The sequence below is a fragment of the Haemaphysalis longicornis genome, unplaced genomic scaffold (assembly GCF_048455015.1).
Source record: "Haemaphysalis longicornis isolate Haplotype H1 unplaced genomic scaffold, Haemaphysalis longicornis Haplotype H1 scaffold_304, whole genome shotgun sequence".
In the NCBI taxonomy this organism is placed as follows: Eukaryota; Metazoa; Arthropoda; class Arachnida; order Ixodida; family Ixodidae; genus Haemaphysalis; species Haemaphysalis longicornis.
The window spans coordinates 2,815-74,567 of NW_027526338.1; the positions used below are offsets into that span (position 1 = coordinate 2,815).

General features: G+C 48.2%; 3 protein-coding genes and 1 long non-coding RNA gene across 4 annotated transcripts; 1 reads left to right on the plus strand and 3 right to left on the minus strand.

Moving 5' to 3' along the window:
- Positions 1-22,796: 22,796 nt before the first annotated feature.
- On the minus strand, positions 22,797-37,837 carry LOC144177770 (disks large 1 tumor suppressor protein-like; the record flags this gene model as incomplete). Its single annotated transcript, XM_077705341.1, has 4 exons — positions 37,542-37,837; positions 37,190-37,341; positions 34,200-34,331; positions 22,797-22,977 (listed from the first exon to the last, which is right to left on the minus strand). Coding segments are annotated over exons 2-4 (317 nt in total), but the record flags the coding sequence as incomplete, so codon positions are not given.
- A 4,666-nt stretch (positions 37,838-42,503) lies between these two features.
- On the minus strand, positions 42,504-43,899 carry LOC144177771 (uncharacterized). Its single transcript, XM_077705342.1, has one exon. The coding sequence runs from the start codon at positions 43,660-43,662 to the stop codon at positions 43,144-43,146; it is 519 nt and encodes a 172-aa protein (XP_077561468.1). The 5' UTR covers positions 43,663-43,899; the 3' UTR covers positions 42,504-43,143.
- Positions 43,900-45,966: 2,067 nt separating this feature from the next.
- On the plus strand, positions 45,967-46,935 carry LOC144177777 (uncharacterized). The gene has a single exon (XM_077705346.1). The coding sequence runs from the start codon at positions 46,159-46,161 to the stop codon at positions 46,933-46,935; it is 777 nt and encodes a 258-aa protein (XP_077561472.1). The 5' UTR covers positions 45,967-46,158.
- A 2,710-nt stretch (positions 46,936-49,645) lies between these two features.
- LOC144177769 (uncharacterized) lies at positions 49,646-50,634 on the minus strand. Its single transcript, XR_013323848.1, has 4 exons — positions 50,264-50,634; positions 50,096-50,158; positions 49,902-50,012; positions 49,646-49,742 (listed from the first exon to the last, which is right to left on the minus strand). It is a non-coding gene; the product is annotated as an uncharacterized LOC144177769 (long non-coding RNA).
- Positions 50,635-71,753: the final 21,119 nt, after the last annotated feature.

Consider the following 71,753-nt stretch of genomic DNA (forward strand, 5'->3'; position numbering starts at 1 on the left):
CCAGAAGAACCAAGCTCATTATGCTCAATGCGAACTTATGTGTTAAATCATACAGGAGTAGACGGCTATAAAAAAATTAAAATAATGTGTAAGAAAATGCAAGTTGATTAGTACTATAAGTCCATTATGCATATTAAGTGCACTGCAGCACAGAGTTCATGTTGAAGCAAGAGTGGCAATACTTCCAAGCTTTAGTAAAAGCACAAAGCACTGCTTTCACATGTGAAGGACGGGCTGAGATTACGTGCAATAAGAGATTCCGCATAAAAATACAACATTAAAAAGGTAATATAAATATCTGGTTTCTGAGTTGGTTAGCCATTTTATAAAGTATGGTACAATGCCCTCCTACAGGTGTGGTCTACTGTCGGCAAGCAGTCGATTTCAATACCAGCCGATTCACTTGTTTGTTGTACCTCTCACTCTCTATACAGACCTGGCACCTGGACGGGTGGCGACACCCCGCAGCACTCCCTTCGTTAACGGAGTGGGCCGCCGTATGGAGTACGCAGCCTTCCATTGTATTTGTCACCATTGCTTCAGATTTATATGTTTAAGTGTTGTTGTGAGCGGATACGTCACCTGAAATGAAGTTTAGACAGACGTGGTGTGTTGTTGGTTGCACTAACAGCTAAGGAAACTCGTCAGACGCTTCGAAGTTTTGGTGCACAAGCCTCATTTGTACAGACAGTTATGCCTTTTGTCGTTCTGTGTGCCTGGCTCCACCCGCTCTGAGTACTAATAAAAGTATTGGTATTAGTATTCATTTCTACCGGCTTTAATCACAACGGTTTCCACACCAGCCCTAACAATGGGATACATGAATACAGTTTGGTTTTAAGAGAGAAACACGTAAGAGTGAGTCATATTACTATGAGGCTGTGAAAACGTTGTGCCAATTTATGGACTTTTTCTCTAACCAAAGGCTTTGTGCATTCTGTTTCCCTGGGGTTACGGCTCGGGAGCGTGGAAGCTGAAGCCAGACTTCCACGTTTGTAGTAATCGTTTTACTGAGAATCGGAGTTATGCCACCAACAGCCAAAGCTACAACCCCCTGCTTCCAAACCTGTGTGAAATGAAAGGCGGCACTGACAGACTGCAAAGGGGGTTAAAAAATGTGACAGAGTCCTGTGTTTTTAAATTCCTGCGCATTTGTTCCAAGAACCTTAGCACAAACTGCGTAATGCCAAGGTCAAGACAATTAAGCGTTAAATAGCGTAAACGTTAAACACTAAGAAAAGAACAAAAAACATAACCAAACCAAGCACAGGATATACAATGTAGATATTCATAGCCAAATCTGGCAACCACCGTCCGTGGCATCAAACTAAAAAAAAGATGGAGAGTAGTGAAAATGAGCTACACGCTAATGAAATTGCAAAGTTCGACTTAATCGTACGCTTTCATGCGTTTGCCTAAAACAAAACAAAAAAAGAAAATCCTCAGAATGAGTTGACGAAATCACCAAGGTGTATTCTAATACCGTAACTCATGTGATTAACTCAAAAAAATAAAAAGATGCTGCCTGGGTTGACACATTTAGTGCCTCCATGAAAATGCAATGTTAAGTCGTATCAAAATTTTTACGCATTATTAGAGAATTCTAAAAACTTCTGCAGTTTTTTTTCTGCTGAGCGCTTCGGTAGGACCTACAACTTGTGACAGCAGTTTCTGTCTAGCGCAAGCGACGCAGTTTGTCCATTTAAGCATAGGTGGTACAATGCTGTAAAATACAATCACAGCATTTGGATGTGAAACTAAAGACAGCTCTTTCGCGCCCTCCTGTCTCAGTCCCCATTTAGCCATGCAATGGTTGTTTTTCCAAAGCAGCCGGCAACGAAATCTCATTACAAGGATAAGGCGTTAATTTTCCACATGAAGAAATATGCCTTTTTCACTGCCGTGTGGTATTTATTCTGGAAAAGAATCCCGGTGGCTGTTGTAAACGAATGGCTGGGAAATTATCCACATTTCTGCCTTAAAGGGGTCCTAAATAGGCTTCCGAAGGTCGCCATTTCAATCGTGCAATCGCTAGAGTACCCCTTCAAGACAACGTATACCAAATATTACACCTCTGTGTAAAGCAGTGGCCGCACAAACACGCAAAAAGGATTGTTTTTTTTTTCTTTCTTTGTTTACCTGCTGCTTCCTCGTCGCCATACTGCCGCGCACTGACGTAACATGTTTGGCGCTGACGCAGCCTCTATGACGCACGAAGCACTGAACAGTACAGCGCCACTATTGGTGGGCCTCTTTAAATGCTGTAGCCAATCAGCGTTCCTGGTTCTGGGGGAAACGGGGGTGCAGTTCCAACGAGCGGCACCCTGTCACTACCGGCACGGCGTATCTCAGTAGGGATGAATGTCGATCATCGCTATCTGTCACACAAGCTTAGCTGAGTTTTTAGATGAAGCGCGTCGTTTACACGGTGTGAATAACGCTGAAAAACACGGAGAGTCTCTGCTGGCGGAAACGCCGCTACATACACGACTGCAACAAGCATCTGCCTGCACGGTTTGCAAGGAGCCCACTGTGCGGTGTATGCACGATACGGCATACACCGCAGCAGCTAAAACTTGTCGCCGCCCGCCAGGGGGCTTAACTACTTAATCCTGACATTTTTTAGCAGTACAGTATGCCTGATGCATAAACGTGTTGCTGCTGCATGCCAAACACCTACGTAATTTAATTTGAAATGAATTCACATGGTGCTCAAACACAGCGAAGCCGGGGTGGGTTACAAGTGACCAGCTGGTCAAAGGAAGGCATGCAGCATTAGAAAATCCTCGTACCGATCAGTTGCAACACAACCTGTGGTGTTTTGCACACGTTTAACCCTTCTATGATCACAGCTAAATTTTCGTGCGCATTTATTAAATGCAAGGGTGTCGCCAACCAAACGTTCCTCAGCCTTGTTTCCAGTGCGTAGACAGAAGACACGAGTCACAAAACACAAATTGAAACACTTCCTTTGATTGAATTTGGCATTCGATCTCGCATAACAAGATGACATTTATCCCCACACATGTGCTCTAAAAAGGGTGACCAAAACTAGTGTGCAGTTAAGTGTTCAGAATTGAATTAGTCGATAGGGACACAAAATTCAAGCTCAACTACAGGAAACAGAAAATTCAAGCAAGAAATTCGAAGTCCACAATTCAGCTACCAACCCAATAGCAGCTGCTAAGCATGGATCCCAACAACTGAATTACGAACTACAAAAGGTAATCAGCATCATCAGTACACGAGCAACCAGTGGCGTTGCAGTGCAGGTAACAGTGGCAGTGGCAGCACAGTGAACACGAAGTGTTTAGGCAATCGGAAGACCCACGAGACCGGTGGTGGCACTTTTGTGAACACGAAATGCACCCTTAGCCTTGAAGTGGCCCGCTAATGTCATCATCATCATCATCAGCCTATCTATGCTTTGTGCAGGGCAAAGGCCTCTCCCATTATTCTCCAATTACAACGGTCCTGTGCTAACAGCGACCAATTTATCCCCGCAAACTTCTTGATCTCATCTGCCCATCTAACTTTTGCCGCCCCTTGCCATGTTTGTCTTCTCTAGGGGTTCACTCTGTTACCCTTAATGACCAACGGTTATCTTTCCTTCGCATTACACGCCCTGCCCACGTCCATTTCTTCTTCTTAATTTCTACTAATATGTCCTTAACACACGTTTGTTCCCTGACCCACTCCGCTCTCTTCTTGTCCCTTAATGTTACACCTATCATCTTCCATTCCATTGCTCGCTGAGTCGTCCTCAATTTAAGTTGACCCCTCTTAGTGAGCCTCCAAGTTTCTGCCCCAAAGGCGAGTACCAAGTACCAGTAAGATGCAGCTGTCGTATACTTTCTTCCTCAGGGACAACAGTAGGCCGCCATTATCTGAGAATGTCTGCCGTATGCACTCCACCCCATTCTTATCCTTCTAATTATCTCTGCCTCATGGTAGGGATCTGGGGTCACAACTTGACCTAGGTAGATATATTCGCTTACCACTTCTCCTGCCTCGCCACCCATCTCAAACCGCTGTGCTGTCCCGAGGTTATTGATCATGACTTTAGCTTTCTGCATATTAATTTTCAGGCCCACGGTTCTACTCTATATGTCCAGTGCGGTAAGCATGCTTTCCAATTCGTCCCCCGAGTTACTTAGCAAGGCAACGTCATCAGCAAATCTGAGGTTACTGAGGTATCCTCCTTAACCCTTACTCCCACCTGTTCCCAATGTAATGTTCTGAATACTTCTTGTAAACACTGTGAATAACATTGGAGAGATTGTGTCTCCTTGTCTGATGCCCTTCATTATAGGTATTTTACTGCTCTCCTTATGGAGGATGATGGTAGCTGTGGGCCCACTGTAAATATCCTTTCGTATTTTTACATAATGCTCGTCTACACCCTGGTTCTGTAATGCCTGAATGACTGTTGAGGTTTCTGCCGAATGAAATGCTTTCTGATAATCTATGAAGGCTATATATAGGGGTTCAGTATACTCCGCGCACTCCTCTATCACCTGATTGATCGTGTGGATATGGTCCATTGCTGAACAACCTTTACGAAACCCTGCTTGTTTTTTAGGATGACTGAAATCTAAAGTGGCAGAAATTCTGTTAGTGATTACCTTGGTAAGTACCTTGTGGATGACTGACAGTAAGCTCATCGGCCTGTAATTTTTCAAGTCCTTCATGTCACCTTTCTTATGGATTAGGATGAGGTTCGCGTTCTTCCAAGATTCTGCTACACTCGCGGTCATTAGGCATTGTGTGTACAGGTTTGCCAGCTTTACAAGTACAATTTGCCCGCCATCCTTCAAGAGGTCTGCTGTTATCTGATCTTCACAAGGTGCTTCGTTATAATGTATACACATTAATGTATACTCACATAAACACAAGTTTGTTATTTCACTCGCAGTTTCATCAGGGCTCATGGTCCCTTTTGCCAAGCTTGTAGCACCGGGAAAACTGCACCGATTTCCACAGCTTTGAAGCACTTGTGCTTTGCATGGGGAGCTTGCTCAAGTCAATAAAATTTTTTTGAATAATAATTAAATTGGACACAACTGACACGTCCTCAAGTAAAGCACGACTTGCAACTCAACCTACCTTGCAGGGCAATATTAGAAACTCATCAACCATCCACATACTCGGAAATCAGTGAGATCATAATCTGGATATCACTGGAGTTTTGTGGATGACATGAATGAGATGGACAGATACAAAACTATGTATATAACAAGGAAGTGGAAGAGTGCAAACTGCGAGTGACTTGAAATGTCGTGACCATGCATGATCGGCGTAGGTGTTGTTACTTGATTGAAAATACTGTGAGAAGGATAGCGGATACCTAGATATACCACGGAGTTTTCAAACTAGGATATACTGCAGCACAAACCCTTAGAACAGAAGCACAGACTGTGGCATTGTACATGCTTCCATTTCCACTTTACTGTATGGCTTTTCATCAATAATCCAGTAAAAAGATGGCTCAACTGCCGCATCCAGTGATTAACCTACGACAAGCGTATTGCACCTCCCAAGGCCACTACCACAGATTCCCATGGTGATTACGGGAAGTAGCACCCATATGCTTGCCTGTACACACAACCGCGGCTCAGTGAAGCCACCACCGCAGCTAAGCAACAGGCAATCCTCGGTGAACTGTTCCCTTACACTTTGCTTGCAAGAGTTATGTTCTGCGCAAAACGGGGTAGCGAGCACATCATTGGTTGAGGGCTGCGTGTACGGAGCTCGCTTCACAAGGTGCCCTCATAAGAGGAAAAAAATCTTGCCTCCCTGACAAGCGTGTAAGGGTTTTCAGAAGAAAGGAGGATAAACAGGAAGTTGAGAAAGAGAGAAAGCACTGCGCTGTTTTCTGCCTCCCCTGTGCGGAATCCCTTCTTTGTCCCAACACAGTGTTCAATAGTAGGATTGCCCTCTTAGTGGAGGAACTAGGGGCCACTTACCAAGCATTTCATGCCCACATAAGAGGCACAATCACAGTCCTACTGTGAAGAAAGCGATGGAACGCTACTGTTTATTCACACCGAAAAATGTTCCTCTAGCAAAAACAAAAGTGCTATGCCTCCAGCACTAGGCACATTAAAGCAATTCAAGAGTCCAGCAATTTTCTATGATGGCGGCAGAATAACCAACAAAACACACCGCGCCATGATGTACTCATGGAAAAGCAACAATCGAAAGTGCCAGAGCTGGACTGCTCACAATGAGGCTGTTAACCCACACACCCCCAAAATATTTTTAAAAACATATCGCATTTACTTCACTTCAATGTATTTATTTTGAATGTTGTTTTGGTTTTAAACCACGTCGCCTGATTGGTTTCCGGTTGGACTCAACAAAAAAAAATCCTGGGCCATCCCAATGGGAAACCTGCGGAGGGGCGAAGCATGCAGTGTATAAGAGCATTCTTGGCAGCTCGGCGTTTTTGCCCATGGAGATAAAACCATTTGGGGGTAGATGTATACAACTTTGCTGTAAGCCTCACGTCTTTGAAGCACGAAACATTCTAGTTTGAGGTGTTGGAAAATGAGTGCCATGGTGTGCTCTTTTAGTTACGTTTTCGCCCACAGAGATGAAACATTCTAGCGCGAGGCATAGGAAAATGAGTGTTCCGGTGTGTTCTTTTAGTGCGTGCTATGTTCTAGCGCAATGCGTTGTAAAACAAATGTTCCAGTACTTTAGTATCGTTACTACATGATACTACGATGACATGAGACGACGACGACATGAGACACCGACAGTGTGAGCCCCTAACGGGCTGTGTCCCTAGAAAATGTGGAAGGAACAAAGTGCTGCAAAGGGCAGCTTTTCCTCAATGCACGCAAATTTTCCCTCAATGCGTGCTGCTTTCCCACAATGTGTGCAAGCTTTCCTGGAATGCTTGCAGCTATCCCTCAAAGAGTGGGCACAATGCATGCATCCCTGAAAACACTAGGCACTGAACGAAAGGAAAAATATGGAGGCACTCACAGGAGGTTTCATTCTTTAGTGTTGCAATATTGGCACAACCTCTGAAGACTAATAGTATAAACTTGGGCCAGCACGCTTTTCACCTAGATCTTACGTCCGCATTACAAATTTTAAGCAAAAGATAGTCCATCACTTCTCATGTTACTTGAGCTAGTCGGAAGCGAGATGACTGCCACTATGATTTGCCAATTGAGCTGTCTCAATTGCACCATCAAAGGATGGATAGCCCTTCTGGCCCATCATTTGATCTTTTCCATTCTTTCCGACATTTACCACTGGACACAAAAGTCCTGTACGATTCGGACCCACACATTTCCTGAATCTTGTTCCAGGTAGTCACTGGTGCCATTGTGCTGAACCCAGACAGGCACATTGAAGCCTCCTGAGAGGGGAAGCTCTGAACAGAACATGCACTGCACCTAGAACGACAGTTTCGGACGAATTATGAATGCAGATAAGAAAGGAGCAAGTCATTTGGCAACACAACATCTGGTAGTATATATATCATTCTAGAAAGTAGTACCTGCAAAATATAATTATAGTGGCCGGGAAAGTTCAGTGATTCGTGGAAGACTGGAACATAAATGTTAAGAGAACCATGGTGATTTCATTCAGCCAGGCTCTGAAGTAACAATTCGGAACAGATATGGTGCCTCAAGGAGTGAAAATTCCGAAGACACCTCAACACTTCTTATGAGCCATGAATTCGAAAGTAACAATGTCAAGTTCAACATCACAGAGTTCTCGTTCGAGTGGGTACTTCGACATTGCAGCTTCTGACAAGAGCAGTCATAGTCATTTGCCAATGCTTTTGAAAGGGTATGTGAGAATTGTGGGCATGGACAGGCTCAGTGACCCAGTCTGCTTCGGAGGTGCCTCAGCATGTAGTTTAGCAGAGAGATTTTCACCCCCACTGCGAGTGGTCTGAACCATTTGGGTGCGACACTTGCCGCGATTACTGTGCTTGCGTTGCTGAGTGCATCGTTATGTTTCAGCCACGGTATCGTCTCTTTGGTACTCCATGCCCCAGTGTGCTGTGCTCGGCCATAGGTGCCCTTTTGTACCACCCTAGCCTCTTCCCAGTTTCAATTTGTAGCCTTGATGGTGCTTGTCAGTCGCTCGGGCTGGCGTTGTGTGCAGCAGGCAGTTGCCATGTACGCTGCCTTGTTAACGGGCCATTTGGGCAAAACCGTGTCGGTACGTGTCGGTAGTTCCCTTTCAAAGGCCAGAAAGGCTGGTGTGGAAATGGTCAAGCCATTCTCCCTATACGTGGGTACTGTTTACAAACGACAACGGAAGTTCCCCCCGCACTTCATCACCCCAGCCGGCTGTTCCTCTGCGCGGCATAAAGAGTGCGTTACTGTGAATATTTTAAACGCGACACAAGTCATCTCCGCAATTTTTCAGCCTAAAGGGGGACTCACCTGATCACATTCCTCACCTGATCACATTCCTAACTGACGACCCACGGGCTTGAAAAGCATTGTGTACCAATATGAAATGGTTTGCAAATCCATAGAAATGTTCCTAATGGCCTAGTTTGGTTCTTTTAGAGAGATATCACTTCTTTAATAAAATAAAAAATAATCCAGAAATATGTTTTCATTTATTTAGTTTTCACTAGATGGCACTAGCTGTCTAGCAAGTGAGAGTTTTGTGTATTTATTTCAGTGTAGAAGTCATGTATTTCTAGACTAAGCAAACTAGGCCGTTCCTAACACTTGCATGTATTTGTAAAGCTTTTTGTATTCGTGCATGATAGTTTTTAAGCCCATGGGTCACGAACTAGCAAGTCCCAGAGGACTGTTAACCGGTGAGTTCCCCTTAATCTGCTCATAAATTACTCCAGCAATGACAAACCGCCTAGATTAGAAAAGGAAAACGGTTTCATGCATTAAGTGCAATCTCCTTTCAAAATATGCACATGCGTTAACGCTACGAGTCTGTCGCTTCAGCGGAATGATTCAATACATGAGCTACTGCCATTGTCGACTTAAACCCGAGTACAGTGCGCAATGCGAAGGAGATGGAATTCAGGTGTAGGCGCATCTCCAACTTCTTCAGTGCGTAGAAGATCACCAGGGCCTCTTTTTTGGCTACCAAGTAGATTTTCTCAGCTGGCGTTTAGGCTCTGCAGGCAAATGCCACCGGTTGTAGCTTTTCTTCCTCCATTTGGAGGTGCATTGCTCACATGCTGAGGTTGCTCATGTCCATCTCAATCACAAAGATTTTGTTTTGTCCGGCAGCTTTAGAGATGTTGTCTCTGCAGTGCCTTGGGATAACAGGCGGAAGCTGTGCTCCTGTGCCTCTCCCCATTCCCAGCAAGCGGCCTTCCTTAGTAGTTTTGCCAGAGGCTCTTGCAACTGCACACAGGCCGTAAGGAACTGGCAATTGTACCCTACCATTAGGAGGAGAGGAATCAGCGCACTCCATTCATGTCCTTCAGCGCAAGAAATTCCAGGATTGCTGTCACTTCCCTGGGTTTGGATACATTTTCCCACACTCAACCCTGTATTCAAGCAGACTTACTCAAAAACTCCAGACTTCGGCCTCGGTCAAGTTTAAGGTTATGCCCACCGCCTTCAGTTTCCTCAAAACGTGCTCAAGTGGCAGAGCTGTTTTTTGAAGGTGCAGGAGTGCGTGACGATGTTGTCAGGTAGGCGATGGCATGTTGGCGCTTGGCGTCCGCAAGCACTTGGCCGATCAGCCGGTTAAATATCCTTGGACGTCTGCGCAAGCCGCAAGGCATGTGTACGAACTTGTATAACCCACTGTGGCACGTGAAAGCAGTCTCACATTCGTCACCCTGCTGCCGCCCAATGTGCAGGCACCCCTTGCTGGTGTCAAAGAGAGAGAAGTAGCTATATTTGGGCACTACTTAAGAATGACAACGGATGTTGTTCCAGCGCCTCACCACAGCAGCCAGCTGTTCCTCTGTGCAGCGCAAAGAGTACACAGTTGCAAGTATTTTGAACATAACACAAGTTGTTTCCGTGACCTTTTCGGGCTTAATCTGCTCGTTAGATGCTGCAGCGATGACACATAAACTAGTAGACAAGAAAGAACATACGATGTCTTGCATTTAGCACAATCGGCTTTCAAAACACACGAGCCCGTCGCCTAGGCGAAGTGATACGCTCCATCAGCTATTGCCGTCCTTAAGGGGGTCCTGAAATACCTTCCGCTGATGCGTGGATGTACATGTAACCAAATAAAGCAATGTATTAGCAATCTCCTCCCGCAAGAATTTTGTTGAAGCGATGAGTATTAGCTGAGAAATCGTAAATCAAAAACCGCGCATTATCGTCGCGCCGCGTTTCCTCCTCCTTTCAGCTTACTCTCCGCTGTTGACGGCCAGCGAGCCTTCCCTCCCATGATGCTGCGCTCCTCGGCGGTGACGTACTTCCGCTATTGCGCTGCTCACACAGCCGTCTGCTACGGGCAAGCTTTGTTGACACCATGAATCCCGCACTCCGCTCAAGGCTGGAAAAGCGAACGAAAAATCTGGCCCCATGTGTGCGGCGGCTTGGCCTTGCCCTTTCGCGGTGTACGTTGCTGCAGAACTTTGCTATAGGCGGCACGCGACTTTTTATCGGCGGCGAACTCGCAGCCGCACGGGAAGGATCGTGCGCTCGCTCCCTTGGATGCACAGCGCACTGTTTATCCAAAAAGCGCCCTATCAGATGTGGCCCCGCTGGTGCCGGGTCTTATTTTGTGGCGGTGGTAATTCCTGCCGGCGGCATGTGAAAAAGACATTTTAAATCGATACAGAACCCGTGCACAAAACGCCAGTTCAGTTTGGGGCGACGCGTGGTGGAGAGCGGCAACGTTGGCAAAACATGCTCCGCCACGGCTCTGAGCTTCCTCGCGCTGGAGCGAGCACCATTTCTTTGACAATATCAAACATCGGTTGCCCTGGAAACAAGGCACAAACCGCTCTAGAAGTCAGTTACGGTTGCGTGATCCCGGTTCAGCTTGGCGCCCCACCTCGCGGCATATGGGCACTGCAGGCATACTACTCACTCCCATTTGGAAGTGCGAGATGCCTTTGGCATTATAGGAGGCGATGGTGTGTGTGTTGTGGACGCCTTTGTTTTGCGATGAAATGCGACGTTGTGCTTCTGCGGGTGGATAGTGCTTCCCATGGTCTGGATTATCTTTCTCAAGCGGCGTACGACTCAACCTCGCATGGGGTATGCGCAGTGTGCGTGGCTAAAAGCCATCTCGGCTTGTGCGCCAGAGTTAAGTGACTTGCTGTTCGTCCCCGCAAACCACGCGCGAGGTGAGTGCCGAATTTACGAGGGGCAGGAGGAGGCAACCCATCGTCCGTCAATTGCGGTTCGGACTTGCAACGCATGTTGTGACGTTGTATTCGTTCGAAACGCATATCTGGATTGTTTGGAAGTTGAATAAAATGTATGCGTCAAACCCGGGCATTCGGCTTCAGGGCGTTCTCTGCGATTGCAAGAAAAGTGCCACGGGGCTTCAACGCTTTCTTTATGGAACGTACTCAAGTAAGAGAATATTCATGTCGTGTTATGGCCCTGTTGCATTCAATACGAACGGTTAAGCGTTTGTTTACACTTGTTTCGTTTGTCGTAAAATGTCCAAGCACTCCGGCACTCCGCTGGCAGATCAGCCGGCGAGCCGACGCTGAGCAGACGACTCATCTCTTTGCCAGAAGTGCGTGAAAAAGCCGCCCAATAGCAGGATGTCTAGCTCATGACGAACATCTGGGAATCGATGATGTAGACATGTGAAGATGGCGGCGTCCAAAAACATGAAGGAAAGGGTGAGAAAAAAGCGACAAACTTTGCAGCAAAAGTGTGAGCTTTCCGCTGCGCGTAAAAGAGTAATACTTGGCACAGATGACGTTGACCCAATCTAACGATTGCGCTAGTCAATTTAGTGTGCTCAAAACGCCTTTCAGGGCCCCTTTAACTTGTACCCGAACCAGCCGCGGTAGCTCAGTGGCTGCGTTGTGCTGCTGAGCCCAAAAGATGCGGGTTCGATTCCATTTCTGATTGAGGCGAAAAAAAAGAAAAACGCCCATCTGTTTGAGATTTTAGCGCAGGTTAGAGAGATCCCCAGGTGGTCAAAATTATTCCGCAGCTTTCCACTACGGCACTCCTCAAAACCTGTGTAGTTTCGGTGCGTTAAACCTCATAATCAATCAACTTGTACCCGAATACTGCGCTTTGAATTTTGAGACGATTTCACCTATGTTCCGAAAGGGGTACTCATCCCTCTTGGTGACTGTATCCAGCCTCCTGTGGTAGACACACAAGCGCCAGCTATCATTGGTTTTGCACACCAACACCACCGGCTTATGGAGCAACAAATGATACCCGCTTTGAGCAGCTCGTCCAATGAGGCTTCATTCCCCTGGTTTTTGGTGGGACTTACTGGACAGGGGTTGCATTTAAAAGGCTCTGCCTCAGCCTGTCGCTGCTGTGCAGTAGCGGATTGGTACAGCCAGGCTGGTCGGTCAATACGCCCTCAGATTCACTCTAAAGTGACAGGAAGTGGTCTTGTTTGGGTGCTGACAGCTCACAAGTGTTCACCAAAAACATGTGCAATTCTTTGGCCTGCTCCTCGTGAGTTGCATGCTGGCCTTGTAGGTACCGCGACAGCTGGTGGCTCTGTGAACAGCATCAGTAATAGAAGTGGGGGTTCCGCTAGCTTCCTATGCTGATGTCGACCATGGTCTTGGACATCAAGTTCCTTCTCACAATGACTGGGACTGTGAGCCAAGGCACAAGCCGTATTTACCACACTCACCGGTTCCACCACACAGTGAAGTGCACGTCACTGCCGATTGCGCTTCCCCATCCGCAAGCTGAAGGGGACTGGTCACCTAACCGAACGGCGTTTCGCTTGAGGTGGTTGCCCACTATGAGCCAAGTGCTTGCGTCCCTGTCCAATAGTACCTTAAAGCCGCGCCCCACGATTTTCAAAAAGCGATTCTTCTGGGGTCTGCATGCACAGCTTTAGCTCCAACCCCATTCGCAGATGGTAATCATAGGGCAGTAAGTCTTCCCAAACCTTCCCTTGAAACTCGCAGCCAATGAGTCTCTGCGACTGGGCAGCCTGGCCCGCCAATGCCATGGGCAGAATTCCGCTCAAAATATCACTCGCTGTTGTCAATCCCCTGCCAGTACCAATTTAGCACCAGCAAGAAAACATTGCCGCTCATCTGATAACCGCCACCACTTGCGTTGGAACTTGTGCGCTGATTAAGGCGAAAGGCAACCACGTGGCCTGCAGGGCTTGTTGAAAGGTGCTGGAAAGACTTGCGAGATTAGCCGGGTTTGCCAGTGGGCTGTCTATGTGCTCGCTTATTGTTTCCATGATTATTGCCACAGTATGCATTGTCTGATACGGCCAGCCAGCGACAGCAAATAGCTCCACCACTGCCCGGAGCAGGATGGCGTGGGTATTCATGCCAACCTACTCCTTGTTCATGGCGTGCATTCCTTGCTTATGGCGTACAGTCGGTAAATTGCTTGTCTATAACGCTCGAGCGGCGTGCTCCGCACTGCGCGGGAGACATCTAGTGATAACGCCTGGTTTGAGACCGGTAGAAAGTGAGCATGCGCGGCCCATATCAGCGCGATGGCCGTATCCCCTCTCGTTGTGCCCGTCGCCGTGGCTTCCGTACCTTCTTTCGCCAGAAGATGCGCTGCCTGCGGAGCCGGGCCATGAAACAAAAGCGGAGATAACCCGCTTTAACCCGCTTTATCGTTCTACCATTGCTTCATACGCCCTCAGAACTCCTGCCTCTTCGCAACTGTGACAGCACGAGTTTTATTTCTTTTATCGCCGCTCCTAATTGCGCGGAACAACAGTGCCTCAACCCGTTTTTTTTTTAGCCATATTATAACTCTCAGCAACGGAAATGGGAATGCAGTCTGCCGTCTTTTGAGGAACAGGTTTGTAGAACACGAACAGTTCATTTGTATATTTTTATTGCAGTTTCTCAGCGAGTTTCAAAACACGATTTCGACAGGAGAATTTTTTTCTGTATGCGAAAAAGAACAAACACCGCCGAAAACACATATGTAATGATGTTTCTGAGTGATGAGATATCGGTCGATGTCCGCGTGAACAGAGCATTGGGTCTTGTGGCATTGGCCCATCGGCAGTGACGGGCAAACCTGAGCGCAGAAACCGTATAATAGTGAGTGATATAATCATGCAGCGTATTGCGAACGATGAAGAAATGAACAGCGCTGCGCCAAAGCTAGTGCGGCCGGGAAATTCGAGCAGCGCGTGCTAAAGCGGGTTATCTCCGCTTTTGTTTCCCGGCCTGGCTTAGGGAGCCTAAATAAAACGGCGGCATGTAGGCTCCCTAGCCCGACTCCGCAGGCAGCGCATCTTCTGGCGAAAGAAGGTACGGAAGCCACGGCGACGGGCACAGCGAGAGGTGATACGGCCATCGCGCTGATATGGGCCGCGCATGCTCACTTTCTACCGGTCTCAAACCAGGCGTTATCACTAGATGTCTCCCGCGCAGTGCGGAGCACGCCGCTCGAGCGTTATAGACAAGCAATTTACCGACTGTACATTCAAGGAATGGCACACCGAGGAAGGCATTTGCCTTTTATGTGGAGGCGACGGTCTGCCAACGGTTGACGCGAGTTGCTTGCTCTATCTGTAGAATTCTGCAGGGGCATTAATGGAGTAAAAAATTTTGGAATAGTTTCTTTCCATGCTATCGATATCGCGTGCCTTGCAGCCAAGCACCCCATACCCAGAATGGTACACCTTTCCACAGCCTCTGCTCCCAGGAAGCATGACCTGACTGTGATCGTGCTTTTGATTCAGGCCAAATTAGAAACTTTTCAGCCAACCACAGCCTTTAGGATTTTCAGCCAATAGAATTTCCTAGGTGCATTTTATGTGGGATTCCACAAATTCAGAGGGCAAGTTTTGTACTAGCATGCCAACTTTTCTTTTTTTTTTTTTTTTTAGTATTAAAAATGAGCTCTAATGGCATTGCATGGCCAACCGACAGCTCCTTGTACATTGCCTGTGAGTTCACAGCAACGCATCCATCAAGTAAGCATGTTTGGGATTGCCTGTGCGGTCTTCAGCAACCGTAACCAACCATGCTCTCGAGTCTCGAGTGTGACAGTTGTGATTTTACATGTATTTTTGGTCCCCTCTAACCATACATATAAAAACCATTTTAAAGTAAATTCATCTAAATGGTTAGAGAATTTTCATTATTTGTTCTGAGCAACAGTCATGTCGACAGCAGTCTCATGTGTGAGAGAAAAGAAGATACCCGAGCGCCACATCCATCAGAATGCATTTGCACCTGCTTGGCTGGCCTCGTCGGCAGCTTTCATTTATCATAACTACCATCATTCACAGCCTATTTGGGTCCACTGCAGTACGAAGGCCTCTCCCATTGACCTCCACCTGCCCCTGTCCTCCACTGCCCCAAATGCATTCTTTGTCTACAAATTTCCCTATTTCTTCCCTCCATCGACATAATAACTCTCCCCTTCTAGAGCCATCTCGGTAGCCACTCTGTTACCCTGGTGGTCACTACATGGCCAGCCCAAGTCCATTTCTTCTTCTTAATTTGAACTAGGACGTCTTCTACTCAAGTTTGTTCCCTGATCCAGGAAGCTCAATCCTTTGCGGTCCGTTGTCGAGCTCTGCCCGGCAACGCAACACAGCCATAGCGGCCCGCTGTCGGGCCACGCCCGACTTGGATGTTCAAGGCTAAATTTCGTGGCCTTTCTCAATGCGATGCTCCCTCATTCTTTGTATACATGATGCGCCATCTCTTGAGGGATAAGTGAACTTAGGTTGTTGAAGTCTTCTTCTTTTGCACTAGGGTGCAGCACGTTTTACACGGGCCTTCTGGATTCCAGAGCATTTTCATGCGTGCACTATTCATTGAGCAGCATGGCTGCTTTCTCATCACGTGTGTTCCACAGTGGTGCACTTAGCGAAAGAAATGATGACTTTAGTGAGGGAGAGAATTGCGTGCCTCCATCAGTTAGTGATGACGGTGATTCGACAGAAACGAGTGATGAAGGCCACGACGACGGTGGAGACAGCACCGTACAGGTCACTACTCTGTGAGCTATGCATTTTGTCGAAGGACAATGAATAGGTGGCGAAAGACCTTTCTCTTTTTCCTGGCATCTACAGGTTTCCATTGTCAATAGTTTTATTTGGTGGCACACGCAGCTGCAGATTCACGCGGTAAAAGAGCAGCGAAACCTGCAGTGTCACCGCAACCTCATCCAACAACTGGTGGGTGATCTGAAGGCTCGATCCAAAAAGTGGGACCCGTCTGCAAGGAAAGGCTATTTTGGAACAAGCCATTTTTGTCTTCAAGCTCCCACGCCGAAGCTGCAAGGACTTTGCTGTTTGCAGCTGTGTTTAAAACAAAACCGGACAGGACGGAAATGGTAATTTTCTGCAAATCCTGCACTAACAACCCTGGCCTCACCGCCAGGAGAATGCTTCGAGCAGTTTCGCATGCTTGCTCAAATATCGGTAAAGGAGTTTCAAGCTGAATGCAAGAGAAAAAATAAATATCTCGTGAGGTTTTCTAGCACATTTTGTGTTTTTCTTCACAGCACCAGAAACTGCCAAAATTGTTGCGGACCAGAACAGCCGGAGAGCGGGTAAAAGTTCACGACTGCAAACGGTAAAGTGTTGCTGCTTGCTAACTTGATGTGGCAGCCTAGACATCAAAGAGGGAGCAGACAAAAACTTTGAGAAGGCTGTGCATGTCTTCGTTTGCCATAGTACTCCTGGTGAGAGTGCCAATGTGTTCTTGGCTAACACCTGAGGCAAAGATCAACCCAAATGAATTGTTTAACAATAGGCGATGGTAAATGTGTGGCATGGTAGCAATTTAACACTCGCACCAATGAAATTTACATGATCACCCAACAGATTTAGAGGACTGTGATGATTGATGGTGCTGCCACACAACCATCACCAGCAAGGTTTGCCATAACAACCATCATAAGCAACGATCTCTGAATTTCTGCATCTGCCACCAATTCATCGTCATCATCCTTTTGGGCAGCGAGCGTAGGGGGTGGTAGCGCTGGGAGAAATGAGGAAGAGAAAATGCGTGAGGAACTTTCATTCGGTGCTTCAGAGACAAGGTTCTGCTGCCAAAATGTTTGCTCTACCCTCCTTAGTTTTACTAAAAACACTTATAATGGATTCGCATTAAATTTGGCATTGCTTACTCTCACTTTGAATTATACAGCTATTGTTTTTGCTTGTTTATTGGTCTAAAATGTTTTCCAACCACTTTTAATTATCCTTATACAGTGCACCGAAAGTAGATAAGACATTTTTAACAGCGAAGCTGTTGAGCAAATCATTTGAGTATGGTGTCTGCAGTTAAAAATACAAAAAAAAGTCCCGAGAGCTCGTGCACGCGTGCCTCTAGTGCACATCATAACGAAAAAAGACGTAACAAAGCGAGAAAGACACGTCATAGCGTACGCCCCTCATTCGCTCGGCCTCATGTCGTCGTGCGCATGCACTCTGTACCGTAGAAGAGCCGCGACTTGAATGTCGAAGCTGCTGTCGGTGATCATTGGCCCAGCCGCGGTTAGTTCGCACGGTCGAGGGGAGAGAGGCTACTCTTCTTTGATAGGCTCGGCGTGCAAAGCATCTGCTAGAGACAACAAGTCGCGCTTGCAGAGTGGCGCACGAAAACGTCGACCAAAACAACGAGCTCACTCTGGCCTTGCTCAGCATAAGGTCATTGAAATGCCATGCTGCCAACACCAACCACAACACCACAACGATACTAAAACTCAACTTTGTGTCCGTCAATGATCAGCTACAACAGCTTCACCATTCAAGTCTTGCGTGTGAGTGCAAGCTTCCTTAAATATTTTTTTCCTTTCTCCAACCTCTGATGATTGGCTGGTTCCTTGATTGGGTACGAGCCTTACTCGAAGGAACAACAACAGCAACTCGTGATTTCCAGGGATCGCTTTGGGACCAAGCAGTCTGCAGGCACCTGTATTCAAGGTCGTTCAACTGTTCAGAGAGACGGCAAGCTAAGCGCCAGGTCTGCGATGAGACCAGGACCCAGTGGGTACCTGTTATCGAGCGGGCAAGTCTTCACGGGCCCAGAGGATGAGGCAACTGAGCGCATCGGTAAATCCCTGGCTTGAGCCCCCCTAGACTCAAGACAAAAGCAGCAGCACCCCCTGGAGCTTGGATTTACACTGCGGCCGTTTGATACGCTACCACAGCTAAGGTCACCATCAAGTGGGCGCAGGGAGCCTCACCGACGCCGGCTCAATGGCGACACGACCCCCCGCACTAGCACTAAGGACTCACCGAACAAAATCGGCAAGTGCCGTGTGGTGACGTCACACCAGGTTATGCTGATTCGATCACCGTTCTGTGCAATGTGATGCAGTGCAGTCTGGCACTGTGAGCGTACTCCTGCTATGTCCCATGTGCGTTCTCCCATCACCTAAATGCACGTGTCAACAGTCTCAGTGTTTCATGCCTCTTCCTCTAACGTCACGTGTGTGTGCACGTGATCCATTGGCCAGCCAGCCAGCAAGCCACCTCGGGGATGCAGTCTTGCCATGCATAAAAGCCCAACGCCAGCTCATTTGTTTTAGCACGAAAGTGTTTTATGCCGGGGTCCACCAAGATCTCACTGACGTCATATCCGTCACGGAAATGACATCGCCAGAAAAACTTCATTCGACGCAGCTGCGCTGGGATTCGAGCCACGAACTCTTTCACCGCAACGGGGGGCACGAAACGCGCTCCCAACTGCGCTATGGACAGATGCATAAATAGGACGATGAACGCGCCTTATATCCTTCCTTTCAGATGGTGCTGCCGTCTAGGCGAGGCGAAGCGAAGTAGTTCATCATGACGCTATTGAGCACCGACAGTTGGCGCCTCGATGCCAGCGCCTACGTGTACGGTGGATGCGCAGCGTAAGCTGCAGCGCAGCCTGTAAGGCAACGACGCCGACTTGCGAATGTCACGCTCGTGACACGGTCCGCTGCTCCTTTCGCTGTAGCAGACTGTGTGTTCACCAAACGATTCGCTGACAACCCGCTTGGTTTCGTTCGTACGGACAGTTCGCGAGGGCCTGTGGTTTCAGTCGGATTTACGCAATGCTCCGGCGCGTGCAATCCTGTGTCTAAGGTTGACGCGTCTAACGGTGCCATACCGACAAAATATAAATAGTGATGTGCAAGTTCATATCAATGCACAATGAACATTGAACTGCTCCTGTGAAGGTACATTTCACTTCCGTGCTTGGCCCGTTCCTATGGAAGAGGGATCAACGACATTTTTTCTGCAGTCTTCAATGGCACCCAGATGCGGTCATGTAATTTTCTTCACACTTACGTGTGTATGGTAAGCAGCTGAAAACTCCGAATGAGGCTAAAATGTAATAAGCATGCCAAAGTGCCTTTCAGTGTACAATTGAATGAGCCCTGACAGGCTCAAGAACACAAATGGCTGCCAAGCTATATTAACATTAAACATTAGTTCACAACAATACCTTACTACTGCAGGGCTAATATAGCCGAAAGTTTACTGGCAGCAGTCCTTAGAGCAGAAATTTTTTTAAATGCGAATGCATTTCTTAGTCGAGCCATGTCAGGCGGCGTGCGGCGTCCACGCGCCCGCAGGTGTTATCCCTCCGCTCTCACCCCCTCTCCCATAGCAACAGCTGCGAGCACGCACGCTCCTCCCCTCCCCTAGCAACCGGAGCAGGTGGTGCGGGCGGATCAGCAGCGAGTGAGTGGAGAGGAGGAGCGCGCTCGGGCATGTGAGGGCGCTCGCATCGCAGGAGCTCGCCGGAGCTCCCGCGTGGTGTTAAATAAATGGTTACGCTACAAATCACCGTCTCCTCATTAATTATAAATTCCGCGCACTCTCGCGCAAAAGAAATGCATTCGCATTTCCTCACGATTCCCTTCGAGGAGGTGGGGTGAATTTGTTTATTCTGGAGCAGTTAGCGGCAGTAAATGCATCATATCAGAAGTTGAAAACAATTCAAAGAACAAAAACATTATTTAGGGAGCTTGACAGATATATTAGAAATGAATACCAGACCAAAAGAAAATTTTTTGCAGGGGTTCCTCAGAAAGTACATTCCCACACATTACGGTATGTGATATACCTGCATTCTACAACGTGTGAAACAATTGATTGGCCCCACAAACCAGGTTCATAACAGTGCCTCATAAAACTGAAAATCACTCTGAGATCTGCTAATAGACACGTAAAAAAAAATGCTGAGTGCATGAATTCACATGACCGTCTATTTCCGCTAAATGTCAATAACGTGCTCATGTCCCATAGTTCCTTTGGCTCTTTCTAGGTTGGCTTATGTGCCAGCAAGAACACTCCCAATTTCGCACTGGGGACTCAAAGTACACTCTCATGACAGTCAGCTGTTAGCAGCACCGATGATTCGAATCAGACACTGCCGTTGACAGCAGTTTAGTGCAGCCTTAAAGGAGTACTGACACGAAATTTCAAAGAGCTGTGATAACTATGTAAAACGCTTCCTTTTTATCAGGAGATATCTCCCAGCAAGTTTCAACAGCAACAGTTCAGCGAAACATATTTAAAATCCATTTTAATCTTCGCCCGCACGAGAAAGCCCAGAGCGGGCCGACATGACATCATGTGCTACTTGCCCCAAACTGCCGACGTCGGGGCTTCCGTGACAAAGCCGACGCGCTGGCTGTGGTTGGCGCGTGCTGCTCGGGCGTGTGTACACGTCATGGTTTTGGGACTGACGTCATGCTGCCCGGGCCTGTGGGGACGGCGAAGACCTCGGCCGGTCTGGGCGCGCGCGCGCGCTTCCAGAGAGGCAGCGATGCGGCAAGAATGGTGACGTCATGTGATACATCCTGTTATGGCGGCCGCTCGGCGTTTTTCAGTCGAAACCGAAACTGGCACGAATAAACGACGCCGTAAATGAATGTTTACGCTGCGCTCGACCATCTAATCTGTCATTCTATGATTAGTGGGCTGGTAGGCACGCATAGCAGCGAAAAAAACGTAACACGAAAATTTCGTGTCAGTACTCCTTTAAGAAAAAGGTGATCTCATATGCGGAAGTTCTTGGCAACTTGTTGGCGCAACGGGAATTTGGCACGGTGAAGAAAAGTGTGCGCTATTGGCAAAGCAAAAAGCAATGCCTCGCGTCAAGCAGCAATTCAAAGAAAACATTGCTTCCTGGACAGATTGCAGCTATCCCAAACTTGAGCGCAAGGTTGCTGAGCTGTCTGGGAGCTGCACGCCAGACCGCTACCAACGACAACCGAGCATATCCAGATAAAAGCCGCCACGCTCGCGGGTGCCTCTTGACTGTCACGGGTGCAGTTTAAGGGTTCACTATCGTGGGTGCAGCGACAGAAAGGGCTTCATGCTATGATGGCAAACCTCCATTTGCCAGACACTGCCCAAGAAAGCCAAGCATCAAATGCTGGAGTTTGAGCAGTACATCATCAGCCTGCATCAAAAACACGGGTATATGATGGGAGGCATTGGTAGCGCTGACAAAACCCCCATTCGGTTCGTTATGACGTCCAATGCTGCTGTGCTGAAACAGGGGAGATTAAAGTGAGGCTTCTGACCCATGGTAACGAGCGCTGACACCGAAGGTTGTGCTGGTGAGCACCGCTCATGGCAGGAAGCTCCCTCCTTTCACAATATTATTCAAGAGGGAAAGCTTTGCCCAAGGCTCTAGCAACGTGATTGCCCTGTGCAATGAAAAAGGCTTCATGAACGAGTCATTGATGTTGGAGTGAATCCCACTTTTTTTGGGATCGACGACCCGGTGCCCTTTCCATGCGACCAAACTTGCTGGTCGTTGATTTATTGCAGGGCTGCATCACAGCTAGTTAAGTGGGCCACGTGCAATGGCGAATCCGACTTGGTGGTCATCCCGGGTGGCGCGGCTTCACTGCTGCAGCCACTGGCCGTAGTACTAATCAAAGCATTTGAGGATCGCCTGCGCAAAACTTAGCGACTGAATAGTGGACAACAAGCCAAGGACGTCCGGTGGCCGCCTGCAGCGACCGCCACTTTCCACAGTTTATGCATAGGTGTCATCAGCGCGGAAGTCGCTCCCTGACCGAATGGTTTGCAGATCATTTAGAAAGAGCTGCATAGGCAACACGATGGATGGCACGGAGTACAATGTGTTGGGACATGGGGAGTAAGAACTCATCGTTGAGCTCAAATGCCGAGGAATCGGAATAACGTCTTGACACTTTCTTTGTCCTTCTACACCTTTAGCAGCATTTCTGATCACCATAAAGTTCCGAGCGAACGCCCACCCCCGAAACATCGCCCAGCCCCCTTTAGGGGTGAATTATTCAATTTACTAAAAGACCCCAAAGATCGCCCGGCCCCTGGTGATGGTGAAGACCCCGACGTGTCAGAATGCGTGCATGCGCTCGCTCTTGCACGCATCCAGACCGGCAGCGGTGCGACAAGAAGGATGACGTCACGGCGGCCGCTCGATGTTGGTTTTGTCGAAATTGAAACTGGCATGATTAAACGACGCCATAAATGATTGTTTACACTGTGATCGGCCGTATAATGTGCCATTCTAAGATTAGTGGGCTGGTAGGCACCCATAGCAACAAAAAAAACGTAACACAGAAATTTCGTGTCAGTACTCCTTTAATCCCATCACCTTTTACCCTCTAACGAATCTATCAGTTGCCTACTTGAACTCGAAGCCTCATGAGCAGGGACACAGACGACCATGGGTGACTTGCGGCAACGTCACAAACCGCAGTAGCATTGAAGCAGCGCAAGACAGAACCCGCCCACTCACCTCTGTGCTGTTGGAATGTGTTCCCGTGATGGGAGGGCTGTTCTCCCACTTGCAGGCTATCTGCAGTGTCTCGGCGGTTTTCTGCTGGATACTTTTGCTGTCATCCAGGAGTGTGATTTCGTAGAACTCCTGGATGTCTGAAAGGTGCAATGAAAGACGGTTTCTTTAGAAAACATCGCTTCACGTGAGAAACAGCGATGAAAATAAACAAGAAACAGGATTGCGCGTTGTCCACCATGTAGCAGAAAACTGGAGGTGTCCAAGTTAACATTTTACACTGTATCATGGGCTGCTTACAATTTTTTACACAGTAGCTTTAGGCCAGCAGGCAATAACGTGGTAACAAAAAGCAACAGAATAAGTGGTAAGCACAGGAAATGGGCATTAGGCTTGTTCTGAATTAAGTGGTGAGTCACTGACTTATTTATACAATGATGTACTAAAACCTTTGAATCAAATATTAGGGTTAGACTAGTAAGGTTACAGGAAAGGTTCACATAGTTTGTTTGTTTTTTTTCCCTTTTAGTTCTTCAATAAGTTGGCCCACTCCAGCTTCCTAACATTTCTTCCGAACCTTGGTACAGAGCACCTGGCCACTCAACAATAAAAAAGAAAAGCTAGTTTTCATTGGATCCCTTTATAAACAGTAGCTCACAATCACTCAAAACTTCCCTGGCAAATTTAAATTCACTATGCAGTTGTTCTTGTTGAATAAATCTGCTGATTTCATCAAAACAATCGTGTGGCACTTCTATCCATTTTTTTTTTCTCACATCCCACTTGATAAGTATTCGTCCTTTCAAACACATCACTCACCGACCGAACAATTAACTTGTGATGGCTGCAAAAGGGCCTGAACAAAAGAGGCACTCGTGACAGCTGAGCCTCAGCTAACAGGTATGAGACAACTGGTCCACACCATGGCCCCCTGCTCCAATTCCTTCATGAATTGGGATTGTATTACCGTAATATGTCGAGAGATAGCCCACCTGAGATCGAGAGCAAATCGAGTGAAAATGTGACGTGGGCTAACTTTTTGTGTGCAGTAAAAAAAAGTTGAGAAATGTTCAAAGATGCGTGGTGGTCGCGCTTCGGGTTCGGGATTTCGCTATAGTTCTACATGTGTGCGGGCTGCATTGCCAACCTAAACGTGCACATGTTATGTTTAGATCCTGTGACCTGTTATCGCAGCCGGGTTTCAGCTTCCTGTGACCTGTTATCGCACCATACCCATGCTAGCTAACTTCGTTTCCGCGGGCGTCATCCCCGGCTGGGATGATGCTATTGTCAGGGGTGGGTTACCTTATTTTTGGTTTGGGGTGGCTTGTTTTTGAAAAACTAGAAAATCGTGCCAAAAACAGGGGTGGGTTATCTTTCGGGGGTGGGGCATCTCTCGGGATTTTACGGTATGTGTAGTTTTGTATGCCATACAACAAACTGCCATTAGCTAACCTTCTGCATGTACAGAAGCTGGATAGACAAGGTAAAAGTACAACACTGCTTTCACAAGAAACAAGAAAATACTACCGGCACGCTAGAAGTTGGCAGTGTTGCAATATAACTTGGTCAATCATTACCAAGAACATTAAAGCAGTTTCTGCAGCCTGTGGAAGCTTTCGGTGAACCGGCCAATAACTTGCAGTGCTTTAAAGAGATTCATTTGCCAGTTTAAAACGAGCTGCAAAACTCAAACTACATCAGTGTTGCTAAAAAAGTTTGCAGACTTTCTGCACGTATGAAAGAGTCAAATGTGACAGTTGAATCCCATTCCCGCAATGTGGGCAAGATGCCACTGATCTATCCCATTGTAATCTTTACAAACAGTGTGGGGGCTACTAAAAGCACGATCGTTTTCAAGTTGCAATTTAGCCCCATTTTAAAGCATCTGAACAGAAACAGTGGAGTCAAGGGCTGAGCACTCCGTTTGGCTAAGACACTTGCTCTGCGATGTCGCTGAATCTATGTAGTAACCAAGTTTCCCCCCCTACAATTGTTCAAGGGCAGCAAGTGCTTAAATCTCCAGCCTTAAAAAAATGTCAAGCAAACACCATATCTCTATTCTTGCAACCTTCCAGGGCCATGCCACATCAAGCCAGAAGCAAATCCAGCCCCGTACCCACTTTCCACCTACTGCGTTGTGAAGGAAGCGGGCAGGCAACCAAACAAACCCACATACTCTCAAAATACGATGCACAGATCCTAATCATTCTTGGCCAACCTTACACGTGTGCACAAGCCATGTGTTTGCATGTGGTTACTGGCCTGGGCCCTTAAGATCTATCTAGCAACAAACTGGCTCATTCGTGTGCAGCATATCACAGCCCATAACACAGATGTCTAAATCAAGGACAGGACCGCTACAATGGTGTCCACAGGGCCGTCACAGGAACAGGTGGAACACCACATCAGTGTGCCATGTCATCCCACGACAGCCAACGGAAACACGAGTGAGTGCAAAGGCCATCCTGCTGCATGAATGTCGTTATGGCTACATGCTAACTGTCTAGAGCCATAGCTAAGCTGCCCTTTGAGCATTTACCGATAACAGCATACCCGAGAATGTCAATGGAATGAATGGATAAATTGAATGAGAGAGCTTGTTACATTTTGTTCACGGGTGAATAGAAATTGCCCAGAGGAAGAGGAGGATGGACCAAGGGGCCGACAGAAAGGAAGAGAAGGAAGATGAGGATGATCCGAAACAGTGTACATTCATAGCGGCCTAATGTAAATAGAGTTATTCTTTCTTTTGCTGTGGCTTGGGACTTCTTTCTTCCACAGGGCTTACGCACTCAGTCAGGTAGCACTGAATAATTCCACCTTGTGGCCAGAGGGCTATGACCCACTAACAGACAAAAACCTTTGCTCTAGCAAAAGCGATGCCAATTTGAGAAGCGTTGTTGCTTCAGGTGTGGAAAGTCAGGTGACATCGCACACTGCTGTGTGGCTTCGGTGTAAAGATTGTTGACAATGTCACTTAGTTCTTTTTTTTTCTGCCTCTTTCTTTATCACCGCAACAAGCATACATGCACGTGCAGGTTACTTTTAGCAGCATTTCGACCGAAGCAGCCAATCATAAGCAACCCAAGCCCCAACGTATATCAGAAAATTTCTTTTTATGGCACATTTTTATTCGTAACCACACTTTTCACCCTCGTTGCACTTTCTTCTCTAGAAGAACTGTCAGTTCGAAAAATTGGTATCCGTTCATTCCGTGTAAACAGCGGGAAGACGACGAGCGAAGAAAACAATGTGGCACACAGTACCTACTTTTCTACTCAAATAGCTAGCTCCGCATCATTGGGATCAAAATATTTCCCAGTTGTGAACGGCTGAGTGCAGATTGCGCTGAAAAAGAAAAGGTACCAATTTCTGCAAGCATGCTAAAAAAACTGACAAAAAAAATTCCGGCACGATTCAAACCCTCACTACTGAGCATATTGCCGCCCGTCTCTGACGTTTTAGACCTCTCGGCCGCGGCGACGCACCCCACTTTTCCCGAATGCTGCGTACACCAAATTTAGGCTCAGCTTTTCACATTGTGCACCACTGTGAATATGCTGCATTATACTATTGCTGGCACAGAAACTGATCATTCGTTAAATAGCGCTTGTACCCTAAGCCTCCCTCAAGCCGCCACGAATAGCTGACACCCAGCGACTGCGCTACTTAAAGGAGCACTGACACCAATTGTCGGCGTTAATATTATTGCACAGTTCGCTTCCTTCACTCAACAGAATACCCTGGGTGAAATATGAGTGGCCTGCGACGCGAAGAACATAGTTTAATTGGATCTCATTTATCGCGCCGACAGAGCAGCGCACGGAGCGGCACTCAGCAAATGGACATCAGCGTGACATCATCCAGTGAGAGCCAAAAGAAGTGATGTGGCAGCACTCGTCAAAAGCTCGTGACGCCACTTCATGCGCGCGGCTCCATGAGCGGCGAGCGGGTGCAACACCCTCTCAAGCGGGCGCCGTTGACGTCCGCACAAAGCGGTGAGGTCAGGCAGGGAGTCTGTCATATGCGCCGTTCGGGATGAAAGCGCGGGAATTTGAAACAAACGATTTTCAGGCCGTTCAATGTAATTAACTATTGCGCGCTGAAGTATTTGAAGTGCTGTTTCAGGTTCACCAGGTCATTAAGCATCGATAAAAGCAATAAAAGTGTAACATAAAATTTTCGTGTCAGTGCTCGATACGATCGCAAATCTTAGCTCGCTAGCAGACGTCGAAATGAAGTGTTTCACGTACATTTGTTTCCCGCTTTAAGATAGAAACTTTGGTTGATTTTGATTTCTGGCTTCCTAGATTAACTTGAGTAACTTTCCTTCTGGCCTTAGAATGCCTCATATTTTCTACGAGCGTGCCATCCATGCACGCATATGTAGCTTCACTCGAGCGAAGTCAGCGACGCGTCGGTAGTCGAACTACAAATAGCATACATAGTGTGAAGTGATTTTCGCTTGATTAACCTTACGAGGGTTATCTCGTTCTGCGAAAGAACACTATATAGACACACATTCATCGCGGCATGAATATTGTCGGGCCAACTGGTTGTCTTCAGTCGGCGGGCCTGTTGTGTATGTCGACTTTTGGTCGGCCGGTGTGTTAGTGCCGTCGTCGGCGTATTATTACGAAGCGATCTCGGGATTCGGCATACCAGTTGGTTGTTTCCAGCGGTGCGTCGGCCTGGTGTGACTATGGCGAGATGCAGAACAAGGCGTTTATGCATGGTACGTGCCATGACAGACCGCTCCAGACTTGTTCACTCCTGTTTCGGGTTTGGCGCGTGTCGACAGAAACAACAATTTCCCCTTCATGTTATGGTTTGCCTAGAAGTCGCATTCTTAAAACGCACTGCATTCCGTTTGCTTGGTGGGGGCCGAACCCACTCGCATGCTTTGGGGTCAGAGGGGTCACCACGGAGTTGACCGGCCGACCCCTGCCACACTGTTTACGGCCTCCTCCGCCACGCGCATGCGCAGTAGCCTTGTGAAAGAGGCGGATTGCTACTTGGAGCATATGTTGGAGAAGTGGTAGATGTACAGCCTTTCGTTGAGTCAAGGATTTTCTTGCCTGCCTCATCAACTAGGAGCGAAAAGTGAAAATGTACATTTTAGATCTCATGTTCGGTTTCTGACGTTGTAGACAAGGAAAATTCCTTTAAAAGTGTGTCGGAGATCCAGGCTGACAGGTACCGACCCCTCCCTGTAGACTGGTACCTAAGTGCTGTTGACTGCTTGCAGATGGCACACAAGCACAGGAGTGAGGTCCACAGAATTTGCAGCACGTACGCTGTCCTCTGTGCCTGTATCAGTAGGAAATGAAACGTCACTCGTAGCATTTATAGTGGAGAAAAAAGAACTTCTGCTGCTGTAAAGATCGCCTATGGCCACTGGCACACCTCTGTTTCCCTTCGCGTCCAGCCGCATGGTGTCCTACAGTGCCTACTCACGCCTACAGCGCCTATTCACAGGAATGGCCCTCGATTGTTTCCATCAAATTATCGGCCGGGGTCACTAACACGCGTAGTTTGCAAAATTCTTGAGCATGTTCTTATCTCTGCTGCCGCCAATCATTTAAATGCTTTTTCTTTGTTGACTCCGGTGCAGCATGGTTTTCGCCAACGGTTCTCGTGTGTCGCTCAGCTTGCTGAATTCGTACATGATTTTCCTTGTGTGCTGGACAATGGTTTTTCCATTCCTTGTGTTTTCCTTGATATAAAAAAATTTCTGATGTTGTTTCTCATTCTTTGTTAATTGAAAAGCTTTCCTGGTATATTTATAGCGCTGTTATTCACTGGATCAAGGAGTATCTGTAGAACAGAAAGCAAAGTCATCATGGGTGGCGAAACGTCGCAAGATATGGATGTTACTTGAGGGGTGCCTCAGGGCTCCTTTCTGGGCCTGTTGCTTTTTTTCCATTTATACGAATGATGTGACTGCCAGCATTAATTCGTCTATGCAACTCTCCGCTGATGATGGTGCTCTGTACAGGGTCGTTAAAAATCAAGATAACTGTAAATTCTCGACACATGACCCAAATAGGTTTTCGGAATGGTGCATGAAATGGGTAAGAGCATTAATTCGGACAAAACTGTCTGTATGAGTTTTACAAAAAAGAAAAATGCTCACACCTATACACCTCGAGCTTCACGATCGCTGTGCCGCCTGCCACCGCTTCTCCGCGGCATTAACAGGATGAGCACTGCATGGCTCATAGGAGCTCATGCAGCGTTTCGGGTCTCTTTCACTTCTCTTTGCCTTTTCGCACCCTAAACAAATTATCATGCTGGCATCTGTAAGCAAATAGCATGTTTTCGGCACTTCAAAAAACAGCTGCATCTTGGTACAGTGCTCGAACACCAACAAGAGCTACCCGGGAAGGCGGCTCTGCACGCTTCTTGGCCGCTCTTACGGGCGTCAGCAACGGTAGCATATCATTACCACTGTCACCTCCAAACACGTCAGCCACAAGTAAATTCTACTGACAGCAAAGCCGTTGAGCAAATCATTTGTGTATGGTGTCTGCACTTAAAAATAACAAGACAATGTCGAGCGTTCGTGCACGCGTGCCTCGAGCACACATTCGTCAAGCTACGCATACCCACTTAGGGAGACTGGCCAACATTGGCCGCGAAAAAAACTCCAGCATTCGCCGGATCATGGCAACACTTGCTCGGCATGAGAAAGACATGTCAAAGTGTACACCCTTCGTTCGTTCGTCCTCGTGATGTCGTGTGCATGCTCTGTACCATAGAAGAGCCACGACGAATGTCAAAGCTGCTGTACGTGATCATCGGCTCCACATAGCCCGGCCGCGGATAGTTTGCACGGCCGAGGAAGAGGCCACACTTCGAGAGGCTCAGCGTGCAAAGCATCCGCTAGCGACACTAAATTGTGCATGCAGAGTTGCGTACGAAAATGACGACCAAAATGACGAGCTCACTCTGGCCTTGCTCAACATATGGTCATTGAAAAGGCATGCCACCGACTTCAACCATGACACCACAACTATACTAAACCCTACTCTGTGTCCGTCAATGATCACTTACAACAGCTTCGCCATTCAAGTGTTGCGCATGAGTGCAAGCTTCCGTGAATTTGTTTTGTCGCCTCGTTTAGTTCTGATATTAGCACAATGAGAGGTTGGTTTCATTTTGCAGAATGGACAACAAATGCGGCTTTGTTTCGAATATGTACAGCGTAGACAAATATGCGTCGTGGATGTGATTAGCCAATACATGACAATAACTTGTGCCTTTTATGGGAATATAAGCCACGCGAAAATGTTAAGTATATTCAAAGGCTGTGCGTCGTTAAATATGTGCCCACTCATGCCTTATAACAAGAACCAAGGTGGGTGAATGAAACCACAAAAAAATATATGGTCTGCAAGTCCAGAAGAAACAGAATAGTTCAAAAGGAAATGAAAAAACCCAGTTTAGTTTGGAAATTCTAAAGTTCGTCTAAATTTAAGCCAGGTAGGTCTCATTAGACCAACTAGATGATGCGAAATGCATTGCTATTTCGCAAGATATGAAGGGGGCGGGCGGGCGGGGTGGGGGACACTTAATTATTGTTGTGTTCAATTGTGGAACAAAATCCAGGAATGAACGTTTTAGTAATCATACACACAAGCTGCGAGTTTACTTCCCTTTTTGCTTTTCGACTTCAACGAATGGCTGATCACTCAGCAGACGCATTTTCTTAACAATACAAGGTAGGCAGTGCACAAGCGATAAAAGCTGTCATTGGAAGAGTGTGGTATCTGATAAGGCTCCGTGATTTCAGTTTGTGCTAGATTCTGCAGGTTCCTTGTGTCATATGGCAATGGTTCAAAGAATAGTTCAGTCGCGGACGTGGATTACTCTATTAGCCCGTCTCAGCGCTGCTCGCAGAGGATAAATGAAACAATCAATTTTTGCGAGAGCTCATCTAACGACAAGATGGCCCGGCATTAAATTTTTTGTCGTGTGCAGATTCCTGGTATATGTTGCATTATTCATCGTACTTTCACAGAGTGTTTATGAAATTTATGCCCCATTGGCTTGTCCAGGGTAGTGATCAATATCTGAGGTTTAATACTGGCAAGCATAACTGGCATGCTGTCAGGAATGAGTGCTCCGCTAGATTATGTAAGCACACACACACACAAAGCCCATTTACATCGTAGTGTACAGCCGTAGCATGACCACCTGAGGAAACGCTGCTTATGAAGACACTGTTAGTAGATTTCACGGCAATGCAATACAATCAGCTCCAGGCATATATTGGTTTCGCAACGCCGGCCTCCACTTCTAACGCTTTTACAGCCCGAATGTACTACACTAAGGCTGCGTCAGAAACGTTTACATTCTCGTAAATACGCCGCATTTGCAAACAGAGTGACTGCTCCACATAAATATGTATTTCCAGGGCATACAAATGGCAAATCTCAGTCGTGAACGTTTGCAAAAGCAGTGGGAACAATGGGGAGCGGGCCAGAGTCTCCCGCAGCTACTTTTGAAATGAGCCGCTAGGAGGATTTCAGTGGTACCCATACAGGCAGCGCTTGAGGCATATACCTATGTTAACATGGAAAAGATATTACCTTGGTAAATTAGCATAAATATCTTGGTGTTTTAGCGCGCAGCCTTTTGGCGGCCATCTCTGGGCTGAGCCGATTTTCGGCGTAACCAAGTGAACGATGGCCTGGACCGAAGAGTGAAAGAAAAAGTGAACGATGAAAGAAAGCAAATGAGGAGAGTGTCGCGAAATTGGGAGAGGAGGGCGGTTCGCCGTGGCGGCGTGAGCCAGTGCTCTGCGAAGTGTGCAGTGGGGGAGGGGAGGGGGCAGTATGCTATGGCCGCATGAGGCGCTCGACGTCGCGACGCTGGGGCAAAAACGTGAGGGGGACGTGTGCGTGACTATGATGTGCGTTCACTTTAAGACGCAGTTTGTGGTCCCTTCCCGAGACGCACTTCGTGCCACCCCGCAGAGGCTCACCATAGCTGCCGTCGAGAGAACCCACGATTGAGAGTGAGAGCGAGAGTGAGTGACAGCGAGAGAACCCATGAGTGAGAGAACCCACGAGAACCTCAGCACACTGCTGCTGCGCCCAAGTATCGCATTAGGTCTGTTCATTTTGTTTGCAACGACTATACTAGGAATTTCAGTGTGCCCCAGGCGAAAAATTCTCTGGGATGGCAATCTTTGCATGACCGCAGATAAATGCTCTGACTGAAGCTTTTTCACAGCATATTTCACTCAAAAACAAGAATAAGCTGCGACCGTTACTTACAAAAGCCAGATAAAATCTCATCCAGAAGGGATCATTCACTTCAAGTAAAAGAAATTTCATGCAGAAGAAATCTGTTTAAAATGTCTTTTGTCCAAGGTCCATATCGGACTAGAATAATCAAACCTCAGTAGGAGGTGTGTTTTACGTTGAGTGAAGCTTTCACTGCATGCCTGCAGATAAGGTGATTCATTTCAATATTGTATGCTGTCTTTGCTCACCGTTGTATAACAGTTCATGTTACTTCGGTTGTTACTATTTGCTTTTGCTTTGTACAGACCTGCACTCAGTGTTGTTTGTGTGCGTGTCTGTGTGTCTCCCACCCATTGTAAAGCCAGCATTGGCGCTGTGAGTATCACGATCAATAAATAAAAAAAATCCAGTGCTCGGCTAAGTTCCCGAAATACCTGTGCCAAGAACAGTATGGAATGGCAGAGCTGAAACTCTGCTGGAACAGCCTCAGCTTATGGCAGCCAGAAAGTGATAGGGAGCGACAGCTAGTGAGGTTCATAGAACGAATGTGTGGTCTGAGCAATCCAGGTGAGCAGGGTTACCGTAAACCTTAGGTCGCACATGTTCCAATGCAGATCAATGACTTTGGCGGCCAATCACAGCTACATATGTAAGGTTGGGACGTGTGGCCAGAAAAGCAACTCCAGCTAACTCCCTCTCTCATGCCAGGTGATGAGACTCCACTGTTTGAGACTTGCTGACGGCCTGGAAGATTGTGTGCGCGATGGTGTGCCCCACAGAAAAAGACAGGTGTCGTGCATGAGCAGTGCATCACGCACCGTTGCAATGGATCCCTTTGCTCCCGGCCTTGGCTTGACCGGCCATGACATTACAAATCTTTCAAATAAGGCAAAGTAGTACGCTGCCTTCACTGTTCCTTTAAGCGGGGGCAACAAACACGTGTAAAACTGTTAGTCCTTTTGAACGATAGAATATTCCCACCAGTGTTCTGAATATCTTCCACACATATAGACAAATGCCCTGTTTGTAAATAAAGAACGTGCCTCTGACACCAGCAATGGAGGTGTATGGATGGTCTTCACTAAGGAGTTTAACTGTCAATTTCTTCGCTTGGCCACACAGGAAACGGCCACAGACATGGCCGAAGCGCCATGGACATGGCGCGGCTTGTGCCACTGCGCTCGCACACCGCAGAAAAAAAAACCACCGGCGTGTGTCGGCTGCTTCGTTTAAAACCGCCGATTCTCAATGGTGGTGTCAACAGAGATGTTATTAATCGCACTCACATTGAAGTCAAGTCATTACTTTGCATTCGGCAGGGTAGAGTTTGGAACGTCCAACACACATCATGTGCTTAGCATGGACAAGTACCGCCCTCCCGCGGAGCCCGACGTAACCAGTGACGGCGCACTCACATGGTTGCCTGCATGCGTTCCAAGCCAGTGAATACAATGTATAGGAAAAATGTGTTGGCACTGCGCTCGCAGTCTATGGTCGCCCGCATCCTGACTGCAGTCAAGGCTTAAGGGTACCTGGACTGAGTCCCCTCTCCCACCCACCATCTCCGTTTGCTCACAGAAAACTCATTTTTAATTATCTTCGGTGAGCACAAGCAATGACCAAAGACACAGAACCACTTGCAGCAAGGACGCGCAGAACCATCTGTAAGGTTTGTGTTTTTGAATAATCTGCTTGCATCAGGCGAAGGCAACAACCAATGGCAGCTCAGCGAAGTGACGTATCGGCCTTTGCTTGGATTCTCTAAATGGACAGATGAATGCAATGACTCGTTTCTATTGTTTTTCTTTTGACTTGATTTGTTCACTCTTGTTGCAGGCCATAATTATCTCGTGACTTCTTCCTACATTTGGGCTCACCATAACTTCCCATTATCCGCCCCAATCTTGCCAAATCTGAAAACAAAGCCTTCAACAGCTCTTACAACACAACTGTGTTTGCCTACACCATTGTAGCTGCACGATGTTACATTTTGAGGCCTCTCAAGTGCCAAAAAAATAAACAAAACAGCAGACCTGCACAGCGGGTAAGAACATCGGAGAGGAAGGGTGAATCAGGACGGGAAAAGCAGGACAAAGGGAACCCACCGAGCAGAGCCTGGAAGAGGCGGCTCTTGAAGATGCGGATGACCCGCTCGATGGCGTTGCGCAGCTGCTTGTCCTGTGGCTTGCTCAGCCGGCTGTGGTACTCCTCCAACAGCTCCAGGGCCCGGTGGGCCTCTGCACCATTAACGTGAAGGAAACGACGCAATTGAGGCAAGTGTGACGCCATGGGCAAGGAGGCTCAGCACAACACACATTACAGTACTCAAAATCCCGTATAGCAGTGGTATCACGATCCGACTGTTCCTTCGCGACAGAGACACACCCTCTTGCCATATGCTCCAGCAGCGCGTTCAGCAGAGCTAGGGCGTCATACTAACAGGCTGGCAGCAGCAAGGTATTGCTTGAATGCAAACTGTTTCAAACGCCTTTCCATTCAAGGCAAAGTTCCTTGGTTACGCTAATCTGCCAGTTTCACAAATGCCCTGCCATAGTGCTTTTGCGTGAAAGCTCTGGCTTGAGTAAAGCCCGTTCTACATGGGGCGAATTTCACTTGCGAATTCGCAGCTGCGGCGCCGCTCGTGCACCAAAACGATCTATTCCTGGTGCTGTGGCGAATTTCCAAATGTTTGGAAGAGTCTAACTTCTCTTGTGAACGCCGCTTAGCATTTGGCAATATGTTGCAGCAGTGAAAAGACGGAAAATAAATTGTTCTGCCACACGGGCGGCGCCGCAACTGCGAATTCGCAGGCGAAGTTCGCCCCATGTAGAACAGGCTTAACAAAAGCGCTCCACGTGGAAGATGCAACCGAGTTGTTTACACAAGTGGGTTTTAGATTAATGTCAACACAGTAAAGTTTCCATTTAAATTTGCCCAGTTGCACTCCCTTTCGAACTAAAGTGATTTTGTTTGTCACAGCTTGTACGCAATTTAAGGGCAGGGCACATGGGCAAAAATACCGATTCGGCACACTCCTGATATGCAAGTGAAATTTCACATCTGGCACTCCCAGCATGGAGTAAATCTGCTCATCGATATCTAAGCAATTGCTGGGTAGTGAAATCAGCCCTCGGCAGGCCTTATTCGGGGCAAAAAGTACCAGAAAAAGTACTGGTCCCCAAAAGAACAACTCTGAATGTTAAAACTAACATTTCGTTGAGAACGTTTGTGCCCACGAACCTTTAGATGAACGTAATGTTTCCATCATCCACTCCCAATGCAGTCCCTCACCATGTCATTCATCCTTGTCTTCATTTTGCTCCATCAGCTCTGACAGCATTATGTTGCAGCAGTTAGAGGATATCACACCACACACACGTGTTCATATCCCACCACACTACTTGCATCTTTGCAGGCACTCCACCCCAAACTGCAAACGCCGAGGGGAATACCCAGACAAGACCTGAATGCACTGGGATCACACTTACACTGTCCCAACCTACCCAAGACCACCAAACCAGTGGCAAGAACAAGTGAACACGCACTAAAGATCGGCTGGTTTTTTCTCAAGTAGTAACCAAGGCCGTAGCCAGAATTCTTACTGATGGGAGACTAGGGGGTACGCGAAGTGAGCAGTTTTGCCATAAGGAGCATGCTGTACCTAGAAAAAAAATTTCAAGAGGGGTTCGAACTCCTAAATGTCCCCCTCTGGCTACGTCCCTGGAGGCAACACAAACTTAGTGGCAATAAACAATCTAAACTTGGAGAATGGTGGTCACAAAACTTTGAGTCAGGCTCAAATTATTTTTTTTTATCTCTAAAATCACAAAATTTGAGACTGGACAGCAACTTTAGGAAATGAGCCAAGATGAAGGCCTTGACAGCTGTTGTCGGACGTGAGGTAACACACGGTCAAAGACTGTTGTGCATGACTTTTGCAAAGTTTTTGCCGATTTTTATATTCCACTATCCGCTTAATTTCGAGGTTGTTTTTTGTTTGTTTAGTATTTTTATTCAACCCCGGTACAATGGTTACCGACAACACCGGCATTTCAACGCATTTCCCATAGTGTGCTGAAGCGACAACGACGCTTTTATTTTTCGCGGCCTGCGTGGTGGTTGAATAGGTCTGAACCAAAAGTAGCAAAAAAAAAAGCTAAAAGCATCATGTCGGTATCTGGCCATGTAAACGCTAACATATGTACATGCTTCTAATTTTCGTCGGAACGCAGACACAATATTTCCGCCTTATTAATTGATTTTTCTTTAATTCCGCAAAATAATTTATCTAGAGTTACGCTAGAAAGGATGACGCAAAATTTGCTTTTAGGTACACCCTTCTGGTCACTAAAAAAAATCGAAGCAAGACAAATGCCGCAAGTTACACTAACAGTCGGTACATTACTTGTGGAGAACTGTAGTGTAACGAGCAATAATAAAATAGCTGTCCGAGCCCGCAGATGTCAGCCCCCGCGGCTTGCTCGTGTGATTCACCGTGCAAGAGCGCTCATGCAGGACGTGCGTTTCAGTGTCCGTGGTCAGTTTACAACGAACCCCAAACGACGACACGACACTATTTCTCTACCAGAAACATCCGTTACAGCATTTCCGAACGCGTACGACCACGTACGCCCCACTACAGCGCTGGAAACAATTTTGACACATGCTCCGCGATCAGCATGCGTCAGTGCCATTCGATCGGCGCGAGACGCGCTCATGCCGCAACCAACCGCCACACATTTCACAGCGGTGGCAGCAGACCAAGAGTCGAGCGTAAACCCCGTCATCCCCACCTCCTGTGACCACTGCGAAGGCCGTTTGACATTCCGTCGCTGCCCGCATAGGCGTCGGCAGAGGCGCGCCCACCGAGCACGTCGGGCGCCGTGCGCGACCGATTAGTCGCGCTCCAACCGCGCCTATCTCCGCCGCCTTCGCTATCACCGACCACCTGAGCGCGTACACGATGCGACAGCGAGCGGCAGCTAAGGCAGCAGCATCACTCGGCGATAAGCCGCAACCTCCGGACGCGCGCAACCACTGCTCGGGCCGCGGATTCGGCAGCGAGCGCAAGCGTGTGCATTCCGCCGCTACTGACCCATGTTCGCTGGACGTCGGCTGTTATCCGCTGGCTTTGCAATGGTATCGCGCACACGAGAGAGCCTCACTGTCGAGGTGCATCGTGGAGACACAGGTGGAAACACGGCACAAACCACGCAGCCTCCTCCTCCGAGCTGAGCACAACAAATCCTGCGGCACGGAAGCGTGTTTCCCTTTTCTTTTTTGCTTTTTTTCCTGGCGAGTGACAAATCGGAGACTCTAGGCGGGAGAGGGCGGAGGAAAACCCGCAAAGCTCTCCGGTGGAGTCGGTCGGACGGCGCTCTGCTCTCACGCAGTGCGGGCACGATTAATCGGAGGATATATTAAGCCTACAACTGAAATGATCTTACCACCTTGTTTACGGACTGGCATGGCCGTTGTCAAAGCAGCAGCCGCGGACTAGCGTCGGTATCCAGCGAGACACCTTCGTGATTCCTCCGCAAACAACCGCGGGAACAGAGCCGACTCCAGGGCAAACAACCTAGCAGCACAAGAGAAGGAGCCGCAAATTTTCACCCCCAACACAACAGCAGCAGCAAGTGGTTCTTTTCGCCAGCACCAACGACGAACGCAGCGAATACCGCACCGCGAAATGAAATCAAACGCTAGACACACACGGAGCGGCGCGGCGGCGCTACAAACCAAGATGGCGGCACCCTAGTTGCCTTTGTGTCACGTGGGCCACACTGGCCAATGGGACAAAAACAGCAATAATTTCGTCGCTTCCCATTGGCCCGCAAAACAACGCGGCAGTTTGACTGCGGTAAGAGGCGCGCGAGGCGAGCTGTCAGTCGGGCAGACTTGGGGCTGTCACGCATGTTTCTTTTTAAAATATTTGGAAATTCAAGTGGGAATATTATCGTATCCTCAAATTTGATTTCTTCTCTTACAAACAGGATGTCAAATAAGCGCAGTGTGGGAAATAATTGGTTTTATGGCTGAAACATTTTTTTTAAAAATCAATTAAGCATGAAACGCTGTATCGTTCGATGGGTGGTCAAATATGGGTCTATTCAGACAGGACCAGCATCTTTTCTTGGCGATGCGGCGTAATGCCGGTTTTTAAAACCCTACATTTTTCTTGGTGTGCACTTAAATCTCGCCCTCGCGTTTCTTTTTGTACTTCGCCTCCATCAAAAATTACGCCGGATGTAAGTGTGTTGCGACGGTAATTGGAACACTTTAAAAATTTTTCCTGAGCGAACCGACGCTCTGTTTGCGCTCAAACTTAACACGAAGGTCGCATTTTGTGGTCTATTTTGTTTGACACTGGGGACAACGACGTTACTTACCTGTTTATCCTGAAAATAAATAAAAACAATTTTCGCCTATGGAAAAATGGCGGCTAATTTGGACGTGCGAGCCCGAAAACCGGGGTTTCTGATCGTCTGCTAGCTCATTTCTAGGTGCATTTTCTGATCGTCTGCTGCACCATTTGGCTCCGTACGTGAATCCCAAACGGGCGTTTCACTCTGCAGGTGGTTCCGTCGTTCCAACATCAACTTGCGCTGGCTCGCACGCATAGGCGTGCACAGAGTTATCGATTAGGGGGGGCAAAGCCTTACCGCTGCGCCCCCCCCCCCTCCCCCCCGCCCTTACAGCAACTCCCAACCTCTTCCCACTGAAGGCCTAGCGGTCCGAACGGATGGTTATAAAATTTTTATTTCAATGCGATGCGATTGCAACACATATAAAATATTTCTGAGCAGAAATTTTCAGTTTAATGTGTTGCATTGGCAAAATATGGGCCAATTTGGCGCCCCCCTTCAGATGATTAGGGAGGACGGCCGCCCCCTCTGCCCCCCCTGTGCGCACGCCTATGCTCGCACGTCCAAATCAGCCGCCATTTTCCCATAGGCGAAAATCGTTTTTATTTATTTTCAGGATAAACAGGTAAGTGCCATCGTCGTTCCCGGTATCAAACAAAATAGACCACAAAATGCGACCTTCGTGGCAAGTTTGAGCACGAACAGAGCGGCGGTTCGCCCAGGAAAAATTTATAAAGTGTTCCAATTATCGTCGCAACACCCTGTATAGGTGCTGTTACATGAGATACGAAAAATCTCTAAACAAGAAGGTACTTGCTGCCTACTTAAAACACCGCTTTATAGACCAAATTTCGCACAACCATTTAGGCGAAACCAAGCCAGCGCTTTCAACACAAAAAGTTATTTTTTTTTATTTTCGAGGATTTCGCGCAATCATATAGAGCAGGGTACCATTTATTCTCAATTTTTTTTTACTGTCACCTTAATTCATGCCTGAAGAGAAGAGCCGCCAGTTTCATGTTGTGCAGTACCTGGGGAAATTTCTGTGAAACTTATAAAAGAAGGCACTCCTCTCCATGCGAAAAAAGGGGTGAGGGGGAGGGGGACGAAATGGATGTTCTCAGCATATTGGCACGAGAAATGAATGTTTCCCTTGGCTCTGGAGCACCGTGTACGTGCAAGAGCCGAGACGAACAGGCTTCGCGCATCCCAACCATGGTGCAACACAGCCCGGGTGGGCGGAAGACTTAACAGGACTCTTTTTCTGTTGGCTAGATATTGACAACAAGGCTGGGAAAAGGGAGTACTACGTAATGCTGCATGGTACGACAGATCTCCAGCAATTACGGGCGCTAAAAAGCGCGCGAGGGGGGGGGGAGTAACATTGGGAAATCCGACGAAATGCCCTTTCCGAAATCTATTTGCCCTTCAAGCCATCTAAACATGTGCACCGTTGAAAAATTGCGCCAGCCACATGAATTGTTCTGCCAACGGAGCACCCCGACTTTAACATCGTTACTCGTTGCACCCGATACTACCCGTGACTCAGTGCCGGTCCTAGGGGTGGGCGACTAGGGCGGTCGCACAGGGCTCCGGCGGGCGCCGACCTGCACTAAACGCTCCCCCCCACCCCCTCTCTCCCTCCCAGATCTCTCCACCCGGCTCTGCCTTCCGTCCATCAGAAGAAGAGACTTCGGCGGGACACTTTCAAGGGAGGGGGAAAACGCCTATGTCCAAATAATCCCAAATTATCAAACCTATACCGAGAAACATTGACCCACAATGCCACACCCAAAAAAGAGGGTGCGAAGGTGGAATTGTCCTTCCGACTAACCGCCTGAGGAGGCTTCGTGAGGCCGTCTCCACAAAACGAACTCGTGTAACTTTTGCCTTCCAACACTTATGCTGAAACAAAATGCTGAGACAAGAACAAAACTTATAATGCTAAAGGGGCGCCTTGTTGCGACGTTATCGGCCATATAATAGTAATAATAATAATAATAATAATAATAATAATAATAATAATAATAATAATAATAATAATAATAATAATAATAATAATAAGAACAATAACTTATTTTGAACAGAAAGACAAACAAGTAACCTATGCTTAGGCAGGAAAAAGGCAAGGCACAAAAGTGAATCGATCTTATGTTTGAGTAAGGAACTTTTTTTTTTTGCTAGTATTGTTACTGTGTGCACGGATATGAAAAAAAAATTCGTACAATGGTCTGACCACCTCGGAAAGAGAGGTACGTTGCATTTCTGGGGTGTGACATTATTTTAAAGCCCGGCTTTGTTTCATTTTAAGAGAGATCGAGCACGAGAATAAATCTTTATTTGTCGAGCAGAGACTGGTGTTCTAAGCATCGACTCGTAGAAGGCATCCCTGGGATTTTTTTTACTGCAATTGAAATCTTCTCCTCCCCGTGTCGCAAACAAACCGTAGGAAAACTTTATTACGGCAACCCGTGGCTACAGCTGTCTCCTCTTGCGCACATTTCTAAGCGGAACGGTTTGCTAAAGAAAGGAAAGACGGAAGTGCTCAAATCACTGGCGTGAGTTCAAAGCTTTAAAACGAAACAGAATAGACTGAACAATGCCCTCTATAGTACAAGAGGAAGCCGATTTTGGTGTTAGGCTAACTAACCTGATCTATCCAGACAAACCTCGCACGGTCTACAACATTACTTGGGGAGGTTGTACTTATATCGACAACAATCATTTGGCCCTGCTAGACTTTTTCCCATGTGTGTGAGGAAAAATGGTGCGCCAAACTTTCTTAACCCCAGACCACAGCCGAGACACTTTTATACAGCACTGCATAAATACATGATTATAACAATAATATATGTGTAATCTCTATATAAAAGCAGAATATGCTCCACTCCACTATAATCAAGTTTAACGCGGAAACTTTGTAATTACCTGTCAATATGTTACCTGGCGTGTCTACCTGGAGCTAGCGCACCCGCTGTTTAAGTTCTTTAGTACTAATACCTCCCGTCCACATTTCGCCGATGTTTCCTTGTCTGTCTGGTCTACTGCGCAGCACACTTAACCAATGAGGAGGCGCGTACGTGGTACGGTAGAAAAATCTATAATTTTAAGGGCGTATTCTACGAAAAAAAAAAAAAGAAACCACGGGCCACTTTCACTAACGTGAAACCTGCGGAGGAGTGAAGCGGGCAGAGTGGCAGAGTATAAGTGGCGCCTTGGCGTTTTTGCCCACGGAGATGAAACCGTTGGGGGTAGAGGTAGACAGCTTTGGTGGAAGTGTCGTGTCTTTTAAGCGCGAAGCGTTCGATAGCGCGAGGCGTTGGAAGGCGAGTGCCCCGGTATGTTCTTTTAGTACGCCACTTGTCGAGGCCCACAGAACAGCTCAAATAAACCGATTGTCTCAATCCCTCCCGGGACGAAGGATCCTCCAGCGGATTAACCTCAACCCACCAGTACCCCTCGACCCACCTCAGGTCATCCCAAACGACCTACGTCAACTTATCAAGATCAGGCCGATTCCTCGAAACATGCACACAACCTTCCATTCGGCCAGACAAGCTAGAGCAAGACACCACAACACCCACTACCCACCCTCGGAGCACACGCTGTACGTGGACGCAGCACAGTATCACTCCAAGGAAGCCTTCACTGCAGTAGTGCTTACCTCACTCACAGATGCACCAAGCAATTGCATAACCATTTTCACTAACTCCCCGGCAGTGACGCCGGAACTATATTTTCAGTGGGGGGGCTGAAGCAATTTTTTTATTTTTTTATGTACTTCGAAATTTTTACGCGATTAAAATCAGAGTTTCGCTAGAAAGAAAAAAAATCGACTTCTTTTCTATTAACCACGTGCAAAAATCTTTTTTTACCCACTGGTTATTCTTAACTTTAAATTGTGCTTATTATACGTTCATTGAATAAAAAATAAACGGGATGGGGAAGGGGGAAGAAAGAGAATGTGTTGCGAGTGGCCATCTTAGTCAAGATAGGCCGCGTACTATTAAGCAGAAAATAGCGTGAATTTTCAGTGACCGCATATTTATTCGCATTTGACATATTATTTAAGCAACAGAATGTTTGGTACGTTTATACAATGGCGCAGAAAACAAGCGTAATACAAATACAAAAATTGCAATACCACAGTACAAACAGCCACGCTATAATACATACATACAATTGGAAATATTGCACACAAGCATCACACTTATCAGTCAGTGGTGTTATTGCTATAGGGGCTTAGGTGGAACCAAAGGTTGCTGCTATCTCCAAAGTTCTTTGATGCCATCCTGTAAAGTTAGGTCTGTTTCTATTTGTATATTGACGCATATAAAAACATGACATAAAAATAATGGAAATGCAACAATACGAACAAGCACGCTATAATACATGTATGTATAGTCACGGACAAATGAAACGCGACCAGGATAATATAAACCAGAACACATAAATAGCGCGATTTCTCTCCATGCAAGTCACATTGATGTGTGGCCTAATAACAATAACAAAGATGGAAAATGTGGCTTTCAAAATATACCAACAGTGCGCCATTTTTGGACCTCCAAGAACAGCATTTTTCAATTTTGCGTGTTCTTGTTCATAATTTTGTGTTCGCACTTCATGTGACCATGACTGTACATGAATGTCAAAAATGCACAAAAGCAGCAGGCATTTCGGACAGCTAGACGGGACCAAAGGTTGCTACTCGCTCCGCTGTTCTGCTCACAAATTCTTTGATGATGTCCTCTAACCTGAGGGCCGCCGTTCTTTCCTTATGAATGTTCAAAATCAGAAGATGCGACAACCTCTTCTGGGTCATTCGGTTGCGCAAATAAGTTTTTACTCGGCGCAGAGCACTAAAAGAGCGCTCCCCAGAAGCGACCGATGCAGGTATGGACAGCAAAAGCTGAACATACCGCACGACCTGGTCCATTAGCTCGCGAATGTTTTCCGGTTTGCTTTGCAGCATCTTCAAAATGCCCAGGGATGTGGTGGAATCGGCATCGTGTAGAAGAGTTGGTAGAAGCAGAAACTGCGCCAAGAGTCTGCACAGGTCAAAATCTACTGCATGCACTCCCAAAGACGCCTTTAGCCCATCAGCTGTGAACTGAGTTCCCCTTGCAGCGCTGGCTAAAATGCCTTCCAGTTTTACGAGCTGTAACATGCCCGGCTGCTCAAAACGCCGTTGCGTTTCATTCATAATCCGATCGGCAGCAGCGAAATACTCCTTGCGCAGTGCTGCTTTAACGTCGAGTGTAACTGGCTGAACAGGCCTGTCAGTCGCCTCGTACCGCCTAGGCGGTTTTGCCGGCCTGGACACTCGAGGCTCTTTCAGGCATAGGCGTGCTGCAGTTGTGCTCGTGTGCTGCCACAGCTCCTCAAACGCGGCATCAGAGCGCAGCCGAGAGATCGCCTCGCGGAGTGCCTCTGCAGCCTCTTTTGCACCCGCCGCTCGACATGTTGAGCTCTGGAAAGCCCTTGCCAATTCTTCTCAAGGGCCGAAAAAAGCTATGGAAATGTTGATCCCTAACAACGTTTCAAATTTCTGCAAAAGGGTGTAGTAACCCCTGAAAATGGCCTTGCTGCCATCTGTCACTGAACCTGGTGTCTCCAAAAGCTCCTTGAGCGTCTCCTGTACCCTAGCGTAGTTGTCAAGAAACCTTTGCATGGACTTAACTCTAACGGTCCATCGCGTAGGGCAAAGCGGCAGTAAATTGTTTGGCCTGGAACCGTTCTCCAAATCTACTTCGCCCCCTGTAGAAACTACTATGTTGGCGTAAGCACTTTTGCGCTTTTTGGAGTCGAGGATTACGTTGGAAATATCTTTAACAGTGCTAAGAGCGTCTCCAATTATGTCGCAGCTCCTGCTAGCCTCCTGCAGTACAAGATCTAAACAGTGATTACTGCAGTGGACATACAAAGAACGCGGTTCGCAATCGCTAATTCTTTTTTGTACACCCGAAAAACGACCGGACATATTTGCCGCCCCATCAAAGCAGTGGCCACGGACGCAGTGAAAGTCTAGGCCCAGGCGCAAAAGCATGTCCTTGATGGCAGAGTATAGAGTTTCAGCTCTGCTGTCGGGCGCGTTGTACATGCCAATATACTCTTCCCGAAGCTCAAGGGTCTTGCTCTGCACCCACCGCACGCAAAAGGTGAACTGCTCGTCACCATTCACATCCGTTGTTCCATCAGCGATGATACCGTAGAACGGGTTGGATTTCACGTCCTCCACAATCTCTCGCTGTACGGTATGCGCCATAATTTCTATAAGCTCATTCTGCACGTCCCCGCTCACCCATTTGTCCCTCTTAGCCATCCACGTCTTAAGGACCGGGACATCCTCTGATCTCTCATGAAGCAAATCGAGAAAATTTCCATCCAGTTTACCTTGTCCTCTAAGAGCTTGCCCTGTGCGGCAGAGATAGCGCACAGAGCTAACTATGACGCGAAGTACTGCCCTGGCATCCTCCTGATGTTTGTTGCATTGCTGCGAAAGGAGACTCAAAACAGGAATGCCTCTCTGGTATGACAAGTTTAGGCTCACGGAGTCAACGTGAAATTGGCTCTTTTCGTGCGATTTGAACCTTTCGATAGCCTTTTTCCAGTTGTTAAAACCAGTCTTAACAAAAGCTCGCTCCACATTTCTAGTGTTGTCCCCTTTTTTCTTGAAATGTCGACGGCACTCTTGACAAAAGACTAAGTCGCTCTTGCTTTGGTAGGACAGCCAAGAAAATCGCTCAAACCAGCCACGTTGACATGGTCTACCTCCTTGGTTTTTTGGGAACCTGTAGTTTTTTGCCGGAAGTGACGGATGGTCGTTCAGCGCTGACTCGTCCTCGCTTGAACTTGTGGGGAGCGCCTCGGCACACCTTCTGGTCTAGGGGGTGTCGCCCGGAGCCCCTCGCCCTCCTCGCCTACCGTGCGGCCCGGTCGCCGGAGAGATGGCGCGAGTGGACGGGTAGGAACGGGCGGGTGGTGCTGAAGGGCCGCGCGCGGGGACTGGGACTCGGGACGCAGAGTGTTCTTAGCTGGTGTGTGTATGCCCGGACGGGCGACAGCGTGGAGGATGTAAGTAAAGAGTTCTTTCACGCAACCGCAGTGTGCCTCATTCCTGGGCATGCCGTAGAGAGCAGGCTCACATCTGGCGCCCGAACGTGGGGCTGATGTCAAGCCCACCCGTGGACATTTGCTCTCTGCGGCTGCCGGGAAGGGGCCCACTGCGGTTTGGGACGGCATTCCTTTGTTCCGGGAAGGAAGCGCCATTTTGGCAGTGGGAGACCAGGGCTTTGAGCCGTGTAGAGGCATGTTTGTAAATTAGTTTTGAGGCCAGTGTTTTAGTTTGCTTAGGTTTTACGATGGCTGTAGATGCCTGAAGTTTTTCTTGCGTTTTTTTCTGTTGTTCGGGTAACGGCCTGAGTGGTTACATTGCGAGTGTATTTAGCATTTGTAGGGATATTAGTCGCTTGTGTATTTTGACGTGTTCCTACTGCAGTTTTTTTGTATTTTAATGTGGCTGTAGTTCAGCCCCGTTGGTCGAATGTATTGTCTTGACGTTCGTTTTTTGCTTCCATTATAGATTTGTGTGTGGAGTGTGTTTGTCGCGTTGCGTATGTAGTTAGCGCGGCTTCCTCTGTATTTCGCGTCTACAGTTTGGCGTGGTTGAGCCAGCTTTTTGTTGGGTAGTTCGCTGGAAATGGCTCCTACCACAAGGAGAGAGACGGGAGAGAAGGAGGAGCCGCAGGGCTCGGGGGGAGACTCAGCGGCCGCTGCGCAGGAGGCTGCTGGTCAGTTGCAGCCCGCAGATCTCGCCTCAATGATGAGGCAGATGACCGGGATGTTCGCGGAGATGACCCGAATGCTCGGTTCGGCGCCAGCGGCTCCCACCGCGGGTCCTGTAGTGCCGGTCTCGAAGCTGCGTTTGAATATCGAGGTTCCCTCCTATTCCGGCTACGGAGACGTGAAATCCGTTTGCGAATACCTGCAGCAACTGGATTCGTATCAGACTGTGGTAGGCGCATCGGATGATGACGTGCTGAGGCGGGTCCTGCCCGTGGCACTGGTAGGAAGCGCTGCGCGTTGGAGGCGCTGCCAACCGGCTTTCGAGTCGATGGCAGATTTTAAGGACCGCTTCCGCGCTGAATTCCTGCCACCCGATTACGAACACCGTATGAGGGACGAGCTTGCCCTTCGCACGCAGCACCCTGAGGAGAGCCTCCTCGAGTACGTGCGGGCGATGCAGGAGCTGTACGAACGGGCCGACCCCGAGGCAGCCGACGCCGTCAAGGTAGCGCGCGTGTGCAGGCAATGCCACCCGCGTTTCAGACCGTACCTGCGGGGCCGGAGTTTTCGCAACTTTGAGGCCCTAGCACAAGAAGCGCGAGTAATTCAGGCTGATTTACTCGCCGAGCTTCACTACAGCTTGCCGCCGAGACCCGAGAGAGAGAAACAACATTTATTCAGGCCTGCGTAAACCCGGTGGGTTACCTACTGGCGCTACTCGCCGGACCCCGTGGAATCGCTCGAACCGGGTTGCGCCTGGTCGGGAGGGGGAGCGGATAACGGCCCCAGAGGGAAGGGCCGGACGGAGGAGTCGAGGCCGGCCGCAAAGAGAAAGAAAAGCGGCATCTCGCAGCGGCGATTTCTCGTCCCCCGAGAACAGAGGCAGAAAGGAATCTGTCTTGGGGGGAGGTAGTGAGTAAGGAAGAGCTCATTGAGGCCCAGAAAGCAGACGGTCTGTGCCAGCGGGTGCTGAAAAGGCTAACGAGCGGCGTAGCTTGCACCGGTAACGCTGAGGGGTTTGACGCGTATCTGCTGGGCGACGATGGCTTATTACTTCGCTACATTCCCCAACTGGACGACGAAGAGGCGGTTTCATCCCCCTTTCGAGTCGTGGTCCCGAGGAAGTTGCGGAAACGGTTCATGCGGTACTTTCATGACTCAGCGCTGGCAGGACATGGCAGCGGCAGTAAGACTTACGACAAGTTATGCCGTGTCGCGACCTGGCCAGGCATGAGGAGAGACGTGCTGAACTATTCCCGCGCTTGCCCTCTTTGCCAGGTAGCGAAGCCGCGCGCTGGGAAGCCTGTGGGTTTCATGAAGCCGGTGGAAAGCAGCTACCCGTGGCAGATTGTAGCGTGTGACGTAATGGGACCCCTCCCAAGATCCGCGCGAGGAAACCAGTTCATTCTGGTTATAACGGACCACTTTTCTAAGTGGGTGGAGTTGTTTCCCCTTAGAAAGCTAGCGTCGGAGCGGATCGTAGAGATGCTGGTGGAGACATTCACTCGTTTCGGCTTCCCCTCCGACCTGATCACTGACAATGCTTCGTATTTCACAAGCAAAGTCTTTTCAGACTGTTGTCGAGCGCTGCACATTCGGCACAGGAAAACGAGTCCTTATCATGCTCAGAGCAACATCACTGAGAGGGTGAACAGGAACCTGAAGTGCATGCTGGTTGCGACAACCAAGGAGCATAAGGACTGGGACGCGCGTTTGCCTGAGCTGGCTTTCGCGACTAGGACTACCGTAAATAGGTCAACGGGTTTGACACCAGGTTACCTAAACTTCGGTAGAGAGATCGCTTTTCCAATGGAAAATGCACTGCAGTACGCGGCGGCGGGTAACGCCCCTTCTCTGTCGCAGTACGCGGCTAGGCTCCGGGAACGCCTTTTGGCAGCGCAACGCACGGCTCGGGAGAATCTCGACGTGGCGCGCATGGAGCAAGCCGAGCAGTATAACAAAGGCCGTCGTCACCTTGTGTACAACATCGGTGATCTAGTGCTAAGGAGAACGCACCCACTCAGCAACGCTGCACGCGGTTTCAGTGCAGCGCTCGCACACAAATGGCAAGGGCCATACAGAATTACGGCGCAGACGACTCTGCTCACGTATGAGATGCAGTCGCTTGAAAGCGACGAGCTGGTGGGTCCTGTGCACGTTAGCGATCTCAAGGCCTATCATGTTCGCACTGGCGATGACGAACAGGTGGTAGCGGAACCAGAAGGTGGGAGTCCCGCTTCTAATGACAGAACGGCCGGCGATAGGGTTCGCACCCATCGTTACGACCTGAGGGTGCGGTAGTGTCTACCCCCCACGGGTCCGGGTCTCACGTGGTTCTACCACGGAGCAACCCGCAGCGAAGTCACCGCTTCAAGCTTCATCGCGCCACCTGTGCGGTGGTGCGAGGTGTGGTTTTGTGTCTGGCCGTTACGATGCCAGCCTGGGCCTGCCGACAGCGGGCCCTCCCGGTGCGACCCGGGAGCTTCGCGCCACCGGCCTGGTGGTGGGGGGCGAAACGTTCGTGCCTGGGCATTCGAGTCCGGCCTGGGCCTGCCGAGCAGAGGGCCTTCCCGGTACGACCCGGGAGCTGTTGCCACGGTCCGGGTGGTCCCGCCGCCCTTCGGAGAGGCGAGGCGGCTGCGGTTCGCCTCCTGGTCGACGGCGGAGTCCTCTTCATGGGTTGGAGGCCTGCTGAGCTCCTCGCGGAGCTGTAACCCTGGCGTGGAGGCGAAAGTTGGCGCAAAGCCTACAGCTCGTTCGGGGGCTTCGAGCCTCTACGAGCGCCCGTCAACCGGGTTTGCCCCGGGCTCATCGCGGCGCCTCCGGTTCCGGCGCCGAGCAGCGGAGATCGGGACGCCGGGGCGCTGTCGAGAGGAGCCTGGCCGTTCCATGGAATCCTGCGCCGGCACCCGAGAATGCGCTCCTGCGGGCGCCTACGTGGTGACGATGGCGACAGAGCGGCATGCTGCCACACTTCGGCGGGTGCCGTCCCACCCACAGCTGCACAGGGCGGCCCCGGGCGCCGACCAGCGGTTCCACGTGCGCTAGGAACCCGAGGACGATCTTCATTGACGGACCCGTACCCCGTGTTTGAGGGGGGGAGAGATGTGGGGAGCGCCTCGGCACACCTTCTGGTCTAGGGGGTGTCGCCCGGAGCCCCTCGCCCTCCTCGCCTACCGTGCGGCCCGGTCGCCGGAGAGATGGCGCGAGTGGACGGGTAGGAACGGGCGGGTGGTGCTGAAGGGCCGCGCGCGGGGACTGGGACTCGGGACGCAGAGTGTTCTTAGCTGGTGTGTGTATGCCCGGACGGGCGACAGCGTGGAGGATGTAAGTAAAGAGTTCTTTCACGCAACCGCAGTGTGCCTCATTCCTGGGCATGCCGTAGAGAGCAGGCCCACAAACTCTCTCTCGAATTCTTGAAGGCGAGCGATTGCAGATTGCTCATTTCGTCCGAGCTGGTTGCTTCTTCCGTCCGGCTAGCAGGCCGCGATGTTTGGGCTTGTACAAATGAAATAAAAGGCATTCATTGCTTCTTCTGTTCCTATTCGGTTTTTAAATCAAGTTTACGCTATTTTCCCTAGACTATGTCTAACAAAAAAGTATTATTGGCATAACCGATAGGCATGACCTTAATTTGGATATACTGAAACTACTTACCCGCTGAGCAATCAGTCGACAGTGGTGACAGGTCCGGAGGACGGGCGCTGTCGTCAGGTAATGGTTGTGCAACAACGGCGTTCGTGTTGTCGGTACGGGATGGACCAATTTCTGCAAAATTCGCACCGTCCTTAACTGTCTCAAAATGCCACTTTTAAAATGCAAAAATGTATCAATGAAATATCAATTATTACCATCATGGCCTGTGCCTTGCTCTGCGCGATGACACTGTAGGCCGGGTCTTTCAGAAGAAATATCTGGTAGCGACAGAGAAAAGCGTAGAAGCAAAGAGAATTGTTGAACGGAGGCATTCACACAAACAGAACTCGTGATTATATACAAAAATCTGTGCATTATTATACCTTGACAATCTCTGCTTCCAAGGCATGCACGCTTTGGAGCTCGTAGAAAGAAACCACTGATCTTTCTTTGGGAGCCGGGCATTGCGTGAGGGCTGGGATCAAATAAAAGAGCCGTTAGTTGACGCTGCCCACACCTAACACACGTCGGCATGATCAATGCCCCAGTTCGTTTGGTTTTGTTGCACTAACAGTGCAACATGGATCGAGCTGAACAAAACTCAGCGTTGATAGACCTCTGTCCTGTTTCTTTTTCTGTTTTGAACAGTTTGTGACCAGTACGAAAGAAAATATAGAGGCCAAATATTTTATTGTATAGAAAAGCGGTGATCCGTAATCCGAGGGCTATATCAATTTGAATAATGGGAACTTAAATTGCATTTGTACTAGGAAATGCCGAGCAGCATGTGGCTGTTATAATATGAGAGCTAGGAAGTATTTTTAATTCGGTAATTCGGGTTCGGGATATTTTATGGCCTATTTAAAAAAATCTGAAAGACAGCCCAAAGGCCCCGAGACCCCCCAAGTGGTGGCTGTCATAGACGTCGACATAGAAACTTTATTTAATGTTTGCAAATAGAAACATTCGTAGCTTGACATTGCTCCCCTCCCCCCGCCCGATTACGAGGTCAGCAGCTACATAGTTGTAATACCACATGAGAAAACGTATTAAAACATTAACATAAAAACACATATGTGAGAAAATCACGGGATGCTTCGGTGACAAACCAAACTGTTAAAGTTCTCCCACTCGGAGAAAAGAAAATGGCGTACAACAGTGAAATCATAAATAATTCAAGCAAAGCTATTCACATCAGAGAAAAACCAAAATTTGCATGCTACAAACACCTATACAACACTTGCATGGGAGATGTACAACTCGCAAACAATGGAAACGGAAAAAAATAAGAAAGGTGGTAAAGTTAAAAACAAACGCTACATTAGCGACAATGGCGCTCAAACACTACGCTATACATACAAATCAAGCCCATCTTTGAATGTAAGTCGATTTCCACTGCTCATCCAAAGTTTCGGGACAATGTTTTGCATCAAGTGGTCGTCATAATTTGTTCTAGTGGGACGGAGAGTCTAATAATCAGGTCGTCTCGTGTTGTAGGAATGCTCTTTAACGGTTAGGTTGGACATAGTACAAATAGAAAACGTTTCCCTTATTCTTTCAGCAACCCACGCCTTCCATAAACGGTAATTATAGTAATTGTTCGTGTTGACTAAACCAAACTATTTGAACAAAGATCTAGTTGGCTTGTCTGCTGCAACGTTGGGTATAAATCGAACAGCTTTATTTTGCACCTAGATATTGTAGGAATATTTGTAACCGTTGTTGGGCCCCAAACAAGAAAACAACAGTTTAAGTACGACAGGAACAGCCAATAATAAATGAGTAGCTTTGTATTCGTCCGCAATAGGTCACTATTTTTGTAAAGCAATCTCGTTACTCTCGACAGTTTGTTGACAACTTGGTCAACGTGCAATTCCCAAAGCATGTGTTCCCAAACTACTCCTAAGATTTTTAAAGCTGGCTACAATCTCTACAGGACACGCATTTAAAACTAAATATTGGTTTTTATTGACATATTCACCTTTTGCACCAAAAATAACTGCCTTAGATTTTTCAGTGTTATTCTTGAACCCACTGCAACAAGCCCATACGGCTAATTTTTCAACGACCTCATTACCTCGTTGGAGTAATCTCTCGCTAGCCTCTTCTGCGATAAACAAACTCGTGTCGTCGGCGTAAATTACGAACTTCACTGACGGGTCTATCTGCACAATGTCATTAATATAAATATGAAATAAGAGCAGTCCTAGAATACTGCCCTGGGGAACACCAGAACATGTTTCCTGAATATCCGACTTGCAATTGTATTATTGTCACAAACTGGGAACGATGACTAAATTATAATGTAATAAGGCTGAAAGCCATACCTCGAATAGCATAGAATTCCAGTTCATGTGCAAGAAGATTACGATCAAGATTTACGATCAAAAGGAAACAGTCTTCTTTTTCTACATCAAGCGTAAATATCAAATCGTCAAAAGAAATAAAAACAAACATCAAGTAAAATTCATGACCTAGCTAAATAACGTTCGACTTTCTTACCGGGTACCAGCAATGCTCTTTAATGAGAACTTTATATCATAACTTCTTTTCGTTCTCCGTTCACGTCCATCAAGGTATTAGCGCGGATGCACCTTGCTTCTAAAAGCCTACAGTATCTCACCGATCTTTATGTAGTAAACGCGGTCTAAAAGTACTGCCAAAGCCGTTACATGCTGATTGGAGGAAGTAGAACATAAGATCAGAACAGGCTGTCGCGTCTCAAGAATTAAGGGCAACATGTGGATAAATTCATAAGAACGTCCTTTCCAACGCCTAAATGGAAAATGACGACTATTTTGCTCACAAACTGCGCCAACGGGCCTAGTGAATTTGTAGCGTAGTGTGTATAAGTGACTGATTGTCTATGTCCAAAAAAGGAAGACTAAACAGGCCTACCGAACTGATAATAATTGTAAAGGACGGTACATACCGTAGCGAGCGCAGTCTGCCGGTCCGGTAGTAGGGCCGGTCGCGGTCGTGCCTCCTGTGCGAAGGACTAGTGCAGCTTCGCACAAGCTGAACTTGCTTATTTAAACACCTTGTGACCCGCCGCAGGGCCTTTTAATCTGCCCATCGTTTCGTGGTTTCCAACGTCAGAAAGTCTCCGCAAACAATGCTGTCCCATCGGAAAAGTGACAGGTCCCCTCTCTGCTGCACCACCCTCAAAAGAGGGACACGCCTTGGGCGCACTGCAAGACTGCATACCCGCTCAATGCCCTTGCCGGTTAGAAAAAAACGCAGGAAATAGGTGAGGAAGGTGGGGACACACTGCAGCACCTTACAGGATGTTCAACGCCGCCGCGGCATCGTTCGCGCTATTTTCGCGCTATTCTTTAAAGCTAAAGGACCTGGCCCACGTGCGAGCCCTTCCGCCGCCACAATACGCATGCCGCTGGATGCGTTGAGCTAAAGTGCCGCCATACGCGTTTTACATAGAAACACTCCGTTCCTCCCCATTTCAGAGAGCTAACACGCCGTGCACGAACGTGAGGACTGCACACCTATAATGTACACAGAACGCTCCTGCGGTTTCGACAAAGACGTGGAATAGAGGGGAGAAACGGGTGGCACAGAACAACTGTTGTTGGCGCTTCTGCACGGCGGCGCGGCATCGTTTGGCGGCTTATCTTGCCGCCAAACCACCACACATGCCGGTGGGTGCGTTAACCTAAGGTCTTCCACGTGGCTTTTACGATGACGCGCCGAATTCTCCGTACTTTCGAGAGCTATGGTCATCCATCGCAAGAATGGTCGTCTGTCTGCCGCCTCGGCTTCTGGTGCATGGTAACATTGTCCGCTCCGTCGCCCCTTCCGGTGCAACACAAATACGAAATCCTGCTCGCCGGTTTCTCTTCAGTTTCACCCATCAAAAGCTGGTGTACCTCGCTTGCCGCCGTCACTTACTGACAAGCATTACTGATAAGACAGAAAAAGCTCGGCGTCGCCTTTCAGCCTCGGTAGCACTCCTCAAGGATCAATAGCAGTCGTTTCTAGTTTGGCTCCTCCACTCACTCTCAAGCCTTGCTTCCCCCGCCACGGCGTGACGAGTCAATCCCCTTTTCCGACCAGACTGACTTGGAGCTGCGCGCCCCTCTGCCGCTTTCTCGCGCGGGGAGAATGACCCCACCAGGCAATTATCGTCTCTTTGCTGCCGCCTCCTGTGTCTGCGCTACCGTAACCTCGCCACTGGCAGTTAAAGTAAGACACCATTAGCTATTGTATTTCATGCGTTTCCCGCAACACGCCGATGGGGAACGGTGAGTGCTTCTTCGTGGAAAAATACAGAGAAAGAGCCCGGATGGATTTAAATACCCGATTAAAACAGAAAAGCCGCCAGAAGAAGGGGTCAGTTCGCGACCCAAAGGTTCAAACGGCTCGTCTCGTCTCTCTGCTGCCGCCGCCTGTGTCTGCGCTACCGCAGCCTCGCCACTGGCAGGTAAAGTAAGACACAATTAGCCATTGTACTTCATGTTTTCCCTCGACACGCCGTTGGGGAACGGGAGGGCGCTTGTTCGTGGAAAAATACGGAGAAAGAGCGTGGATGGATTTGAATACCGGATTAAAACAGAAAAGCCGCCAGAAGAAGGGGTCAGTTCGCATAGTTATAACCCGACCCGAAGGTTCAATGCACTCGTCTCTTTGCTGCCGCCGCCTCCCTACAAGCAGGTAATGTAAAGCACCATTAGCAGTGGCGCAGCGCACCTACGGGGGGGGGGGGGGGTTCTTATCCACAAGAAGGGAGATCAGCCTCCTCTCGGTGGTGTGTTGGTTGTTTACCAAGGTAATAGTTAACCGCATAAGCGACAGCCTAGATTTCCAACAACCGAGGGAGCAAGCCGGCTTTAGAAAAGGACGACAGATCACATCCACGTCATCAATGAAGCAATTGAAAAATCAGCGGAGTATAATAAACCCCTTCACATGGCATTCATAGACTATGAAAAAGCGTTCGATTCGCTAGACACCGCAGCAGTGCTGGAAGCATTAAAAGACCAGGGAATCGAGGAGACTTACATAAGACTCCTAGACGACATATATAAGGGGTGTACGGGCAGGAAAATCCTCCACACGAAAAGCGAAAAGTTTACGATCAAAAAGGGAGCACCAAAATTGTTCACAGCATGTCTGGAAAATATATTTAGGAAGCTTAACTGGGAAGAGGTGGGATTACGGGCAAACGGAGAATTCTTGAGCCATTTGAGGTTTGCGGACGACATAGTCTTGTTCAGTGAGACTGCAGAACACCTGTAAAAAATGCTTCAAGACCTAGTCAGAAAGCTGGGCCATCGGATTAAAGATAAACATGAATACGTCTAAAGTAATGCTAAATAAACATGCTGGAAGCACTCTCCTCCGCCTAGGTACCGAAATACTAGAAGAAGTAGAAGATTATATCCATCTTGGACAGGTTGTCAGTGCTGACCCTAACCACGAGAAAGAAATCTGGCCCAGATAGGAATGGGACGGGGTGCATTCGGCAAGCACCCCCAAATATTCAAAATTAAGCTACCTCTATCACTAAAAAGAATAGTATACAACCAATGCGTACTACCGGTGTTGACATATGGGGCGGAAACTTGGCGCCTTACTAAACAATTGGAAAGAAAACTTAGGTCGGCTCAACGAGCCATGGAACGAATAATGATAGGAGTAACACTTAGGGACAGGAAACGAAGCCTCCTGGATCAGGAAACACGCTCGAGTAGAAGATATCATAATTCAAAATAAGAAGAAATGGACTTGGGCAGGCCATGTAATGAGACGAAATGACAACCGGTGGACCACCAGGGTAACTGAGTGGCTACCGAGAGACGGGACCAGAAGGAGGGGAAGGCCGGTAACTCGATGGAGGGACGAAATACGAAAGTTCGGAAGCAAAGAATGGACTCGAACAGCGCAGGACAGGAGCGGATGGAAGTCAATGGGAGAAGCCTTCGTCCTGCAGTGGACTTAAATAGGCCGATGATGATGATGATGATGTTGTTGGTAGTGGTGGTGGTGGCAATTATTCCACGTCGCGATGCTGAGTCAGTACAATACCTATTGTAACCCCGCACAAGAAACGTCTGAGACTGCAGGCCTAGGGAGACGAGAAAACAGCTCCCGCTTTTTTTTACCTCAGCGCAAGTTGCAGCCACGCAGACCAGTGTCAGCGTGTCGGTTCGGTAATCCGTGGCTGCAGCTGTCACGTTTTGCGAGTATTATCAACGCAAAATTGGCTACTCTCACGTCAGTGATGGAGCCAAATTTATAGAAACTTGGAGACCGTAAGTTGCGCAAAAAAATGTCAATGAGGCAGGAAGTAGGGGGGCCGAGCCCTGACATAAAAATGCTTGGGGGGGCTCTGGCCCCCCTTGCCCCCCCCGGTTCCGGCGTCCCTGCTCCCCGGTGACAGCGGGGGAATCGGCAGTGGCCCTCGCCCTCACACAAACCCCCACCCCCCGTAAAATTCTCACGGATTCCCAACAATCACTTCGCAACTTTGCCAAAGGCCCCATATCTAAAGTAGCACTGCAAATCTTGCGGAAGAAGCCCCCCACCCAACCCGTGTCGCTGCTGTGGACCCCGGCTCACACTGGCATAAGCGGTAATGAGGCGGCCCACCATCAAGCTCGAGCACTGACCACCCGAACAAGCCTCTCTTTTCCGCCTAACAGCGGTGTCCCGACGGCTTCTCGGTATGCACTTCTAACATATCGAGAAGTCACCCAGCACTATCGACTCCTCCGCAGGCACTATCCCCCACCGCACCGCACCCGTCACTAAAGCACGCTGCCGCCAACATGTGGCGCATCCTACAAACACACTGCTTCCCCCACAGAACCACGCTCACACACACGCACCCACACAAGTTTCCAACACCACACTGCCCTCATTGCCACCAACGTGATACCCACTTTCATTCGCTGAGTGAGTGTCCACACGACCCATTTCCCTCCTACCCCACGCCCCACCACTGGGAACAGGCCTTGGGGAGCTCGGACCTGGCGGTTCAGGAAACTCTTAACCGCACGGGCCCTTGCGGTCGCCGAAGCCGTATGGGTATCGGCCATCCCTCCCCCCTAAATCCCAGTTGTAAAATAAAGTGTCTCTCTCTCTCTCTTAGTGCGCGTTCTTCCCACGGAGTTGAAGCTTTTCAGCGCAAGGCGTTGGAAAACGAGTTTCCCGGCGTGTTCTTTTACTACGCGCTACGCTCTAGCGCGAGGCATTGGAAAACGATTGTGCCGGTGCTTTAGTACCGCCACTACATCATACTACGACGACATGACACGCATTCCTGCCCCTGCTATTTGAGAGCAGCTACAGTACATTCGAACCTGGATATAACGAAGTTGACAAAAGTTTGCAATGTTTTGTTACATCAGCAGGTTTTCGTTATATGCAGGTTTGGAGTTAATGCTTGCGTGAATGAAGCAGCAACGAAACCAGACTGCTAGACATCAGTGGCGGTGAACTCACCATTCAAGGATTTATTTCATAGTGAAAAACTGCGTCATTTGCGCCTACGAGCTCAATCACTACAAAGGGGCAAGGTCACTTGACACTTACCACCGTATGCGCAAACGCCACTCAAGTATCCCTTTCGCCTCTTGACACTTTTTCGTGCGTTAACACGTTTCAACGACCAAACGTACGCTGAAAGGGCGCCTTTTTGTGAACTTGAGGCTCTTTTACGCACTCAAAAATGTTGAGAGGATGCTAGCTTTGATACTTTACCGGGCGGCGACGTTCTTCGTTCTCGCCGGCGGAGACGGCATTTAACATTTCGAGTTTGCCTTGACAAGACAAAAATTTTCGTTTTCTGTCGGCAGAACCGACACTACAGGTAGCAGCGGCGACGCGCAACTACACGCCGACAGGCAGGCCTAGCAACCAACCGACGCCGCATTCACACGTGGAAACGCACAGAGTTTGCGGTGCGGGCGAAATTCGCTGAATTATTGAATATCTCTAGCCCATCCTTCAGAAAAATGGCAAAAAACATTGACTAACCAACGTAGCGAATTCGTTACATCGAGGTTAACCATCGCACCATTTTTGTTATACATTCAGGTCGCAAGAACATGGACTCCAATGGTGGTGGCAATGGAGAATTGAAAAACTTCGTTAAATCCAGGAATTCGTTACATAGAGGTTCGTTACATCCAGGTTTGACTGTACTACTTGTTTCGCTTTAATGCTCGTCGTATTCGGGCCTTAAACACTCGTTGGTTGCTTGTAAAGGCCTAACATCAGACAGTCAACATAAGGTTTAAAATCAGACCGACAAAATCAGACAGCCAATCAGACTAAATTGGGGCTTCGCGAGTGGGCGCTAGCTTTCTGGGGAATAACTGCAAACGTCTGGCATTTTGGTTAACACAACTAACCTTTTTTTACTGGCAAGCTTCTTTTTGTTTGTGCATTTTAAGCAGCATTGTCTGCTTGAAATGCACATGGCCTGTGAACTGGTCGGACCTTAGGCGGAGTCATGCATGAGAACCTAATTCTGGTTGGCGCATTGATTCGCCGTCCACGTTGCAGGCTTCAGCCACCGAAATAGATGTCTCGCGTGAATAAACTATCAAACACAATGTTGTTTTACGATTAGACATCCTTCTAAAAAAAAACGAAAGAGAATCAATCGCAAAAAGGTAATAAAAAATTTACCATTCCTTCCTAAATAAAGTTAAGAGAAGCCCGGAAACAACGATTTTTTTATTTCGCACTAGGAAGATGCATCTCGCCTACGAGCGATCTACATGTACACCGATACTTGATTTATGAGATGCTCCGTACACTGATACGTGCTCCGTCTTCATAATCAATGCATGTATTGTTTTATCCAGAAAAGTTCCTTTTTCGCGCTTTTCAAATGACCGTTCTAACTCCATGGAGAAGGTCGGTTTCACGCATTGTCAGGTAATCTCTTTCGGGCAGTGTGTCGAACCGAGATAATACCGGTCCGGTTACGGTTCGGGTTCGGGTGAAATAATTTCGTTTAGGTTCAGTCCGGGTTTTGCTAAATTACACGCTGAACCGGTTCGTGAACCGATTCGCAAAGAATAATTATAACTAATTGCGAAAAAAATAAGTTTGTAGTTCAAAGAGACCGTGACCAAAATAATACAAGTATGGCTCATTGAAAAGATGGCTTTGCCTCAATAGCGATGATGTCGGTCTTAATGGAAACTTTAAACGATTACCCTAGGTAATCGGGAAAATAAATGAAGTTGTTGCCATTCACAAGACATTTTCTCTCCAAGGCCTTACGAAGTGACAAAACATATTTATGCGACTGGCAGCCGCCGACCGAGACCAGAGCTAAAAATCAGGTTTGTGGCATTTGGTGGTGCCTCCACTATAGTTTCACTGTATACCTCTCGATTGCTGACATAAAGTCAAATGCCTGGTAAATATTCTTTCCCGCATTACGTCGCTGCTGACGTTGGGTAGACTGAAACTCGGGGGTATTTCGACACTTATTATGGGTGTTGAATGCAACGTCCTGCAGGGCCGGAATAGCGTAGTGCGAGTTACCAAAAACTATTACTTTCGAATAAAACGAGGTCACGGTTTATTTTGCTTTTATGGTTGCATCGAATTCCCATGCAGAGCGCACCTGCCGCGGTGGCTCAGTGGCTAAGGCGTTGCGCTGCTGAGCACGAGGTCGTGGGTTCAATTCCCGGCCGCGGCGGCCGCTTTTCTGATAGAGGCGAAAAGCAAAGACGCCCTTGTGTACGAGATTTCGGCGCACGTTAAAGATCTACAGGTGGTCAAATTTAATCCGGAGCCCTCCACTACGGCGTGCCTCATCGCCTGCGTTGTGTCGGCGCGTTAAACCAACACCACCTAGATATCTAGGTGGTGTTGGTTAAACCCTACAATCAAATCAAACCCATGCAGAGCGTCCCGTTAGGCGCAGCAGAGGAATCACGCCGACCACGCACTTAGGCAACTTCGGTATGGCGCAGCCTTTAACGATCAGGAGAAGCAAGTTCTACTGACATTTTTATAGTTCTAACAATCTACATATACAAGAGTTCTGAGAGTTTTCTACTAATGCGTAAACACTCTTTCCAGCCGATATTTGATGCAAAGGGCCTATATACAGTCCGCTTCCCCTTTATACAGAAGTCAATTGGTGGGACGGCATTTTGCTAAGCAGTTTTATATCACAGTCAGCTTCGCCTCTATACAGAAGTGAATTGATGGGGCATCATTTTACCAAGGGTAACGTAAGCACTTTTATATAACAGCACGAAAGCACCATGTATCCCACTGCATCCCCATGAATTTTAAAATGCGACAAGTAGCCACTTTTAGTGTGTGGGTCGATGTTTCGCGGTGCAGCAATCTGGTGGCCTGCCTGCGTCTGCATATTTTTTTTTTTATTACGTGGGCTTTCTTGCCAAGCGGGTAGTGGTGACTTCTTCCTCAGATCGACTAGGGAACGCACGAAAACGTACCACGAGATACTTTTGAATTATATCCTTTAGACATACAGAAATATCCTCCACATCATCAATCCCTCAACAATATTCAGCAAGTCACGTGGACGCAGCTTCAAACAAGTAAAATCTATAACATGTTTAAATTATCTTTGATTTATCCAGGAGCTTACCGGCCCCAATGCTCCCTATATAAAGCCAAACGAGCAGATTTAGTTCAAATTGTCAAGAGAAGAAATAGAAAAACATGGTCGCGTAGCCCTATATACAAGCTCATCTACTAACAACGACGGCGAAGACGTGAGCAGCACGCATTCTGGCCAGAGCTATCTTGGCCACCTGCAAAAAAGTCCAGAGGCGACACTTGGTAAATACAACGTTCACTATCAACCATTGTTTGGGTCATCTGTCCTGCCGCCGCTTAAGAATATATTGTATTGTATTGTATTGCCCGAGCGTGTACGAAAGTGACTTGTGCCGAGTGTGCCAGAAGGAGAGAACCATCGCGGCTCACATCGTCTGGGGCTGTGTCAAAAACCCGCGCGAAGCGTCGACAGCGACTATGATCTCGCCGCATCTCGAAGCCGCAGCGGGAAGCTACAACCAGGAACAGCAAACCAAGGCCGTCCAGCAGATCTCGGCGGCCCTCAAAAGGCAACGATCAAGCGAAACCGACGAAAAGTTACCGCACCAACAAAGGGCAGGAGAAGCCGGCCGAAGGGAGTAGCGAGGCCGGAGCCGATGTAGACGGACAAGAAGTCGAGAAGACGTCACGGCCGCGTCGCGGAAAGACCCCGGCGTGAGGAGGATCTAACCGAGCTGCAGGCACTATAATAAAGTTGTTCTCTCTCTCTCTTTCTCTCTCTCTCTCTCTCTCTCTCTCTCTCTCTCTCTCTCTCTCTGGCTTCCCTGAAGATCCCTCTCCTAGCGGTCTGCAATTACTCAATTCAGAGCAGTGGGAGGGCGCGATGCCTCGCACCGACCCGTCGATGCAAGTTTGGGCTGTGAAGAGCTTTGGAGTTAGCTGGAAGGCATGGTCTTCTCGCCACCACCCTTGACCAATAGCCCAACATCCCGCGCCCGAATGGATTCACGAAATTAAAGTTTTGTTTATCCATCCATTCAGCAAGCCCTGCCAACAAAGTATAATGGGATAAGAAAAACTGAACCTTAAAATTTCGTTTTTGATACCATGTATAAAAGGGAAATATTATGCAACATCTAAAGTATATTGTTACGTTACGTTAGTGTTAATTTTGTGTTGATTCGCAACGCTTCTGTGGTCGCAGCTGGGCCTGTACCTGGAAGCATAGGTATCTCCTGTATCTCAACGCATAGGTTTTGTATCGCCTGCACGCCGCCAAGAGTGCACCATGGGATATTCTGCGCGTGGCCAGGAGCGACTTACGATTTCAATATCTGTGCGCATTTTTTCCTCAAGTTTCATCCAGAATGGGGAGGGCGTCGATAATGTTGTAATTGATCTAAGGGGTGAAAGTCCGTGGATGATCACTGGCCTGATCGTGTGCAAACAAGAAAAATCATCGAATAACACTGACCGCGTTATATCAACAACGGATTGTCGAACCGTTTCGTTGTGAACCGGTAACCGTTATTATTTTTCCGGTTCAGTTCTGGTTCGGGTTCAGCCTCGTAAAAAAAATAACGGTTCAGGTTCGGGTTGAATTCCGGAAAAAGTATACGTTTGGTTCCGGTTTATCGTTCGGTTTGGTTCCGGATCGACTCCCGGGCTTCGGGATACTTCTGGTAACGCAAGAGTTAGAGCCGCTTTGTGTAATCATGCTCCCTCCGTAGATGGATATGCTTCACTGCAGAACAAGCAATGTGTGGAAGCCGAAGCACAAAAACCAAGCTTACATCGATAAAAGTGGGCTTCACCTCTGAACGCTAACGCATTGCTTGAAAGTCATTTTTCTGGAGTAATCTAAGCCGTCTTGTATCAAAATATGGAGGCCCTATGATCTCTTTTTATATTTTAGGGGCGAAGCTCCTAAAGCCATGGGTCTGTCCATCCCTTGTGTCTCGTGGCACGTGACCGCCGCATACTTTCGGAGATGTCGCAAAGTGGGCCGCGTTGCACGCGCAAGAACCGGCTGCAACCGGCAGCGCAAACTCGGCACCGGGAGCGCGAGCTTGTCTGTGTTCGCCAACGGAGGCGCGAGCGCACGTGCACTGCGAGGGGGAGATCACGCAAGAGATCGCGCCACGAACGCAGGCAGTCGTTCTCGGAGATCGAACGAGACGCAAGGACCTTTGCTCGTTTCCTCTCGTCTTGTTCGGGCACAAGTTCGCCCTAAATAAAAGTTCTTTCTTTACCGTTGTGTCCCATCCTATACGTGACAAATTGTGGTGGAGGTGCGGGGTAGTCCTCGATGTCGCGGGGTCTTTCACCAGGTCTGGGCCTGGGAGCATTGACTCCGAAAATAAAAGTTGATTTGTACAATGTACGCACACAGTCTTACGTCTTTCTTAATGATGTAATGGGCGAACTTTCACGGGAGAGTTACGGTTACCGATGATCTCCCCCTCTCGAGCTTCGCCCCACTTATCATCATTCATTCCGTGGATATGGCGTGATTTTTTTTATGAGAGCTTTTCGGTCGGCCAACCAGTCTATAGGGAAATGCATCAGTTTTTTGACGGGACGCCATCGGCCCCACTAGGAAAGAATCGCTTTAAAAGAAATTCAGCGTCCTTCCTCTTTGTGAAGAAGGATGACCGGCCAAGCTGTGATGCCGAGCGTCAACGTGAGCGACAATATGCTGTTACCGGGGCGCAGTTTAGAAGTGCACAGAACAAAACACGTTTCTTTGCAATTTTCGATTGAGCATCCTTCCTAGTTAACTGCCTGAACTGAACTTGAACAGACTAGAGTTTCATTGCAGTGGACAGACAAACATGGGGCTGTCCGTTTCCCTCCCGTAGAAGCCCGTGTATTTGAAAAAGCAAACGGGAATTCCAAAATATTTGCAACTTCACTGCGAAGTGTGTAATTTTAAAACGAAAACAAAATTTCGCGTACTGGTGGAGCCGTCTTAGCGGCTACTTGTCAGGTAATTGATTTGATGATGATGTTTGGATGTTTATGGCGCAAGGCCAACTGGGGCAAAGAGCGCCAAAACAACAGGTAATTGATTTAGGAATAGTTTCAATGAAGCGGGAGTTATAGCCGTTTTCTTCAATCATCGTATACCTCCGTAGACGGACATGCTTCACTGCGCAGCCCACAATTTGGAAAACCCAGCTTACAATTAAATGCCAATTGAATTCGCCTTCACCTCTACGTACAAGTTCATTGCTGGGAAGGCATTTTTTTATCAAGGGCATTATAAGCGTGTTAAATCGAAATATGAAGGCCATAGGGCGTTTTTATTACTTTCTATGATTTTTTTTTCTTACGCCGAATTTGTGGCGCACAGTTTTACGATTACACGGATTTGAGTGGGCGCCGCATCATGGCGCTACGCTCGCCTGGTATCCTTGTCTACATCGCTCTGTAGTCAGAGACGGTCTGCTGGATCCTAACCATTGACAGCTTCGCTGTAAAAATGAGTTTGACAGGCAGGGGGAGGGCGGGGGGGGGGGGGGGGGGGGAGCCTAGGCAGCAGTTCACACAGCGCCCGCCAGATAAGGTAAAGCCACCCTGCCATGACTCGTGAGAACTTGTGCGAAAAATATTCCAATACACGCACCACACAAAAGTGCGGCTACATGGCAGCCCGCAACCCACCGCAATCGGTAATCGGTTAGGGTCTGAGGAGCACGTACCCGGTTCCCCTTTTAAGTGCAGAGCCCTTTATGGGCCCGCCTCTTCGTCTTAGCTCGCTAACGGTCGATGCGACTGCCGAAATCAGGCGGCGCAGCGAGATAATGGACCCAAGTGGAGCCTTCTGTACCGGCGTCAGGGAGTCATGCCAGTCATGCTGAGGCTTCGAAAACCACGCGGTTTAAATAGTCATAACCGTTCGAACCTCGTGAACCGCTGGCGCTTGTCATGGATCTCCCCGTAATTTAGCGCAAAATCTGTGTATATCCCCGGCAGCCCCGCGTTCATTTAGTTAGGAACGCTCGCTGAGTTGGTTTTTACGATAATAAGCGAAAAAAGTGGCCTTGCAAGAAAAAAATGGTGCGTTCGAAAGGACGCAGAAATGCTCCAGCCGCGCAAGAAAAAAAATTCCCCCGCACCTCCCCGAGGGGGATTGTGAGGATGCAGAAATGCATTGGGTGCACCGATGAGTGTGATGCGATTAATGGCGAAGAGAGAGGCGAGAGTGTGAGCGTAATCATTTATTTTTTTCTTTTCCTACACCCGTCATTTCCGCTTCGTTATAGAGAAGCGTCTTCGAGACCGCGTTGAGCGCAACCGCCAACTGCAGAGGATCGTTCATGTCAAAGTCGTCGGGAATCGTTTCGAACTCACCGTCAGAATCATCGACGTCGTCTTCCTGTGGTTCCTCTCGTTCGCCGCCGTCATCGAAGTGATCGAGCCGACTCCAATCGACCCGAACGTTGATGGCGCGATACAGCGGGGTGTGTTCCAGGTGCTTGAGCCAAGCCAGGATGTTGCCGCGCTTCACCAACCCGCGCTTGTACGTTGCCGGACTCATCAGCCTCCGCTTGATGTGAACGTCGAACGCAACGTCCTCGGGTACCATGCGAGGAAGGCACCGCACAACCTTCGATACGTCGATGGGCACGTTCACCGCCTGTCCCTTGATTCCTAACTGCCCGTTGCCTCGAGTCAGCCGCCTGATGCTCATGAAGGGGAGTCGAGGCGCGATGAGCCGCTCTTCGACCGGGTTCAGATCGGGAAGATGTGCCGGCCGAGGAGGATAACGGTACCCAAAACTCACGCAGCCCTCCTCTTCGCAGCTTTGTCTTCTTCTCCTTCTTCTTCTTCAGCGGTTCCCCTACGGGAAGATGACGATGGTGGTTGAACGCGAAGCTATCTCGTGATGGATTGTTTGGTTGGCCAATCCCTAGGGGAATCATGCCACAATCATCATCAGACGCGCTGCGCACGCCGGCCAAGGGACGCACGACAACCCCCGACTATAATGCATTTCTGCATAAAAAAAATGGCGCGTTTGAAATGACGCAGAAAGGCTCCAGGCGCTCAAACAAAAAAAAAGTGTTTGATTTGACGCAAAACAGCTCCAGAATACGAAATTAAAGCAAGCTCAAAAAGAACACAACTTTTGCTGGCGCAGTTTCAGGCAGGGGGTGCGCGAGCACTGCGAAGGCGGCAAATTTGAATGGCATAATCACCAAGAGAGGAGTGAAACAGGGCGGCGAAGAGCGTGACGGGTGGTAGCAGTGAGCGGATAACGGCGCCACCACCCATTATGGCGCATCACTGCTCTGCACTTCCGACAGCTTTCACATTGAGTGGAACAGCTTTCATTTTTTTGTCTGGTTTTTATGCTGATCTGTACCGCAGCTAAAGTGGCCAAAACGCCTATCATGTCTTCGTTTTGTGTCCCTGGCTGTTCCGCAAAGGTAGTCTTGCGGGAAAAGCGGGCTTTAAAACGTAAACAATGCGGAGAGGTTAAAAGCCCCTTCCAAATAAGAAGGCCACTTTTTTCGTTGCCAAGGGTGTTTCGCAAAGAGAAAAGATTACGTATGGGGGACGAGAAGAGGGGTGGGAGTGGGGGTGGCATACTTTTGGGTTGGTGTCACGCGTCATCACCCTAACATAAAGGGGATATTACTGTGAATCAATCAATCAATCAATCAATCAATCAATCAATCAATCAATCAATCAATCAATCAATCAATCAATCAATCAATCAATCAATCAATCAATCAATCAATCAATCAATCAATCAATCCAAAGAAATGGCTTCGCGGGCCCCTTCAGGGTGGTGGACCCCCATTCGAGAACCTCTTTTCTAATTCACACAAAAGTACAACTGACCGAAAAAAAAACACGAATGTAAAAAAAACGCTTTTCTTATTCACAAAATGTCACTAAAATTAAGGTGACGTGCTGGTGGCAATTCTGATTTATAACGGTGCATATTCTCTTTGATGTTGGCGTATTTTCGGCTTGAGTGCAATGCGTAATATTTTAACGCAGGGGTCGGCAACATGCATGCGGCCCATCAGAACCCACATTCCTGTCACTTCCTATCCGAAGGCCGACACGTCAGTTTTGACCTAAAGTGGGGTTAAACACGAAACAAAAACAGAGACTTAATAGCTTCCAATTGGCATTGCTCCCCATCTTCACACTTAGCCAGATAATTGTCAATTCGCTTATTTTTTTCTCTTTGTCTGCTGAGCAACCCCCCCCCCCCCCCCCCCCCCACCCTTCCAAATTTGCGTTCGGCCCTCCGCCGTGTCGGCTGTTTCATGCAACCCGGCCCTCCACCCTCCGAGGGTTGCCGAGCCCTGTTTTAATGCAAAACATTATTTGCCGAATAACCACCCCCTCTCCCCCAGCCAGGACCATGCAACGCTTTGCATTCGTACAAAAACGCAGAAGTGACGAAAGTACCACATTGAATTATCGCGTAAATGGAGATAACTGGTCGAACACAATTTAGAATAGCAAAAAAAAAAGGAAAAACAGAAAAAGTAAAAATTTTCACTAAAATGACCCGACGAAATCAAAAATATGCATCTTATAATATACCCCAAAAACCGGAGACCAAATTTTAAAAAAACGCATGAGAACGCTCAAAATACGAATAAAAAATAGCGAAAATAAGCAAACCGTGTAACGCCCTACGTTTCCACAAAAATGAATAACTGGTGGAAGTGACACGTTTGATCTTTGTAATTGCATAATGGAGATAATTGGTCGAACAGAATTTTGGAAAACCAGAAAAGAAGAAGAATATACAAAATAAAATTACAAAAATGATCTGACGTAATTAAAAATATTCCTCTCCTCCGAAACACGGAGTATAATTAAAAAAGCGTGGAGAAGAACGCTGGAAATACGCATAAAAATAGCGTAAATTGGCCAACCCTGGGCTGCGCCTCGCAGCTGAGGAAAAATGCATAATTGGCGCAGGCACTTAATCGCTACCGTGGTGTACATTTACATCATCAGCGAAAAGAAACAAAAGAAAACTTAGAAACAATAAAGTAACCGTAGCGTATCTGGCTACTCATGCCCTAATGTGTGTTTAAAGAAGATGAGACGCACTCTATATAGGCAAGCGGCATCCGAATGCTACGCCTATATGAACCTACGCGCTGCACCAACATTTTATGGAGTGTGGTGCATGGGAGTCTTGGGCTCGTTAGCGTGGAGCTTAGGCTGACGGTGCAGCGTTTTACGTTCTTCCGCTTTCATCGTGATGGTCTCCTCCAGGCGGCTGTACAAAATGTAGCGCCTGACACCTGGCCCCTTGCAGCGGGCTTTCACAGTGAAGTGGCGGGGGCGGTGTCCCCTCTTGCAGGGACTTTTCCCTGGTGAGTACGCGTGCGCAGCGAACCCGAGGAAGCTGTACTGAAACTTGGTGGAACCCCCCATGTTCCCCGCATCACCGCTAGGCCGCGCCAAAAGTTCGTGTGATTAAAAAACCCACGCCTCGATTCAAAGGGAGAGCCACTAATCATCATCATCATCATCATCATCATCATCATCACCATAATAATAATAATTTTAATTCCGACTGGATCGACGGATTTTTCTTCCATTTGCACGCAGGTGTTCTACCCAAGGCGAGACAGGAGGAGCGAGGTTTCCTCTTTCGTGGTGGGTCTGCTCTGTGGAAGGCCCAAGCATTTTTCTAAAGACGATAGTCTTTCTTCGGATACTTAAACCCAGAAATTTTGGTATGTCTGTCTGTCTGTCTGTCTGTCTGTCTGTTACTCGATTCAGCCAGCCGGCCAAAGTAAAACGAGGCCTGCGCAATAGTCTTATATAGTCACAGCTAAATCTACCCGTCTAAGTACGGTGTAATGTTCATACTTGTCAACATTGTTGAACAAGAACAAGACATTACGTAAATATAAGACAACAAATTAATACCGAAGTGATATTTGCAGTGTTCCTTTATAAAAAATCATACATGCTTGATTTTTGCGAAATTAAATAATTCATCAACTGCAGAAAAAAAATTCACTCCGCCGTCGCCTGCTGTCGCCCGCGCCACTATAGCTTCTGGCGACATTTTAAGAAATCAACCGGCAACAGTTACGAGAGGTTTCACTAGGTAGGTTCCACGTTCTGCTTGCAACGCACGTGGAGTTGGGCAACGGGGTTCTATCAACGTTGACGTAGGGCGCCTCGATTCACGTGCGTCTCCGCCGTACGGCAGCGTTCGCATCAAGACACCCGGCCTGGAGCAGTGGAACGCGGTAAATTTAAAATGATATAAGCAAACCTTCGGCGTTTTTACATTGGGAGGAGCGCGACGCAAGAGGAACAATATGAGAGGTGAGCGGGAAAGCGAAGAGAGGCATTTACTTGGCAAAACTCGATAAAGACTATCGTCTTTTGCCAACATTTGCAACGAAAGGAGCAGATACGTGGCCAATTTTTTATGGAGCGAAACACGGTGTCACATTTCTGGGACGAGCTGCAGTGCTCCTTCGACACGCACTGGCGGCTCACCTGGATGAACTTGGGATTCTTGATGCGACCTCGGAATGTCCACTCTTCCGTTGTTACGTCAAGGTCATACGCCGCCACTCGCTCTGGAGGGCATGGGTCGGCGTTACTGAAGGCCTTCGGTCGGCGTTGAGGCATTTTGTGCAGAAGACGCAGTGGGCAGTGACCGCCCTTGACGAGCTTGATTCAGACCCTAAGCTTCGTGACACACTGGCGTGGGGCTCGCGAATTCCTATGCAGTTGAAATAGAGCAGCAAAGAAGATGGGACTCAATTTGAGGTCTGGAACCGGAAAGAGCCCGTTTCGGCCCAGCGACGACTTTCCGCCAGAGCTTCTCTCCCCGTTCCCCTGAAGCTGTACACAAATGACACTGCCGCCCATTTGGCAATCCTTATGGCACGAATCTCTCCGTCATTCTGCGGCTTTGCTGGCATTACCCCTGGGCTGTTTTAACTTCCCTGGCAAAACATCCTGACTTTTGGCTGGCATGATTCCCGAAAGCCTGCATTTTTTTTCTGTGTGGGTAAAGCTAACGTTCTCTGAATCACGGAGACATCTGCAATCACCCCGTCTGGCTCTGCATCTATATGTGTAAATGAAGTTACTGTTAAAGTTACTAAACTGAATAAAAAGATCTTGGCGATGGTGCAAAAGATGGACCTACGCTCTGTAAGGCGCAGGTTCGAATACCAGACCTGAATATTTTTTTTCTTTGCCTTTATTTTGTTTGCTCTGGCGGCCATTTGTTGGACCGCCCTCAGGTCATGCCGACGCCGTTCGCTTAACAGGGCGTTTAATGCTTTTTTTTATTAAGGTCGGTACAGAATTACAGCGGCGTGTCATGGTGATTAAAGCACTGCCAGGGCTGCTGTGCTCCTTTAGCAACCTATTCGTTCCCTATACTCACAGCTAACTTGGGAAACCGCTGCAAGTCCCCTCACGCCGGCACGTCATTACACAAGTCAAACAATAACGCCTCATGCAAAAGAAGAGCCCAGTGACGCCAATAAAAATATTTGACTTGCATTGCGCTTTCCTGTCCGGTGGTGGTTTGGCAGAGCTGTTGAGACGGTTTCATTTTGCGTTTTAGTGGTAAAGAACGTGAGTGTGGCATACGTACTATTATGAGCAGTATGAAATGAAACACAGCAACGCGTTGTAAACAGCCTCGAAACAGACTCGGAGCGCAGTGAAAAACAAAGGGGGATAGGAGGGCTCTCTTCCACTAACAGTTGGCACTCCCACCGAAAGGACATTTCGTCAAAGCAACAGCTTACGTCATTTCGCGGATAATATGGTATCGTCCGACAGCCGATTAGAAGCACGGCGGGAATGGCATCAGTTGGTAGAACAGCGTCCCATTTCCACTTTGTTTCCAACGGCGGCCGCTGCGTATCACTCATAGCTGGGTCTGATGGTGTTTTCTACGCATTTCTGTGTTCCCTTTCATATTGATCATAATAGTACGTGTACAAACCAGGTCACTTGTAGCATCCGCTTCTGCGGTACTGGGCCTCCGCTTGGCCAGTGCGTTAAAACGGCACTTGTACCGACTGCATTTCCCAGAAAGAACTGCACAGCTTCTTCTTCTGGGCAATGAGCAAACAACCAATAAGCAAACAAACATTAAACAAGCTGCATAGGTTTGTGTAGTGCCGAGGGGTCTGTGAGTTGCAAACACCCTAAAGGTGTCTGGAGCACGGCTAGGCCAGCGAGACAGACGCTCCCGGATCCTGTGTCCCCGTATTGAAGCGGAGCTTTCTATGCTTCAAGTGCGCCGCATATCGTAACACAAATACGCAATGCAGGAAAGACAACTTTACACATTGGGTTTCCAAGAAGGCCAGATGATAATGACGATGAAACGCAAAGCCCCTCAAACAAAACAGCTTCCGTGGTTGCATTCCAACCGGGGTCCGTCGCGTTATGAGGCCGACGTCTATCCCATTGTGTATTTCCGACACGGTCGAAGCGGTTTGGACTCTGGACTTTCACTTTGACTCGGGTTTCATGGGAGAAAGCTTGGAGTTTTAACCGTCTTTACCTTAAAAAAGGGGCTTTCATTTTTTTAGCGTTTTATTAAGACCCCGATTTCCCGTACACTCCGGTCTAGTTTTTTTTTTTTTTTTCAGTTAGACCTACCACATGTGATTTGGTCGTGTGAAGAAAAAAAACCCTTCAAACTCTTAAAAATCACCCTATTTTATTACAAATTACGAACGAGGAGCAGTGGGAGGCCGCGCTGCTCAGCACAGACCCTATGACTCAGGTCTCACTAGCCCAGGTGGCCGAAGACGCCGCAGAGATCTACATGAATCCTGCCGTCGCCAGAAGGACACTAAAGTCGACCTGAAAACGGTCCCACCCGTGGCGACAATAAAGTTTAATCTGATCTGATCTGAGAGTGGCCTGGCAAGGATGGTGTAGCAAGGATAGTCAGTCTCCCTCCCAAGATACCACGCATCATCCGGACTGCCACCACCTGAGTCAACCATTCCCCTATCGTGACTGTCTGATCGCAGCCTGCTCTTATTAAAGCCAAGCTTTCTAAGTCCCTCTAAGTCCTTAAGTCTAAGTCCTCTTTAGCGACGTGCCCTAAGATTGTGCCTCGGCCTCCCAAGGTGCGTGGCAAATAACATCTTGTATCTGTAGGCCCGGTTTCCTTTTTTAGAGTCGCGGTTTCAACTCTTAACAGTGCTGACTATTATGAGGATTTTCGAATCATCATACAGCCGATTTCTCTCGTTGATGGTAGCTCAGCTAGCACTGTTTTTCAACTCTTGGTGGCCTCGGCACATTCGGCCTCAGTGTGTTTACGCCCAGGCGTTACTTTCTCCTTTGAAAATCAAC

What these genes read in the sequence shown, in the direction of transcription:
- LOC144177771 (XM_077705342.1), bottom strand. Translation starts at nt 43,662, where the DNA reads ATGAATGAAACGCAACGGCGTTTTGAGCAGCCGGGCATGTTACAGCTC.
- LOC144177777 (XM_077705346.1), top strand. Translation starts at nt 46,159, where the DNA reads ATGGCTCCTACCACAAGGAGAGAGACGGGAGAGAAGGAGGAGCCGCAG.